The following is a 69,406-nucleotide window of genomic DNA, read 5'->3' as shown; positions in this document are numbered from 1 at the left end:
ACCGGGCATAAGTCACTCGAGGCTTATCCCTTCTCCTTAGACACCCGTTGCTCTCAGCTCTCCTGATGGCTATCACACCAACTAGTGGGATTTATGCTACGCCGTTGCCCATTCAACGGTCGAGTGGTTTGCACGATAGTGGAGTTAGGTGAGATGACACACCAACTCGGTCCTTAGACGCGACAAGATGGATATCTCCCTTCTTTGCCTTGCCACACAGGCATAAGCACACCAATCGGCAAATCGCACAGAAATGCCGTCCATCTCGCCCATACTCATCTTTCGAAAATCCACATTTTTTTTTCCCTTCCCACACGCACACATTTTCTTTATAAATCAAATAGTATTATGAGTAAAGTCCTAAGCATTCTAATATCGATTAACGTCCAAACAAAATCAGACATTAATCTAGGTGGTCAAGGAATGGTCATCACAAATCAAGGGGGTGGCTATCCAACCGTGTTTTCATGCAAGTAAAACATATGCAGTTTATAAAACAGGCCATTGGGTTGTGTTTATAAAAACTAGGACAGAAACATGCATCAAAGGATGGGATTGAACTTGCCGTCTTCGAAGCCTTCGGGGAAGTCCTGTCCTTCGGGCTCGGGGTCGCGGAACTGATCCTCGTTCTCCTGCTCACAGTACTGCTCGTTGACGGGCTCTCCTTCGTTCACTCCGCGGTCTACAGCACACATAACAAGCATCCAATCAAAACAAGATCTAACGTTGAGCTCGAATCGGAATCACATAAAATATGGAGATAGAAGTGGCATTTTTGAGTGTCTCCCTAATGGCATGGCCAAGATTTGGTTATGAGTGGCGTGGTAAAAGTTTCGGGTTAATTAGAGCTCGTTTGGTACATAAAATGATAGGTTTTATAAAGGTTCGTGGGTTGGTTAAGGGGCCAGGGGCCTGGTTGCAAATAATCTTAAGTAGGCAGGGATCTGTTTGTAATTTTTTGAAAGCTTTTGGGTTATTCTGGAGAGGTCAGGGGTATATTTGAGGTTAAGTTATACTGGAAGAGGGTTTATTTGCAAATATACTAAAGGTGGGGGTGTTTCTGCAAAAAGGCAAAAGAGTGGAATGTTTCTTTAAGAAATAAAGGAAAAGGGGAGGGGTTTTTGGCATAATCGCCATCCCCTTCCTCCCTCCCACGCTGGGAAACAGGGGAGGCGCGTCGGCTCGCCGGCGGCGGCCCGATTCGGGCGCGCTGAACTTGGGCGGCGGCCGGGGGTGAGGGGAAAGGGGAGGGGTGACGCCCTGGAGGGGATCCCGGCCTCACCTCGGGCTAGGATGGCGCGCAGAGGCGGGGCGGCGTGGGTCGGCGGCGGCGGGCGGGAATGGCTGCGGCGGCGGCGCTGCAGGTTAGGAGAGGGGGCTAGGGCCGGCGGGTGGGGTTGTGGAGCTGGCCGGGGAGCTCGGGGCCCCTTTTATAGGAGAAAAGAGGCGGTGGGGGTAGGGTGAGCCGGTGGCGGCCGGTAGGTGCGTCCGGCGAGCGGGGCGGGGCGGAGTTATGGCGCTCCGGCCATTCTTGCGCGTCGCGGAGCAGCGGGTGCGTCGAGGGCGGGCCGATGCGACGGCTCGGCAGCGGCACAGGCGAGCACAGGGCGGCGCTGTGCGGGGCAGCGACGGGCGGCGCGCGGCGCGGCCAGGCGTGCACGTGGGCTCGGCAGAGCTCACGTCGCTGCGGCCTGACACGTTCGCCCACAACCCTGTGCTCCGTGCGCGCGTGCGCGCAAGCGGGGCGGGACGCAGCGGGGTGGCGCAGGCGGCGAGGCGGTGGTGCGCGGGAGCGGCAGGCTGGCAGCGGCGGGTGTCACGGCGGCGCTCCGGGCACGCGGTCCGCGTGCGCGGACTGGCTCGGCGGGGCGCGCGGCGTGTCGTGGCGCGGGCGGGTGGCGCGCGAGCGGGCGGCCGCGTCGTGGCGGCGTCGCGGGCCGGGGGTGGTGCGCGGGCTGGGAGCGCGCGCGGGCGAGCGGGCGGTGGCGTGGCGCGGCGCGTGCCACGGCTCGGGGCACTGGGCGCAGAGAGCGCGTACGCGCGCGGTCGGGCCGAGCGCCGTGCGTGCGCGCACGTGGGCAGGCCGAGCGGCGTGGACGCTGGGCAGGTCGGGGGCACGGGCGCACGGACGGCTGCGGGGCGTGGCCGGCGCGTGCGGGAGGGAGGTGAGGCGTGCGCAGGGCAGGCGGGCCGGGCTGGGAGGAAGGGCGTGAGGGGTGGCGCGACGGGGAAGAAAGAGAGGAAGGAGGGAAGGGAGGGAAGAAAAGAAAGAAAAGGAAAAAGGGTGAAGGGAAAAAGGAAAAGAAAATAGAAAAAGGAAAAAAATGGGAAAAAGGGGGAGAGAGAGAAAAAAGGAGGAGGGGGCGGTGCTCGCCAGCGGCGACCGCGGGCGTGGTCGGCCACGCGTGGCGTGCGGCCGCGGGAGGTGGGGCACGCGGTCGGAGGGGAGAGAGGAAAAAGGAGGGGGCGGGATTCGCGGCGTCCGGTCGCGGCGCATCGCGTCGGATAGAAAAAAAATGGATGGGACGCGAAATGAAGTCGGGTGTCGGGTTGTTCGGGGGAGGTTCTGGGGATTAGGGTTCAGGGTTTAAGGGAAGTCGAGCTCAACGAAAAACAACTTAGCGCATGATTTGTTTAGTGAATTTTCAGGATGTCACATCTACGCACCTGAAGCGTCCCCTCATAAGAGAAGACTAAAATGTGATACAAAACATCAGTCCCAGGAGGCTGATGCCACATTTATTACATCAGATGGTTCAAAACCTTACAAACCTTGGCGGACACTCGATACATATGATAATAATAATTAACCAGGCTACGACATAACACCAGACTGCAAACCACATAGGGTCTACTACGGGCTCAGAGTACTGCGACAGCGGAGGCATCTCAACAGGGCCGGTTCCACAGGCAAGGTTGGGTGTAGAACGGTAACCCTACTCGGCGTCGTCTGGCACGAAGTCTGGATCTTCTTCTGTAAAAAGTAAGAGTGGGGTGAGTACAAACGTACTCAGCAAGTCCAAACACACCCATGGAGGGGGGGTTTATATCAGAATAATATGCATTGGTAAAGCAAGGATAAGGTTACGGTTTAATTTGCGGAAAAACGATATTTCATGCAGGGGTTTATTTTAAAGAGAGCCTTTATGAAAATCAATTTCAGAAGTAGCACGGAGTTTCCAAATTTTAAACTGCTACCGGACTCCCCGTCCGCCGTAGCACACGGCACCACTGCCGGAACCAATTCCCAAAACAACTCACACCAGCCCATCCCAAGGAAACACTAGTTATGTGACCACACCATAACTCGCCCAATACCGTGGGCACGGACTATTCGAATAGATTCTTAACTCTGTAGAGGTGTGCAATTTTACCCACAAGTAGGATACCACAACTCGAACACCGTCGTGTCGGTGTAGATCCCAACATAGCCATTACCCACCATAGCTAAGCCTGACTAGCCATCACGGGATGCACCAAGGGGTCATTGACCGTTCACTTAGGTATAACCGGGCATAAGTCACTCGAGGCTTATCCCTTCTCCTTAGACACCCGTTGCTCTCAGCTCTCCTGATGGCTATCACACCAACTAGTGGGATTTATGCTACGCCGTTGCCCATTCAACGGTCGAGTGGTTTGCACGATAGTGGAGTTAGGTGAGATGACACACCAACTCGGTCCTTAGACGCGACAAGATGGATATCTCCCTTCTTTGCCTTGCCACACAGGCATAAGCACACCAATCGGCAAATCGCACAGAAATGCCGTCCATCTCGCCCATACTCATCTTTCGAAAATCCACATTTTTTTTCCCTTCCCACACGCACACATTTTCTTTATAAATCAAATAGTATTATGAGTAAAGTCCTAAGCATTCTAATATCGATTAACGTCCAAACAAAATCAGACATTAATCTAGGTGGTCAAGGAATGGTCATCACAAATCAAGGGGGTGGCTATCCAACCGTGTTTTCATGCAAGTAAAACATATGCAGTTTATAAAACAGGCCATTGGGTTGTGTTTATAAAAACTAGGACAGAAACATGCATCAAAGGATGGGATTGAACTTGCCGTCTTCGAAGCCTTCGGGGAAGTCCTGTCCTTCGGGCTCGGGGTCGCGGAACTGATCCTCGTTCTCCTGCTCACAGTACTGCTCGTTGACGGGCTCTCCTTCGTTCACTCCGCGGTCTACAGCACACATAACAAGCATCCAATCAAAACAAGATCTAACGTTGAGCTCGAATCGGAATCACATAAAATATGGAGATAGAAGTGGCATTTTTGAGTGTCTCCCTAATGGCATGGCCAAGATTTGGTTATGAGGGGCGTGGTAAAAGTTTCGGGTTAATTAGAGCTCGTTTGGTACATAAAATGATAGGTTTTATAAAGGTTCGTGGGTTGGTTAAGGGGCCAGGGGCCTGGTTGCAAATAATCTTAAGTAGGCAGGGATCTGTTTGTAATTTTTTGAAAGCTTTTGGGTTATTCTGGAGAGGTCAGGGGTATATTTGAGGTTAAGTTATACTGGAAGAGGGTTTATTTGCAAATATACTAAAGGTGGGGGTGTTTCTGCAAAAAGGCAAAAGAGTGGAATGTTTCTTTAAGAAATAAAGGAAAAGGGGAGGGGTTTTTGGCATAATCGCCATCCCCTTCCTCCCTCCCACGCTGGGAAACAGGGGAGGCGCGTCGGCTCGCCGGCGGCGGCCCGATTCGGGCGCGCTGAACTTGGGCGGCGGCCGGGGGTGAGGGGAAAGGGGAGGGGTGACGCCCTGGAGGGGATCCCGGCCTCACCTCGGGCTAGGATGGCGCGCAGAGGCGGGGCGGCGTGGGTTGGCGGCGGCGGCGCTGCAGGTTAGGAGAGGGGGCTAGGGCCGGCGGGTGGGGTTGTGGAGCTGGCCGGGGAGCTCGGGGCCCCTTTTATAGGAGAAAAGAGGCGGTGGGGGTAGGGTGAGCCGGTGGCGGCCGGTAGGTGCGTCCGGCGAGCGGGGCGGGGCGGAGTTATGGCGCTCCGGCCATTCTTGCGCGTCGCGGAGCAGCGGGTGCGTCGAGGGCGGGCCGATGCGACGGCTCGGCAGCGGCACAGGCGAGCACAGGGCGGCGCTGTGCGGGGCAGCGGCGGGCGGCGCGCGGCGCGGCCAGGCGTGCACGTGGGCTCGGCGGAGCTCACGTCGCTGCGGCCTGACACGTTCGCCCACAACCCTGTGCTCCGTGCGCGCGTGCGCGCAAGCGGGGCGGGACGCAGCGGGGTGGCGCAGGCGGCGAGGCGGTGGTGCGCGGGAGCGGCAGGCTGGCAGCGGCGGGTGTCACGGCGGCGCTCCGGGCACGCGGTCCGCGTGCGCGGACTGGCTCGGCGGGGCGCGCGGCGTGTCGTGGCGCGGGCGGGTGGCGCGCGAGAGGGCGGCCGCGTCGTGGCGGCGTCGCGGGCCGGGGGTGGTGCGCGGGCTGGGAGCGCGCGCGGGCGAGCGGGCGGTGGCGTGGCGCGGCGCGTGCCACGGCTCGGGGCACTGGGCGCAGAGAGCGCGTACGCGCGCGGTCGGGCCGAGCGCCGTGCGTGCGCGCACGTGGGCAGGCCGAGCGGCGTGGACGCTGGGCAGGTCGGGGGCACGGGCGCACGGGCGGCTGCGGGGCGTGGCCGGCGCGTGCGGGAGGGAGGTGAGGCGTGCGCAGGGCAGGCGGGCCGGGCTGGGAGGAAGGGCGTGAGGGGTGGCGCGACGGGGAAGAAAGAGAGGAAGGAGGGAAGGGAGGGAAGAAAAGAAAGAAAAGGAAAAAGGGTGAAGGGAAAAAGGAAAAGAAAATAGAAAAAGAAAAAAAATGGGAAAAAGGGGGAGAGAGAGAGAAAAAAGGAGGAGGGGGCGGTGCTCGCCAGCGGCGACCGCGGGCGTGGTCGGCCACGCGTGGCGTGCGGCCGCGGGAGGTGGGGCACGCGGTCGGAGGGGAGAGAGGAAAAAGGAGGGGGCGGGATTCGCGGCGTCCGGTCGCGGCGCATCGCGTCGGATAGAAAAAAAATGGATGGGACGCGAAATGAAGTCGGGTGTCGGGTTGTTCGGGGGAGGTTCTGGGGATTAGGGTTCAGGGTTTAAGGGAAGTCGAGCTCAACGAAAAACAACTTAGCGCATGATTTGTTTAGTGAATTTTCAGGATGTCACAATTCACCTGTGATCCTCGTGGATGCCACATTCTTGACGGGTAAATACAAGGGGACACTAATGATGGCAGTTGCCGTGGATCCAGAGAGGCAACTAGTTCCGTTAGCATTTGCTTTGACCGAAGGAGAAAATAACGACAGCTGGTCCTGGTACATGAAGCTGAAAATATTCTTCCCAAGAATCATTTTGGTATTTAGCTTCCGTATCAACAGTGAAACATTTCTTTGCTCTTTCCTTCCTTAACCTCTGCCTCTCCATCTCCTCCTCCTCCTTCTTCTTCTCATAATTTGCCAAAAGCTCCCTATCTGTGAGGGGCCGTGGGTACTTGATTCGGTTCCTCCTCCAATAAACAATGCAATCCTCAAGAGTTGCCTTTTCTGCTGCCTTCTTTCCATACTCACGCCGTAGGTCTTGGAGTACAGTCCCTGACAGAAATGACTCAAGGGGCAAAGTAACTTCGTAATCCTTCCTTATCTTCAGTTTTCTATTTATAGTGTCTCTAGATTTCCAAGGCTCTTTTGTTCTGCCCAATTGCATCGAAGACTAGGAGTAGTTGTACATGGCCATGGCTTCTTCCGACTCTCAAATTCTCGCACTTCCTCTTCTGTCGGCCAATGAGATATAGGACCATAAATATACTCATTGAAGTCACATGTCGGCCATCCGTCCTGCATGACACATAACATTAGCGAGTATCTACTCCTGCAAAATTAAAGAATCAATGCTACGCTACATGACACTTACTCTAGTCTTTAGCGAGCATCTAAAAAAGGGAGTGAACTTTGGAGGGACACCAATATTAGGCCTTTGAAGTTTGGCACGAACACCGCAATGACATTTGGGAGGATTGTTCACATGATATATAGCAGCTTCTTGCTTCTCTTCCTCTGTCATAGGTGGTGGATTTCGTGGGGGAGGGACCCATCGTCTAAACTCATTGTACGCCCACGACTCTGACCGATAATAAGGGAACAGCCGAATTCTAGGATCAAACTTATCCGGACCATCGATCCACTGAAAGAAAAAGCAGTGGCAAGGATTCAATGAATCATTCCACTTGCATATGTAGAATGCTCTACCGGCCGTCTTGGGATGCCTCGATTGCTTCACCTCTGCAGCTGATTGCCCGGTTCACAACGACAGAATGAAACTGGAAGGGCATGAGGGACTGGGGCATCCTCATCACACTCGGATGGGTACTGTCCACCACCAAGCAGCTTGTACCGGGCATCGCTCATTGCCATGTGCACAGCAGATACATAAATTCAATTGCCATGTGAAATAAAAAAACTTATGGAAACAAAATATATACTAATTAAGCACAATATACCAGCGCTCAAAATATAATATGTACATTCCTAAAACTATGGAATAAAATTACATGTAACTCATATTAACATCCCCACTACTCAATCCTAGAAATCATATTAATTGATGCATGCACGTACTACCTCACGTCCAAATCGAGAGCAGAGTACCATCTAAGTATCATCTAAAATCCTAATCATGATAAAACTATCAACAACACCACCATTTCTCATATCAAGAACCTAACCCTAATAAAAACCCCCACAAATAACTACTAATGCACACGGTTAAACGATGAGATATTAGGGGTAATACCTTCGGGGAAGGGTGTGGAACGATTCCCCGTACTTTTTCCCCTAATAATATGCACGAGCCAGTGCATGTGGCGCGACAGGGAGGGCCACGTCATCGACGACGCGGCGCAGCGCTGGCTCGGGCTGCCAGCGTGGCCACACTGTCGTGCCACATGCACTGGCGCGACAGAGGCTATATGTTGCGCCATGCAGCCTGGCGCGACCAAACGGGCTACGCGCTGCAAATAAAAACCAAAACGGGTTAAAATTAAAATATTATTTAAAAAAGGTTAAAAATAAAAAAATTCGCCCAACTGCAGTGTGCGCAGAGTTGAAACCGATACGTGGTGGGCTTTTTTCTCTCTCTCTCAAGAATGGGAGAACTGGAAGCCTGGAGAGATCAGAAGAGCAGTGAACTGTTTTTTTTTTACGTGAGTGCTCTTGGGCTTTCCATAAGTATGCTGGGCCGACAATATGGTGCATTTTTGCAAACCGGCCCACTACACTGACGATGATTGGCCCGACTCATCATGCCGTCCATTTGATCAGCTGAATAAATAATTGGTCAACTCGATCGTTCGGTCCTTCAATTGACGTTCTAATGGCGTTGGCTCGCAGTGACCTGATCATTCTAACACGGCACCATGTGTAGTATTCGGAATAGATGTAGGAATAAACGACGGAACCAAGTCAATCCCTGCTGCTTTGATACTTTCGACTCGGTTTCTTGCTACGAAACGATGGCAATTCACATTTACTTCGATGCCTATCATGGACTTAATCCCTGTGTTATCATTTTTGTTGGCAGGAGCAGAGCAGCATTTATATGCTTCAAATTAAGCTAGATTGTACAACCGCAGATTGTTTTAAAGATGTCTATTCCCCCCCCCCCCCCCCCCCCCCCCCCCCCCCCGAATGTGTGGAAGAGTTGCACATCATTGCATTAAGAAAGAAGAATGAAGATGTGGCTTACAACAAAGTGAGGTGCCTAGGCTTCACGTTAGCTAGATCCAATTTTGTATATTGCACTGCACCATCATCAAAGGAAATTACAATTTGCAGAGGTGGTTGCAGCTGATACGCAAACTAACTGTAACGAAGGTATCAAAAGGATCAGGCGTTTAGATGCTGCAAAAATGCTTGAATTTGGAAAAAGTTATAGAACTTGAGTGTTTTTGGAGACTTGAAGCGCTCGACTGTTGGCGCAAGCGCAATGCACAAAAAATGGAATCCTTTGTCGTCTCTTTGTCAACTCGGGCAACCACCTATCTCCTGTTGGTGTTTTGAGTGGGATTTTTTTACTAAGGAGATGCAACGGGGTTACTCCTATATAATAGAAAGAATGATTCCCCTTGGTAACCCAAGATGGTCTGCTCAAAACCGTTCGTACGTGAACTGGGATTTGAGGCAATAAATAGCCCTACTACGGACGTGAACTGACCCAAGCTGATCCGGTAGACTTGATGAATGATGATGGATCCTGCTGCTGTCCCATGCGTGTGTGGACAAGAAGTTGGGTGGGCAGGGCCGGCCCACTCACACTAGGCCGCTGGCAGCTTGCTTCCCGATCGATGGCACGGGGGCACACACACACAGCTCTGTGCTCTCGTCGCCCATTCATGTGCCTCCCTGCTCCAGTGCTCGTTGCCGCTTGGCGTTTGTACTCGGTAGGGTGGCTTGATTGACTGCTGCCTACTACTAGTAGCACCAGGCTTTTTGTAAGTTTGGACGTATCCTCCTGTGTGGGAATAATCCTGCACAGTACCTGGGCGCTGATAGAAAACCAACAGCACTTTCGTCCAATGTAAGGTGATTGGATCTGCTGGCACCTGCTGGATCCTTTTGCATGACTCACGAGGCAAAAGACAGGTTCAGGGCTGCCCTCCCTGGCGCTGGCAATCCTTACAGTGGAAGGGTTTGTTTCGACCCGGATCCAATCAGGCTGTCATAGATTATTACCTGATCATCAGTAGATTCGGTTGTAGGGATGAGATCCAATCACCCAAAGCTCAGGTTGTTCGATAGCCATGAATGACAAGGAGAGTTGTCCCGGTGCTGCCGAGCAGCAGCAATACTCGATGATTTGTTGCAGGGGAATCATTGATAGGTGATAGGTTTCGTTAGTGGTCATTTTAGATAATTTTTTATTCTTCTTTTGTATGAAATTATTAGGTAGGTTAGGTTCATGTTCAAATAGTGGGGTTTTTTTTTTGTCCCGGTCATGTCCATCGGTGCAGAGAAGAAATGGACTCTGCCCGCGTGCTGCGCGCGTCTGAACCAGCTGCCGTGCGAAGTATCATACGCCAACAGTGTTCTCAGCTCTGTCACGAGTGCTTTTCTGATTGCTCATGTTTCCTGCAAGAACTTTTTTTGAAGAAAGTTCTCCCTCCTCCTCCTCCGGAACAACGGGCCCGGCCGGGCCTGGCCGGCCGGTCGGCCGGGCAGACGGTCGCCGGCGAGACCGATACGTTTAACGATTACGAAGCACGGTCCAGTTCCAGCCGCGCGGGAGCTGGCACGCGGCCGCCGGCGAGCGTTCCGGCCTTGCTTGGCCCACGGTGGCATGCAGCTGGCCGGAGGCCCTGGGAACGTTGCGTCTGGCGGCGCCGGCCGCGCGACGGCCGGCGGCGAGGGACGGGGCCGGGGTTCCTTCTTTCCGCCCGTGTGAAATGAAACCACCAACCAAACCACGCGATGCCGACACGATGGACGTGGTGAGGTAGACGGCGCGCGGTGCCGGCCGCTGTCCGCGCTCCCAGCAGCCTCGCTTTCACCGCGCGCGCCGGCCGGGGAATCGTCACGAGCACTCCTCGGCGAGTAATTAACACTCAAGGCGATCAAAAAGAGCCAACGACGTCGCGGGGAGACCGATCAGCTTTGTGTCTGCACGTACGGCTGCCGGATGAAGCTGACGCGGAACATGTGATGCCACTTGACCCCGACGCGTCACTTTTCGTCCCCATTTGCTTTATTGCTCCCTCCGTTTTATAATTTAAGCCAGTTTCAATAATGCGCAGTTTTATTGTACAGTTATATAGTTTCATCACCATAAAATCTATTTGATACATAGATTGTGCCGGATCAATTTTATGATGACGAAGACCCTTTCACATTCTATGAAACTTCGGCTGTTAATGATAGGGAGATCTCGACCGGACAGAAGATTATAATTGAGCTCTCCTTGTCTATGGGGATTGGGAACACCGGGCCAGGGTCAGTAATTGTTGTGGTCCAAAATCAAAGCACCGTCACAAGATTCCAACGTAGCACTCCTACTAGTTTGATCCACATGCTCCGATCCCAATTATGACACCGTTCACATCAAGTTTGGTACTGCTCGCATATGGAGCCATATCATGGCACTTCTCTTTCACTCGAGAATCTGCATTTCTTTGACACAATTTCTGACGTCCGTGTATATCGTGGCCCTCGTGGTCGTGGGTGTTCAGTAGTTTTTTTGAAAAAAGATTAAGTAATATATTCAAGAAGTATTTGTCAGTATACTATAAAAATCACTTGATTGGTGCTCACTCCAAAGTCAAAGCTCAACCACAGCCTGCAAGAAAATAAAGAAAAGGGAAATCTTGTTCTTGGAGAGAAGAAAAAAAGAACTTGTGGTTGATGGTTTGGGTTTATCTTGCTAGCATGGAGCAGGAGAAGAAAAGCAAATATGCATGGGCAAAGCAGAGGTAGCTGCTCCATTGAATTCGGTTGGTTGAGGCTGACGCTTGCATTTCGATCAGTATAGTAACTTTGATTACAAACAATACACTGACATCTATAACATCATATTAAATACTCGTGAACTAGGAGTATACCTTGATGATATATTTATTTGTTTTTGTATATGGTAATATTTTTTCTGCGAACTTAACCGAAGCTAGAGAAGATAATTTGTTACATGCTTACTTGGATTTCAATTTTTTCCAACCAAAACCACAATTAGTACTTGCCAAAGTTGTAGCAACAAATTTAGATATTAACTTGCTTTGGAACCAAAATATGCCAATTAATATTTTTTTCATCTTTTGGGTTTTAAGAAATTTGTTGTAACTTGTTATGATTTTGACTAAAAATAATGGCATGCTAATTTTTTTTACTAATAAACCAACCGTAGACATACCTCAATTTTGGCTCTGGCAAATACTCACAAAAGCTACGGTGCACTTGTGAGCTTGTCGACAACAGCGTACGTACCCTGACGCTGCGGTGTGTTGGGGGGGGGGGGGGGGACTCGCGCGCGGCGTGGCCGGGGTTCCTTTGTTGAGTAATGGCCTATTCGCGGATCGCCTGATCTGTTTTTCCTATTTCCAATTTCAGAAAGAGGTGTTGAGAGATTGTAGATTGGATCTCGTCTCTCATCCCAAACCACAACAGCAAGCACACGAGAGACAGGTATGTAGATTGAAGATGTTCTCATTAGTCATCAATAGAGTACAATAGGGTTTTATTTATAGACTTGGACTCTTCGGGGGCACCTTCGGTATTAAGCTCATTAACCCTAATCAGAGTCTCTTAACACTCCCCCTTGGGCGTATACCGCGATCAACACATGCCTCATCAAAAACTCCTTCGAAAAACCCAGTGGGAAAAAAGAATGGAGAAAAGAGTACATTGTTGCTGCAAGTTGTATTGCACTTGTTGCCTCGTTAAAAACCTTACGTGAGAAACTTCAGGAAAACTCACCAAGGAAAAAAGAGTACAACACTTTCTTCAAGACATTTGCAATCTTTCGTATTGTCTTATATGTTTCTTCAAGAACCTGAGCAAGAAATCACTATTAAGGACATGCTCCCCCTGAATATTACAAATCTGTCCCATTAATGCAACACTTTCTACTAGAAGTGCATAGAAATGCATAGAGACTTAGTGAATGAACTTCACATTATTACAAAGAGCATATCAAAGTTCTTTACCTCAATATGCTTATGGGATTGGTGATGTAACGATATAAGGGTACCAAAACGAGTAAGTCCAATCTTTTAGTGGTGTCAATCTGCTGGATCTATATGTTTAGTGATAGAACACGTAGTATACACTCCCCCTGATGACAACATCTATAGTTTTGTTTGCAGACAAACATCCTTCGGAGATGCATACAGATAAGGATAGTACAATTGTACCAAATCCTCAACAATCAGTCTTCGAGACATTTATCTCATCCTTCTTCTGGAACAATGAGAATAAATAATATGGGAGCTATATATTTTACCACAATCACACATCACAATATATATAATTATGCAATACAAGCTGTTTATCCTTATAGGATTTTGAGGGGTAATATAGTTGCAATATCATGCATCTTCTGGGTGTGATTCATCAAGCATCAAGCTCTTATATCATTGCAACAGTTTGATGGTTTAACAACAACCAATTATCCATCGAGGACCAACCAAGAATCCTTCAAGGATCTCTAATAATTAGTTGCATACTACATCTTAGCATAATTTAGTCCGACATTCTGACAAGTGGGGATATAACTGCCAGTAACAACGAATATACCTTCAAGGTATTAGAGGATACCGCCATTCCAAATCTTCTGGTGGAAGATGCACTACAGGAATAATACGAGTGTCTATATATACTTCCAGTATAACTCGTGAAATACATAAGTGCTCATATGGCGCACTTCTGGTCTTTAGGTTCCTCATTTCAATCTATCGGGTTCTATATGGGTCATATATCCCTTCATGGGGATTATTTAACTATTGGTACATTCGGACTATAATAAATATTTAGTTTCTTCGAGAAAATTCCTTCTAGGAAATTCTCTCTTCGGGAGAGATAGTCTTTCTTCAAGAAAAACAACTTTCTTCAAGAAAGTGATGTTGGTCTGAGATTTACATGTATTTTTCTTATTTGTAACTTCAGGTCATTCTGGGACCTCTTCACAGATTTTCTGAATTCTACAACTGCATATTTCAATACATGCCATTTACCAGATACAATATACAATGGAACATCATATATTCAACACATACGTGGGATTGGTCTCATTCCAGACCTTTTTTGAACCATAGTATTTCACCACCTTGTTAGTAATGACCCATAAGTATCCGAACTCCAGGTTCGAGACTTTCATTTAGCGATTTTGGTTCAACCTCAATTGCATATTCCAATTTTGACCCGATATGAGAGCTTCAAGCACTCTGCCATGGACTTTGTTCCGGATCCGGGTTCTCTCTTAGAGAATCACTAACAATTATAGAGGCATAGTGTGTCGACATATTTCTTTCCCACTTTAATATTTAGATCTTCATCATTTCCCAAAATGATAGATCCGTTATTGTTCAATAGTCTTGGCACCATAATTTGTGCGCACTTAATGCCAGGACGAACCTCTTCGTGAGGTACCTTCAGGGTGAAGTCTCTTCAGGAGTACAAGAGGAGGATTCTTCATAAATATATGCTTAGATCATGGTTGATGGATCTTTTATTCGCAGGCGTCCCCGCATAATTAGATTAAACCAAGTCATATGTGGATATGATATTAAATCCCGGGTATATCCACATCTACTTCAGGTAGAAACATTTACTAATGCAAACAAACCAATAAATTTCTCCTCAAGAATAACAAATTTCTGGCAAGACTCCACTTATACCAAGTAGGAGTATTAATGAAACTACATGTTTATTTTGGCTTTGTGCATTTTAATACAGATTCATCAAGAAATATCAAGGCATTATACAAAGACACGGGAATTTATCTCCCCTAATGCCGAGATAATTTCTTCATAGCATACTAAAAGTAATTCCCTTATTATGAGCACAAGATTGAATGAACTTCAGATCCATCACATATCCCCAGCTTCGAGTAGTGGTCCATAAATGTATGCTATGGTGGTGATATATTTTTGGGAAATTTATGCACTTTAATACGAGGGAGGTTTCAATTATATGCAGTGAGCTTAGACTTTAACAATGCAGTGGCATGAATACTGCATGTCTTCCTTCTAACAAAGCATATCCTCAACATCTAGTTGGGATCCACAACTGCTGGTGGGTTACTCATTGCAAGTCTGCAATTTAATATGCTACCAAATATGCATATTTCTAGAAAACTACATATATGTATAAATGTAGTACAACACACGCTTTTAGCCAAAATATTCTTCAGGGGCTAATATCACAAATCGCCATTGAAGCCAGTAGCCGATTTCAGATCAACATGCATGTAGGCCTTCGAGTCATATGCTTACGGAGGCAATCAATAGTGACATTACGTATTCTGGCGCATTGAGCAGTGTGTGCACTAGTATGGTAGCATGATACACAGCATCAAGCTATGGCTGCCAAGCAGAAATATTGAATGCAGAGTTAGTTTATAGTCTAGCTCATTTCTATTTTTGCCCAATATGAACCCAATTACTCATACCGTGTTGAAAACTGGGTCATGAATCTTTATGATTATCGCAACATGTTCGTGTATAATCTTTATGACAAGAGAGTATTAAAACCACACTTACTACTAGTGTCTATTAGGCATAGCCAAAGAGAGATACATAGTACCTCAATAGATAATCTTCAGGAGTAAACCGTAATATATGAACATAGGCGGGAGTACATATTTGTGTGGCAATAGTACAGCTAGGCATGAGGCCAACTGTCAACATGGTAATTCCGGGCAAGCATCTCCATGTGCAAGCCTCAATGTATCAGTTGTATGGGGCCAACATATATAAACTCCTTGATAACATTAGTGATGGTACACCTATCAATAGGATAGGGTTCCCCTTAGATCATACACCAATTGTTCTATGCAAAGCACTATGTTAATCAATTCATTGTTCTGCATGAAGAGAAGCTTTGAAATAGAGCAGGAAAGACCAATTTTATTATTATCTGGGAAGTATAGTCTAATGCAAAGTTTCGGACTAAGCAAAAGAAGACAATTGCTTGGCAAAAGCGTAAATAACCAATATCTTTCTGGGATAAACTCTAAAGAGGTAGTACAGCTCTCATATGGTGTTTGCCATCTAAGACTGGTAGTAATCGAGGAGATTTCAACAGTCCTCTAGAGGATCCTCAGGACCCTTTCTTAATTACAAACCCAATCATTAATTGGTTTCATCACTAGTAATATTTTGGTCGAGATCCATAAATGGCCATTCAGAGCCTAGATCAATTACTATGACCAAGAATTGCGTCAACCACTAAAAAAGCTTCTAGCTCTGCTATGATGTGGGATTCATATTCATCTTCCTACTTTCAACTTCTGGTAGTAGGCAGCTAGTTCTCAGTTAGGAGATAAGAGTGTGAAAAATGCAGGTCTACTGGCCAGAATATCCACACCTTAAACCTTACACACGTCCTTCATGGACTTAACCTTTACCACGTGGCTTATTCATATATTCGACAACACATTCAGTAAATTTTCCTCTATTATGCCTTGTCTTTTCAGCGACCACAGGGGCACAATTTGTTCTGAATTGTGATGTGCGCTTCAGGAGCAACAATAGTCAAAAAAGGACAAGCTGTGTGATGCTTCATCGCGAAGGTGCACTGCTCCATGCTTGTTCAGCAGCAAAAGGAGAGAATATGCTGACTTCGGGTCGTGCAAATAAGCCTATAGTTGATTGTTTGGCAGTAATGCTTTGGGCAAGGTGGTATAATATTTGCCATTCAGGGCGGTCACAAAAAAATCCCGATATGTGATGTCTGATGGGCCAAAGAAATTTCATGCATTAGTGTTACTTCTGATTTTTACTTCGAGTAAATAAACCTAAAGCATGAAGGAGAGCGCAACGAGCAAAAAAAGAGATGGTCTTATTTATAACCATAGATATTTATTATTTTTCCAGAGTTTTCCGAGCATCTGTATAATTTTCTAATGTTTCTATGGTCTTTGGGCAATACTTTGGGATTATTAAACCCTTAGAAAATCATACCACACACAAACATGCAAGGAAAATAAATAACCCTATAAAAAGAAGCTTCCACGGGGAACCTAAGACTAGATTATAACATTTTTGGAAGCACACGCATCTAGAAATTCAGTTCCTAGATTATATCGTGAAAGTTGCATTAATTATGCTAAAAGCATAAAAATCATTAAAAAAGGAGGTGTTATGTGGTGCTACAGGAACCATTCACAAAAGAAACCTTCAGGGTAATATGTGAAAGACATAACAGAACAATAAAAAGATGCATAAAACCCTGGTCTTTAATAAGGGGTAGAATGGATAGATAGCTAATGGGCTGCACAATTTAAAGCCTGCCTCGGCGCGAAGACGTCGTGTAGGCCCTAACAACGCATGTAGTTGATGGAGTCAACCTGAAAGGGGATCGGTTCGGCCCTCTCGTGAAGTCGCTCCGACCCGTTCCAGAGCCCATGGGCCGAAGCGGTTCACCCCTAAACAAAAGAGGGGCGTTAGGGTTGTGATGCCAATTGACCAAAATCGACCCTGGGGTCGACCCAGCGCCGCCGCTCCCTCCGTCCTCCCGGCGCGACTCCGACGCGGCCAAGAAGGAGGCTCCCAAGCCAAGTCCGCAGCCGCCAAGACCATCGCGGCCAAGCCGGCCAAGGCCGCCGCGAAGCCGAAGAAGAGCGCGGCCACAGCCAAGCCGAAGAAGACCGCGGCCGCCGCCGCCGGGACCTAGCGCAAGGCGCCGGAGAAGAAGGTCATGGTGAAGCCGAAGAAGCCAACTCCGACTACTGCACCGGCCACGGGATCCGCTTCTTCACGAGCGTCGACGCGCTCTGCGAGGAGCAGCCGGACGTGCTGCTCATCTGCAGCTCCATCCTGTCCACGGAGGCCGTCGTCCGCGCCATCCCCTTCCACAAGCTCCGCCCCGACACCATCGTCGCCGATGTGCTCTCCGTCAAGCAGTTCCCTCGCAACCTCCTCCTCGAGGTATAATAATGATCAACGGTTGCAGAGCTGGATTAAGTAAGCGCTCTAATTTGTAGTAGTACTGCATTATTAGTTACACAAACAAACAATTAGACTTTCCAAATTTCAATACCTGAACAAACAATGAACTAATTACAGCATTATTAGTTACACTTTCCAAATTTCAACACCTACCCAACCAATGCAGAACTCAGATCGAAATCAAACTGTTGTGGACTCAGCTAATCTTCTGAACTAGTACACTCTTCAATTAAAAGATACACGCCTTGAATTGGACCGAATTTAGTTTTCTAGGACGTTGATGACAATATGTTTTACATTGTGACACAGATGATATAAAAGTTATATGCTTAATTCTACTGAAAACTGCTTCAGGAATATTGTTGCAATGAGATCAGTCTCTTATACAAATTGTTTTGCTATGAGCTTGTACCTGATCGATTATCTTCTTGATGCAAAGACAGTACTTTTACAAGAAGAGCCCCTCGCGCCTCTTGTAGCTAGCTGCTTGGTCTCGAATCTCAAGAGCTACCTTCGTCGCCATTGGTATTGCCTTCGGACCAAGTAGCCCCGAGTCCATCACCTCGCCGCCACAAGGAGAATTCCCAAAGCTTGGATCCCACCCCTCTCTCATCGCATGGTGATCCATGGTGAGATATCTGCAGAAACCTTTCCTTCAGATGCTAAATGTCTTTTTCCAATAGCAATTTCTTGATGTTTGGTTGCACAGAAAAATGAACAGAAAATGGCCCAAAGTAGGATATCCAGTGGCAGATAAACGAAAGAAAGTAGTCAAAGCAAATAGCATGTTAAGAGTTCTTGACATTATGAGTCACTCTTAGTTGCTGCATATAAAGTAACATTTCTGTTGGTTGCATTACTGAAGTGCTCAACTTCCTTAGGTTAACATTTTTAGTTCTTTATTGCACTAACAAAAAAAACTTTTTCTACCTCAAGCTTCTCCGGACTACCATTCAATCGTGAGAGTCCTGATCTCGCAACAGCATACCGTGGGGGGTCCCCGGAGCCTGTCACTTCACCTACAACATCTGTTGGTGAGTATGAGCTATTTATTTATATACGAGCTGCTGGCTATAGCATATGAATCCAATTAGTGGATTTAGGACGAGTATTGCACACGCTAAACAAAGATTAACTAGCTGGAGCTGTATTTTATTTTGAACCAATGCTAGAGCTATGTGATAGCATTGCCCATTTTGCAATAGGTTTCAACGAAGATATTGATATGTGTGATATTGAGGTTGACAATAGTCTTCACCAATCTGAGGGCACTGATCCATCTGTTAGAGCAGCAATAGAAAGGGCAACTAAAAAATTCAGATCCCAATGTTGGAAAGAATTTGAACCAGTACTCGAAGATGGGGTAGTTGTGCAAGGAAGGTGCAAACATTGTGATACTCTGATGGCTGCCAAACGAGGTGCAGGGACAAGTTCTCTTCTGACCCATTTGAAAAGATGTAAAAAAACGGACTAGAAATCTTAGGATTGTGCAAGACTTGAGCTCCACATTAAGATCTCCATGTGGTAGTCGTTTGAAGGATTGGAGCTATGACCCAGATGTATCACGAAAAGAGCTTATGCGAATGATATCCTTACATGGGTTTCCATTTCTCGTTACAGAATATGATGGATTTAGAAGCTTTGTGTCAAGTCTAAACCCACTATTCAAGGTCCCATGCAGAACTACAGCCAAAAATGAATGCATGAAAGTCTTTCATGAGAAAAAAGCTGCACTTAAAGAGACATTGCAAAATGAAAACTGTAGGTTCTCTCTCACTACAGATATGTGGACAAGCAATCAGACATTAGGTTACATTGTTGTATGAGAAAAAAGCTGCACTTAAAGAGACATTGCAAAATGAAAACTGTAGGTTCTCTCTCACTACAAATCCATGTATGAAGGTGAAAGCAATGTCTAGAGATTTTTTTTCTATTTTATTGCTTGCTTGTTTAGGCTTTGGACAAATATGATGCAAAGCTCGTTTTATTTGTTGGCTGCTTTGTTGGCACATGAGAGATCAGCACTTAGCAGCAGCTAGTCTGCAATGTGTAGACGATGGGCGATACATGTGGAGATTAGCACTCAGCAGCAGCTAGCCCTGCAACATGTGACGATGGGCGATACGTGCAGCTGAATGTTTAATTATTTGTTGGGCGATACATGTAGCAGTGCGAATGGGGTCGGCCCCTGGCTACCCGTGGGTCTGGCGGGGCAGCCATTTCGAGGGAGCGGTTCGACCCCAGAACCTGCTCTACCACAGGAGGATCGGCGGGTTGCATTTAGGGGCGCTCCGCTCCGGCCCCCTTGCAGATTGATTGACTACTGTCGGATCCAGTGCATGCCGCCGCGCGCTCTCGATCCGATCGCGCAGTTGCTTTGTTTATCCTCCGGCCTGCTAGAGAAATGGCTACTTGATGGTTGGGACGAGGGTTGGTACACCGCTGGGAAGGAGAAGACGACGACGGTGGATGAGTGGATGACGATGGCCGGAGAGAGGAGGGGCGGTGCGTGAGGAAACTTGCCACTCCTACACGGCCGCCTCTGTATTTTGGTCAAATACGTTTCCTCCGTTGGATTATGGATAGTAGCGTCTACGTACGTGTCCTATACTACAGCATGTATTTGCCCAGACAGGCAGGTCGCAGGCAAGGCCAGAATAATCAGCAGCTAGATCGATCAGTCTCGCTCTCACGATCCGTGGATGTTCAGCATAGCCGTAGAACTGCCGCAAGCTTGCATGCCTACATCACGCCCCGGTTCACCGGGGTTGTTCAATGGACAACCTACCTTACACGCATGGGCAAAAAAGTCGTATTTTTAGAAGCCACCGTGTAGCGACTTTATTGACAATCAAAGAGCAGTTACGTCGTCTACGATTGTCAATAATAAAATTGGATAGTAGGTTATTATATAGAAGTGTTCACCATGTTAATAACCTAGATATTTTTTTCTTACAATGAAATATTTTCTTCCTTTTCTTCTCAATCATCAAAACATTTGTTTCCTGACAGAATAATATTTTTTTGTTCCAAAATGAAACGCTTGTTTTTTTCATGATGAAAACGTGATGTTCTACCTCGGGACTCCATAGAACAACTTTTTCCCGAGCCAATCCGGACACCCGTTCACCGAATCTCATCGTGAGCGTGTGACTGCACCGCACCGAGTCTAATCTACAACCACAAGCACGGCTCACGATACCCAGCCACACCCACGCTGAGCTAGGTGCTACTAGAAATAAACCGGTGTGATCTCATCAACCGAATGTCTTCTTTTTGAAATGAACTGGCAGGAGAGCTGCCCACTATATTAAAAAGAAAGGTGCTTGACAGGCAAGTACAAAAGAGAAAGCACAAAACAAAGCTCAAAGCTTATATTGTCACAAAAAGGAGATCGGCCGGCTTCAAAGAAAAGAACAGAAACAAAACCCAGCAAGAAGAAATGAAAAGAACAGAGTTTGGACTAAGCCAAGAGTGCCGTCAAGCGCTTGGCGCCCGCCGCCATCCAGCAGTTCGCTTGGTCTTTAATCTTGGAGATCAGCAATCAACCGAATGTCTTCGTTGATGTCCTTTCGTAACACCCCTTTGTCAAGTCTATGTATGCAGACTCCTCATATCAAGAAAAGATTCATTATATTCCACGCTCTCAATATGCCTCTCGTTTACATTCGATCCCTGCGGGCTACTTTAAACACGTTATCAGCCACGTCCGCTTTATACCAAGTTCGGCCAGTATCAAGAAAAAGGACGGTAAGCAAGAGGAGTTTTTGTTCCTCCACTTACCCATCAGCATTTGTTCTTGCCACTGAGAAGAAGAGAACCAAACATTCTCCACCAACGGGAGTGCTGCATCAACTCCAGTTAAGGTATGTACATGCCGAATCGCTCACCATCTTTCTGATGCGAATTGTTGGCGCCCGTCCTTCATTTTCCCGCCGTTGAACTCGCGGCCAGAGGGCCCGCGCTTCTTGCTGACGGACGCCGGCGCTCGGGACGGTCGTCGAGCAGCGCCACCGACGCCGGCGACCCATCGCCCGCCTGCCGTGGAGTTCCGCCTCTGGTCATCCGCACTGCGGATTCCGCCGGTGTAGCGGCTGGCCTCTGGCCGGCGCGCACCTCGACGCTGCGTACGTGGTGGTGGTGGGGGGTGCTCGGCCTTGTGCGTGGAACTCGCGCGCGGCGTGGCACGGTGGGGTTCCTTTCGCCCCCGCGGCGTGCGCATGGCGAGACGACGACGACGACGCCGCGACGGCGGCGAGTGCTTGTTCACCAACGCCTCGTAGTCGTTGTCGTGTCGTCGCTGCTGTCCTCAGCCCTGACGCGGGGGGAGTTGAGTGTCGGATCGAGCGTTTGTCGCCGCTCTCGATCGCAGCGTTAGTTGTTTTTTGCTTATCCTCCGGCTAGAGAAATGCATGGTTGGTGGTTGGGACGACGAGGGTTGCATTGGTACACTGGCAAGACGACGACGACGACGACGGTGGATGACGATGGCCGGAGAGGGGGAGGAGCGGTGTAGATTAACTCGGCCATCTACAGATTTACCACTCAAATACAAGGCCTTGTTTTCCTCAAAAAATACAAGGCCTTGTATAGTTGTATTTGCCTATTTGGCCAGACAGGCAGGCCGCAGGTCGTGCACGATCCGCGGCGGTTGCGTACTAGTACGTACTGCTAGCTAGTCCTGTTGCATGCAGGTTCACGGGGGAAGTGGGATTATTGGCTACAGCTATCAACCTGGAGTCCTCGAATATGGTCCTGTTTTTGGAAGCTAATAGCTAATGATTATAGCTAGCTAAATCTAGCTGTTGTGAATCCAAATAGGACAGCTAATTGAGCAACTAAAGATCTCCTAGCAGCTAATTGAAACAGTGTTATCTCATTTAGCTGCTTAAACCCAGAGTCAAAAGACTTTACTACCCCCAACAGCGAGCTGAACAAGTCCTAGCTCAAAAACATAAGGGTAGTGTGGTCTATTCACATTAACAATTAACAATTAGTTGATGGATCCACACAGACCTAGCTAACGACAAGTCAGCTAATCTTTAGCTAGCTAAAAGAGACTATTATGGAGGATCCAAACATGGCTATATACTGTATATACGCGGCACGGGCAAAAGTAGTATTATTTTAGAAGCCATCGTGGCGACTTTATTGACTTTATGTCGCCTACGACTCGACTGTCAATAATTTCGGTAGATTATTATAGAAGAAGTGTTTTAGATGCACACACCATGTTATTAATACCAAGATACTTTTTCTTACTACGGAATATTTTCTTCTTTTTCTTCTCACACTCTGTTCGGCTCAGTATTGTTGGCTGGCTGGCTGGTGGTGCTGGTTTGGTGTGAGAAAAAAATAATATTGGCTGGTTGCAGCCCAACAGAGCGTCAATCATCAAAACATTTGGTTCCAAAGAGAGCAATATTCCCCATGATGAAACGATTGTTTCAATCACGATGAGACATGCTTGTTCTACCCCAGTAGTACTCCGTACAACACTTTTTACCCTAGCCAGACCGGACCACCCTCCCACTGAATCTCATCGTGATCAGCGTGCGACCGAACCTACAAACCACAAGCGCATGGCCCGCGCCCCGCGGCACCCAGCCACAGCCACCCCGAGCCAGGCACAGTTGCGCACGCGTCCCACGCCGTCGCCGTCGTCCTCGTCGTGTGCTCCGACCCAAGGGACAAAAGGTTTTTGGCCGTAGCAGCAGTGGTGACTGGCGAGCCATGGCGTACGGAGGTCAAGTCTGCCAGTGCCACGAGCTCACTTTGCCCGTCTGCCTGCAACGACTGCTCGTGACACACTGACACGGCCGGCCGGCCAGCCGGCCAGTCGCACGTAGGCTCCGGCCCGGCCGGCTTGGACTGGACCCGTAGCCAGCCGAACCTAACATTTATGCCGGGGAAGCACGTGCCCGGGCGCTGCCAGCTGCAGAACGCGCGGCGAGGGCATGACTGGGCGGACGGGGAGGGGAAGCGACGCGGGGCACGGCACGTCGGCGTCGCGTCGCATTGGCCGCCGCGCGCGCGAGTGAACAAGCGACGAGGCCTACCGGGCCCCGGCCCTGCCCCTCCACCACCACCAGCCGCGAGCGGCGACGTGAGCAGTGACAGTGCCAGCAGGAGACCACCGTACCCGCGCGCGGCCGGCGTCACGTCGCCTCCGGGAATAGCCAGCCGGGCACAAGCACATGCGCTCCTCCTCCTCCTCTCCCCACTCTGTAATAAAGCAGCGGGCTGGGCGGCCGATCCCCACTCCAGCGAGCCGGGCCGGACCATGCTGCGAGCGAGACGGTGAGGGAGAGGAGTAGAGGCACAAGCTCGAACACCTCGAGGGCGAGCCCGGCGGCGAGGCAGCGTTTGAGAAGATCACGCGGGGGGACGCGTCCCCCGCGAGGACGATACGATCATCGTCGCCGACGTGATCGCGTTCACGGGAGCAGGCAAGTTTAGCTAATACGCCGCGCTCGTTCAGTCTCTCCCCTTCCTTGCGTTCCCAGGGCGAGGGGTGTGCCAGCCGGCGACGCGATCCGCCGCGCGCGCTTCCTCCCTTTCGACTACGTACCGCTTGCAGTTGCGGTGTGCCTTGACGGGATCCCGCCGGCGGCGTACCACCTGCACAGGTCGTACGCTGCTCCGGCCGTCCGGCGGCGCTGGCTGCTGGATGCTTCGTCAGTCCGAGGAAAGAGATTGATCGGCTGATTAGATTGCATGTCGCAAAGGTTATTGGTGCGATGCGATTTCTGTGCATGCCAGCTTGTTCGTACGCGGACCCAAGACATCTATCACTAATGGTTCTGAAGAACGGTTTGGCTTGATTTGGATCGAATTCTACGAGGTTCGTAGGGGGCGAAAAAAGAAGAGCTTTATTGGGGATCGTGCTTGGTTGATAGGGGAGGTAAATGCCCACGGGTTCGGTACTTCGGTTCTTGATTTATCACTTCAAAAAACAAAAAGTTCAGGATTTGAGAAGGTCTTCTTCTTCTTTTTTTTTCCTCCCCCTTTGATCCGATCGTTGATCGGTGGCTGCTTGATATGCATCGTCTACGAGCGGCGGCCCGGGGGGCTCCCGGTGAGGAAGGGGGAGGGATATCGATCGATGCCATAGTCAGTTACCATCGTCGTGCTGCTGCGTCTCGGGGTTTTGGGTTTGGGGTTTTCCTCCGTGTCAGGTGTTCGCTCATTCTTTTTTTTGTCTTCGATTCAGAGTTTCCGGTTGGGATCTGTCAGGGCCGCGGAGGGCGGCGAGGCGGTACCCCGTTTGGTCGTCCTTTTTTCTTTGCTAGGCAGATCGATCATCACTGATGCATGGTGCATGTATTTCTCTTTTTTTCTCTTTCTTTCTTTTTCTTGTTGCTGTGATAATGGCTTGCGAAGAACACTGCGGTCGTGAGTTCAGTACACTGAAATTCATCCCCGTTTACTGCGAATCTCTCGCACGCGTCTCTCATGTCTTGTGTGCCGCAAAGCTAGTTGCCTCACATGAATTTCAGATCTTTTTATCTGTTCTTTCTCCTAACTGCACTCCTGTTCATCGTGATCGCAGCAGGGGCCTGAAGTATTGGGTGCATCGCACATGGGTCCCCGAACGAGTTAGTACTCTTCTCTCCTTTCTCTTCTTCTTGCATAATTATTGCAGTACATGATCATTGTGCTGGTAGCTGTTAAGAAGTTAGAACCTCTGCAAGACAGCGATGTCATACTGATTCTTTAAAATGATTATTCTGAGGGGGTTTCTTTGAAATTGTTTGTCAGGTTCTTGGATGGTGGACTTGTGCGGCAGCCCAATATGCTCCAAGCAGGCTGGAGACTCCTGCGCGTGGAGGGAACTATTCGACGCCTCCACTTGCATGAATCATATTCTGGCCTTTGGCATTGCTGCTCTGGTCGCCATCGTGCTTGGAATCCAGCTACTTGTTAGAATTCCAAAGAGCAGAGCATCTGAGAGGCAGCTTGTTGCCCACGGTCCGCTGCAGTTGGCTGGTGTGGTGTTCAATGGCTGCTTGGGTCTGGTTTATCTTGGCCTTGGATTGTGGATGCTGGGGATGAACTTCAGTCAGGATGCCGCAGTTTACCTGCCACATTGGTGGTTGGTGGCCTTGTCTCAGGGATTCAGTTTGATACTTGTCAGCATCGCTTTCAGCATCAAAAGGCAGTTCCTTGGAGCCACATCTGTTCGGATTTGGTCAGTTCTGCTTACCATATATGCTGCATTTATTTGCTGCTCCTCGGTTGTTAACATGGTTGCAGAAAAGGCTGTCACCATGAAGGGTTGTTTAGACGTTCTATTGCTACCAGGCGCATTGGTACTCCTTGTCTATGGAATTTGGCATATCAGCAGGGAAGATGGTAATGGAAGAATTGGAAGTGCTTTATATAAGCCCCTGAATGCAGAGGCAGTTGATGGTACAGATGATTCTGGGACTCATGTAACACCATTTGCTAAAGCTGGATTTTTTAGTGTTATGACATTTTGGTGGTTAAATCCTTTGATGAAGATGGGTTACGAGAAGCCCCTTGAGGAGGAAGACATGCCACTTTTAGGTGCTTCAGATCGAGCATATAATCAGTATGTAATGTTTCTGGAGAAGCTGAACAAGAAGAAGCAGTTGCAGCCACATGGCACTCTGTCAGTCTTCTGGACAATCATTTCTTGTCACAGAAGTGGGATCATTGTCTCAGGTTTGTTTGCATTGCTTAAGGTGCTCACAATATCTTCAGGCCCATTGCTTCTGAAAGCATTCATCAATGTTTCACTTGGTAAAGGGTCCTTTAAATATGAAGGCTATGTGCTGGCTGCTACATTGTTCGTTTGCAAATGTTGCGAATCTTTGTCACAACGGCAGTGGTATTTCCGTACTCGAAGGTTAGGACTTCAAGTGAGATCATTCCTATCAGCTGCTATCTATAAGAAACAACAGAAGCTATCAAACAAAGCGAAAATGAAGCATTCTTCTGGAGAGATCATGAACTATGTCACCGTCGACGCCTACCGGATTGGGGAATTCCCATACTGGTTCCATCAGACATGGTCAACAAGCGTCCAACTTTGCATTGCTCTAGCAATTCTGTATAATGCAGTTGGTCTTGCTATGATTGCATCACTTGCTGTCATCATCATCACTGTACTTGTCAATGCTCCACTGGCCAAGCTGCAACACAAATTTCAGAGTAGACTTATGGAAGCACAAGACGTGAGACTGAAGGCAATGACAGAGTCCTTAATTCATATGAAGGTATTGAAACTTTATGCATGGGAAGCTCATTTCAAGAAGGTCATTGAAGGATTAAGAGAGGTTGAATACAAGTGGCTGTCAGCATTCCAGCTTAGGAGAGCATACAACAGTTTCCTGTTCTGGTCATCACCAGTCTTGGTTTCGGCTGCAACATTCCTGGCGTGCTATCTGTTGAACATTCCTCTTGATGCTAGCAACGTCTTCACTTTTGTAGCAACTCTCCGCCTTGTTCAAGATCCAATTAGGCAGATACCTGATGTTATTGGGGTTGTGATACAAGCTAAAGTTGCTTTCACCAGGATAATAAAGTTTCTTGATGCACCTGAGCTGAATGGAGAAGTTAGGAAGAAATACTGTGTGGGCACCGAGTTTCCAATAGTGATGAACTCCTGCAGTTTCTCATGGGATGAGAACCCATCAAAACCAATTCTAAAGAATATAAATTTGGTAGTCAAAGCTGGAGAGAAGGTTGCAATCTGTGGCGAGGTAGGATCAGGAAAATCAACACTTTTGGCTGCAGTTCTTGGAGAGGTCCCAAAAACTGAAGGCACGGTATGCTTTTTCTGTTACCTTCATATTTTTATGAAATAGAAAATGCTAGATGTTTTCGAATTTTATGATATAGTCTTCTTCCTTCAAGAAAATGACACTTTCATTGAGTTCCTTTTTATCATAGTGCAATTTATTTATATGCTTTACCACTCAATTGCAAGCACAACATTTCCATATAACTGACAACTGAGCAATAAACATTTTTCTTGATAATAGTGCCAACAAATGTTACCTTATCAGAGTACACTTCAGAACCTCAGTTGCTAATTATTTTGCACAGTAACATCATAAGTTTGGCACAGTTGTTACAATTATTTTTGCTCAACGATAGTGCTAGCATATGTTATTTTTTTCCTTTTCCTAGCAACTTAAACTCAAACTGGTTAATTGTTGCCACATATTTCAGATTCAAGTTTGTGGAAAAATTGCATATGTTTCTCAGAATGCATGGATCCAAACAGGAACTGTGCAAGACAATATTCTCTTTGGGTCTTCAATGAACAAGCAAAGATACCAAGAAACGCTTGAGAGGTGCTCTTTAGTAAAGGACCTTGAAATGTTGCCATATGGAGACCTTACTCAAATTGGGGAGAGAGGGGTAAATCTCAGTGGTGGCCAGAAGCAGCGTGTTCAACTTGCTCGTGCGTTATACCAAAATGCAGACATCTATCTTCTTGATGACCCTTTCAGTGCTGTTGATGCCCATACAGCAACAAGTCTTTTTAATGTAAGGACCACCGAATAATTTTGAATTCAATATACTATTTGACTGTAGACTATTTTAAAGTGCTGGCCCTTTTTATAGGAATATGTCATGGGAGCTCTATCAGACAAGACTGTTCTTCTGGTGACGCATCAAGTCGATTTTCTCCCTGTGTTTGATTCCATTCTGGTATGCTTTCACATAATTACTTTGCGTGTGGATACGGATTTTTGCAGGAAGCAAGTTTTCATAACTAAGATGAATTTATTGGTTCAACTTTCTCGCTAGTAACTAAATGATAATAGAAATATCAGCATTAAGCATGATGTGATGAATTTCAGGACCAATAAACACTTAGAGAATAAAAAGTATGCCAAGATGTTCATCCCTCCACGAGGCCATGATTTATGTTTATTTATCAACTGCTTCTGTTTGTTGATATAACATCTAAAACTAGTGTTCCTTTTTGGCAGTTAATGTCAGATGGTGAAATCATTAGATCTGCACCTTATCAAGATCTATTGGCATACTGTCAAGAATTTCAAAACCTTGTAAATGCCCACAAAGATACTATTGGTGGCTCAGATCTTAACGAAGTACCCACCAACAGAGCAAACGAAATTTCAATCAAGGAGACAAATGATACTCATGGAAGCAGATATAGAGAAATTGTGAAGCCATCACCAGCTGATCAACTGATCAAGACAGAAGAAAGGGAAATCGGTGATACAGGTCTCAAGCCTTATATCCTTTACCTGTGTCAGAGTAAAGGCTACCTATATGCCTCTATTTGTGTTATTTCCCACATGATTTTCATAGCTGGGCAAATATCACAAAACTCGTGGATGGCAGCTAATGTCCAGAGTACTGATGTTAGTACACTGAAGTTGATTTCTGTTTACATCACTATCGGAATTTGTACGATGTTCTTCTTGCTATCTAGATCGATAGCGATGGTTTTTCTTGGGGTTCGGACATCAAGGTCTTTGTTTTCCCAGTTACTCAACTCATTATTTCGCGCACCGATGTCCTTTTTTGATTCCACCCCTTTAGGAAGGGTACTGAGTAGGGTAAGAATCCAGAAATGAATTGGAAAGACAAAAGTTCTATTTACATTTGGGAATTTTCTATTCATTGATTATCAACTTGATATTTTTCCATGCAGGTTACTTCAGATTTGAGTATTGTTGACCTTGATGTTCCATTTGCCTTCATGTTTAGCATTAGTGCCAGCTTAAATGCATATAGCAATCTGGGGGTACTGGCTGTTGTTACCTGGCAAGTTCTGTTCATCGCAGTGCCAATGATAGTTTTGGCAATCAGGCTGCAGGTAAATGTGTGATTTGTTTCATTCATATACCATTTATCAATTAGTGCGATTTGCTGCTATTTTCGTCCAAGGGGTGAACGGTCTACTATTTTTTTGAACAACAAACAGTCTACTATTCACAATTGCAATTGACTGAAATATCTTGGTTTTGATCATGCAGAGCTACTATTTAGCTTCAGCTAAGGAATTGATGAGGATCAATGGTACTACCAAATCTGCTCTGGCTAATCACTTGGGCGAATCGGTTGCAGGGGCTATAACTATAAGGGCCTTTGAGGAAGAGGATCGTTTCTTTGAGAAAAATTTGGAGCTTGTAGACAAGAATGCTGGTCCATACTTCTATAACTTTGCAGCAACTGAATGGCTGATTCAACGTCTGGAGACAATGAGTGCTGCAGTTCTTTCCTTTTCTGCCTTTGTCATGGCTCTTCTTCCTCCCGGAACTTTTAGCCCTGGTGAGCAAACTATAACAGCAAGCCTAACCTTTCTTCTTGCATCTGATCTGCAACAAATTGTTAGATGCGCTGCAATTTTTTTTCTTGTGTGTGAAAAAAAAAACAGCAAGCCAAGCTTTTTCATTCTTAGATTTGATCAGCAACGAACTGTTAGATGCATTTGTTTTCTTTGATAAGTCTCGATAGCTTTCTGGAAGCAAGCCATGAATATCAAGATCTTTCTATCTGTACTTGATAATGATGAATCATGAGTAACATTAAGTTTTTTTGCAAGCCTGTCAGGCAAGACATGTTTAGTGAATAATGTAGAACATTTCTCAACTACCATTTCTGCTTATTGATAAGAAGCATGATGGAGCCTGTCCCCCGCGCAAAAAATAAAAAATGAAATTCTTTTTTTCCCTCTTCCGACTGGATTTGTCTCATTAACATTTGGGCCTAAGTACAAAATTCCAAAGCCGGGATTATGCACAAATTGGCAAATACAAAACTGTAGGCACTTGTATTATCTATGTACCTGTGCAATATTTCCACTAGAAATACTAATTATTCCAATTTGTACCTGTGCAGGCTTTGTAGGAATGGCATTGTCGTATGGCCTGTCCTTAAATATGTCCTTTGTTTTCTCCATCCAAAATCAGTGCCAGCTTGCAAATCAAATCATCTCTGTGGAAAGGGTGAACCAGTACATGGATATACCAAGTGAAGCGGCAGAGACTATCGAAGAAAATCGGCCATCACCAGACTGGCCCCAAGCTGGCAGGGTGGAGCTTAGAGATTTGAAGGTAACAGAAAGATAAATATTTATATGTATGGTTCCAGAAAATTAACATAAATTATTTTCATTCGACAGATTAGGTATAGGCAAGATGCTCCTCTTGTCTTGCATGGAATCACTTGCACATTTGAAGGTGGGGATAAGATTGGCATAGTTGGACGAACAGGAAGTGGCAAGACAACTTTAATTGGCGCATTGTTTCGTCTAGTTGAGCCAGCTGGAGGCAAAATAATAATAGACTCTGTAGATATCACAACAATAGGGTTACATGATCTGCGTTCTCGTTTGGGCATCATTCCACAAGACCCAACACTTTTTCACGGTACCATAAGATATAATCTAGATCCACTTGGGAAGTTCTCGGACCAGCAAATATGGGAGGTAACATGTTATTTTCTTGCCTGTTTGTATTTTTTCCTATCAGCATACTAGCTGTTCAGATAAGTTACCGTGATAAAGAATTACTTTGATGGAACCATATGTAATGTTGAAATTGTGAGGTCACTTCCTCTATTGTTGCCCTAGAAAATTTAGTTCGGTTACTGTGAGATACTAATGGTCAACAATCCCAAAATTTCAAAAAATACTATCGAAATGGGGTGAATAAACTGAATTTGTGGATGGCATCTTCTGATGACATCTGTACATCTTCAAACTTCAAAAGGGATCACTAAAGTGGTTAGTTGCTACTCTGATACAGGTTCTCGACAAATGTCAGCTGCTTGAGGCTGTCCAGGAGAAGGAACATGGATTGGATTCAATTGGTAGGAGACCTTGTTTCCTCTGTAATTCTGTACTTCAGTTTCCTGAGTTCTTAACAAATTGTGCAATGGTGTCTGCTCCATTATCAAACTGAAAATGGGTCTCTTTATTCGATTTATACAAGTATTTAGAACCAGACTAGGGGTGAAATTACATATGCCACAAAAAATGCGAACCTTTTGCTTTATAATCTGCTTTGAACTTCCTTTGTAAGAGCATCTCCAAGAGCCTTTGTAAAATCTACACTCTAAATCATCATTTAGAGAGTCACTTGAGTAAAAATCGTTTTTTATATCCTTATACTTTCCAACAACTTTTCAATATTTCGTAGGTAGTCTAGAGAGCCATTCTCATTCTCCATCTTTGGCTAGAGAGAAATCCGGAATAGAGAATGTTTATATTTAGATATCCAATTGAAGAAGTTGTTGGAGAGCATTTTTCACGAAAATCTCTATTTATGTAAACTATGAAAGATATGAAGAGTCTCTTGGAGATGCTCTAAGGCATGCAGAGAACAGCCGTTTCCTTTTCTGTTTTTTTTTTGTGGGGGTGTGTGGGGGGGGAGTAGAACAGGCAATTGGTTGTATTGATTATTGATGAGTTAGAACTTAGAAGTGGTATAAAGAACTTCTGGTTAAATGACAATATATTTGGCAAAGTTTTTAGGGATGGTGTCTTTTTTTTTTTACCTTGGCCAGCATTATAGTGCAATTATCTTTGATGCTGTACTAACCGACATCTTGCTGTATAGTTGTCGAAGATGGGTCGAACTGGAGCATGGGTCAAAGGCAGCTCTTTTGTTTGGGACGTGCTCTTTTGAGAAGATGCCGCATCTTAGTTCTCGATGAGGCCACAGCTTCTATAGACAATGCAACTGATGCTATACTTCAGAAAACAATCAGGACAGAATTCAAAGATTGCACTGTTATCACGGTCGCACATCGTATACCAACTGTTATGGACTGCTCCATGGTACTTGCAATGAGTGACGGTATGTTTTCTTCTCAACAATTTAGTAGAAATACAATGATCCCATTGTAGTAATTGTGTATCCAACCAGGACAGCTCAAAGTCTAGAGTATGGCTGAAACCAAATAAATTGTTGGTATAAGTAAAAAAAAAAGACTTCCCTCTTCACTAATTTAGCCTTTTCTGCATCAATTCCCTACTAAGTTTGTTGTGATTCATCATTCATCCAACAACAACAACAACATAGCCTTTTTTCCCAAGCAAGTTGGGGTAGGCTAGAGATGAAACCCGAAAGAAATAAGTTCAAGGTTCAGGCACATTGATAGCTAGTCTCCAAGCGCTCCTATCCAAAGCTATCTCTTTAGAGATATTCCAATCCTTAAGGTCTCTCTTAACCAACTCATCCCACGTCAGTTTAGGTCTACCTCTACCCCTCTTTACATTATCGACCCGCTCAAGAACCCCATTACGCACCGGCGCCTCAGGAGGCCTTCGTTGGACATGTCCAAACCATCTCAGCCGATGCTGAGTAAGTTTCTCCTCAATTGGTGCCACCCTGACCCTATCCCGAATAACTTCGTTCCGGACTCTATCCCTCCTTGTGTGCCCGCAAAACCACCGCAACATCCGCATCTCTGCTACACTCAATTGCTGCACATGTCGCCTTTTTGTAGGCCAACATTCAGCACCGTATAACATCGCCGGACAAATTGCTGTCCTATAGAATTTGCCTTTCAGCTTTTGTGGCACCCTCTTGTCACAAAGGATGCCAGAAGCTTGCCGTCATTTCAACCAGCCAGCTGATGATTCATCATTCATCCAACAGCTCAAAACTAAAATATCTTTTTTATTTTTTTTCTAGAAGCAACAGATGGACCTTTTGCTTTCCTTCTCCATGTTTTTGGATTATGAAACAGTCTTTTTCAGGACAGTAATGCAGCATATATATTTACTTAATTGTTCATACTAATGAGTTCAATTTGCTTTCAGGGAAAGTAGTGGAGTATGACAAACCCATGAAGCTCATGGAAACTGAAGGATCTCTCTTCCGTGAGCTTGTCAAAGAATACTGGTCATACACATCAAACGGAAATATTTAAAGTTATGGATTATGCATGTTTACTCCCTGCAGTATCTAGAAAGAGGCACAGGAATTTGTGCCTGAAGTTTTGAGCAGCGTGCGCAGCTTGTGTCAGAGGTCGTCGCTTGGTTCAAAACAAAATGAAACCTGAGCTAATAGTAAGCTTTTAAAGGCTGATGGGGAGGCACTTGTTCAAGTCTGCAGCTATGGCTTTTGATCTTTGCAGGCTGGGATTACTTGAGCTGATGAGAAGGGGGGTGTGGATGCTTCAGCCCTCCTCCGTAGAGAGGGGGGATACTTCTGTATCTTCAATGTCCAATAAATCACTGTGTATATAATTTTTATTGCAACCAAGGCTTCTCAGCTCCGCTGTGTTCAGTTTTTTGCCTTTAGTAACTGGAGCCATATGATGCATGATATTTCTGTTGCGGTAATTATTTTCTTGATTAAGTATGCATCCTTGTTCAGAAGAGCTTTATGCAAGTGAGAACTATCTTTTTTTTTAAAATAACAACCAGTGAGAACTATCTTGGTCTAAAAATAAATAACATGACAGAATGACTGAAGTATTGCGGTGTACCGAAGAATCTCTTACTCCAAAATCCCTATTTCAATCAGAATGGAAGTTGCCAAGTTGGGATGAAGTACATTGTGCTATACAAGTATCTCACGCTGTAGTGCTGCTGAAAAACACACCTAAACACGAAGCAGAACGTTACAAGATCTTGCACGATCACGAGCTCAGGTACGCCTACCGCCACGACGGGCTCTCCACCATCTCCGGCCGCGTCCTCATCACCTTCGCGGACGGCATCGTGCTCCCACGCACCGTCATCCTCCCCAGCTCCTCCCCGGCCATTGCCCGCCGCTCCATCTCCTCCCTCCGGCGCCTCCTGCTCCAGCTCACCGCGCCGGCCACGGCGAGCCCCAAGACGCTGGCTCCCAGCACGCCGCCGGCGCCGACGCCCACCGTCCACGCCCACCACCTCGCCCTCACCATCGAGGCCGAGGCTGCCGGCGGCGGCGTCTCAGGCACCCGCACCGCAATGCCGAAGTGGCCCGTGCCGGTCACCGCGCACGCCGGGCCCGACGCCACGGCGTGCGTGGCGGCGACCTCCCCGCTGGCCGCGAACATCACACACCGCGCGGTGCTGGCGTTGAACTCCTTCGCCGCCGCCGCCGCTGTAGACAGGTTCTTGAACTCGACGCGCACCGGCGCGCCGAGCGCCCGGAGCGAGACCCGGGCGTCGTGGCCCGCCGACGCGTCGTACGCGAGGATGCCGACCACGGGCGCGGCCAGCGCGTACCCGCGCGGCGCGGCGAAGAGCGCCGCTCCGGCCGTGGCGCCACCGTCGCCGGCGAAGCGCTCGAAGACGATGGCGACGCGGCGCGCGAACGGGGCCGGGACGACGCGCGGCGGGATGGCGAACGCGACCCCGGACGAGCCGGCGGCGGCGCTGGCGCCGTCGGCCCAGAGCGCGTTGCTGCGCACGCGCAGCGCCGAGGCCTGGACGCCCGCGCCGGAGAGGTTCGCCGGGAGGGGCACGTCCACGAGCTGTCCCGCGCCGCGGAGCAGCTGGAACGCGCGGTCCCGGACGGCGGCCTCGACGGCCGAGATGTTCGCGGCGCGGCTCTGGGCAGCGCAGGGACGCAAGAAGAACGCAGTGACGACGACGACGTGCACAATCACCGACGGCAACAAGGACGCCCTGGCCATCGACGCCCCCCAGCGCGCCTCGTCTTCCTCGACGGCTAGCTCCGCGGCGGCGTGTGACGACGGCGGCGGCAGGAAGCCGCCATCCCGACGGCGAGGAATCGAGTGGTGGTGGTTGGAGAGGAGAGGAGGTGGCGGCCAAGCCGGGCAGAGGAGGGAATTGAGCTTGCTTTTTTTAGGAGGCCATGGGTGTCAATGGCCCTGGACGATTTGTGTCAGCGCACGCAGCCCGGTTTGGTTTCATCAGAGCTCCCCATGCTCACTGAGGAACAAGGAGCACGAGAGCTGGTGCTTGGCCTCACCAGATACAGAGGCGGACGCGTTGATCAAACTAGCTTCTCCCTCCGGCAACTGACGCGAACAAGTGGCCAAACCGGCCGCCGATTCCGGTAGCAGGCGACACAACCCCGTTGTCTTCAGCTAGTACAGGGAGCCTATTTTTTTTTCTTTCTTCTTTTTCTGTTCCATTGAGGAGTAGCTGATGCTCCTCCAACTTTGCGATCATTTATTTATTTCAAAAATAAAAAATTTGCGATCATTTGCAGCAGCCTAGCAGAGCAGGTGCAGCAGGCAGTAGCATAATGATTGGGAGGCGGCAGCTTTGTTATGTGAGATGACGGACATGGACCATGGTAAAATTGATTGGCATTTGCTGGGCGGCGCTCCGTTGACGATGGGGTGCCAGTGGAAGCAGGTTGGCTGCTCGATGCCAATGCCTTGAGCCTGCGCGTTCCCTGCAAACACTTGTGCCTGTTTGTGTTTGGCCGCAGCCTACACAGTACACAGCACGCACCCTGCAAAGGGTGGCATGCTCATACAGCCATCAAGCTCTCGAGACAAAGAACAGAAGAGCAGAGGGTTTAGGGTAATGCGTTTTATCTGCAGAGCCACACTTTCTGTTCTGGCAACCTCAAGTGAAAAGGCCACCCATTCACCCAAAGATGACTGAAGTGAGAGAAAAAAAAAGACCAGTGCACTAGACTGCATGTTTAATTATATGCGGAAAGGATGACTGAAGTGAAAAAGGAATTATTCAGCGCATAATTGTCAAAGTGCTCATATCAGATTTCCAATTACATGATATCCAAATCCAAAGGTAACACTGCACTAATGAACATGCAGAACACTCCTGCGCTAGATTTAGTGTTGAATTAGATACATTGCCGCATCAACCCAGCCACGCTCATTACCAAGCAGAGCCACTGGATATGCTACTTTGGATGCACTTAGCTTCAACCAACTGCTAGTCCTGAACTCTTAGGTGCATTCAGTTCGAGGAAATGTGCAGCACAACCAGCAATACAAGGCAGAGAATGGTACATTCTCTGCTCCTGTAAATTATCTACAGTGTTTCTCACATGATTTTGCTAATAAAGGAGCCCTGGCACTTCAGACATCAGGTTCTGTCAGTAGACTTATGTCAAAAGATCTTTTGTCAGGAACAAATGCACATTCACATCAGTCATGTGCTAGTGATTGAAGGAGATTTTCGTTACTTTCATTGTTCCATGAGTTCTTCAAGCTGGCTCGTAAAGACCTAGCATGTGCCCATCGATGCATCGTAAGGCTGCAACCTGCGAGGAAACAAATAGGAATTCCAAGGAAATATAATGCCATAAGATGTTTCCAAGGAAATACAAAAAAATATGGGAATTATGGGCATATAGGCATGATACCTTTCCATGGATCTCATATTTGATCGGTCCATCCAACTCAGCTCCCAATGCCATTAGCTTTGTAACTGTACTGTTAATGTCTGGTACAGTGAATGATAGCATTGAAGAATATACTCTCTGTGACGCAATATTACTGCAAATATGTATGACACATTAGACACATTTACAGTTTCATACACTAGTCAATTCTAAAGAACATGGATTTTGCAATTGGAAATTTCTCTTTCTTAACATATAAGTGGCCCATACTCCATATGAACAAGATGTTTGCCTATTTATATCCATATGATGACAAAACTTTAAGTCCCCAAGAAAAACTGGTAAGCTTCAAGTCAAGGAGGAAAAATAATTCAATAATTAATCATTAGTTTTCATACACTACCCGTGTACCATAACTGTTCTTGGTCTAGCAAGACTGCAAGAAGCACTACAAAAATATTTTAAAGTAATTGTTCCCCAAATAATAGATTGAAGTATATTTTGGGATGTTGGGTGATCATCCAGCTTGGTCATTGTTTTCCCCAGAATTGGCAACCTCACAGATCCAACACTCCTTCCATAGAGTTTAGAGCTAGGGTTGCAAAGTATGTGCAACATGTAGTGGACTCAGGCGCACATCCTATGGTCAGCTAAGTGTTTAATCAAGCACATCAGCAGAAAGATCCCTTTAATCCAAAAGGCTCAACCTGTGAAGCCCAATAGTAACCTGTAAAGTGCAAATCATTGCCCAGAGATGAAGGGTCCATTGACATTCCAGCACTCCTGCACACTGAAAGGAGACCAACTTACCACTTTTTCAAAGGGGGGCAAGCGTGCAAGAGAACAATCACTTAGTGCTCACTCCATCTAACCTGCCAAGAGTGCTCACTCCATCAAACCTGCCAAGCTACTCATCTAAGCGGCAAGAGGCCTATGACAGATAAGGTGGAAAAGAAGGAATTTTGAATCTCAGTTCGTATGCACAGGATAAGAAATGAGTCCCAGAACGAAATTTCCACAGCCAGTCCAGAAGAAATTGACAGCATTTCTCCTTACCCACTAGCCCTAGCATCTCGTAGGGTGCATTCTCAGATGCCATCACCAACGTTTACAGCATCCGACCAAAGCCCGGGTGCTCCACATACGCATTTCATCGAACACATGAAACTCAGAGCATGTAGCACCACCGTGGCGGAATGCCTCTCGATCGGGCCCCCTCAGCCGCATTCCGTCAACTAACTCCCAATACCGAACTGTTAAGAACAACAGAACACGACCAGAAGAGCGCGGAGCGGCAATCGAACCTGTCGTTGGTGTGCATGAGCGCGAGCTTGAGCGGCCCCGACTGCAGCTCGGCCCAGCGGAGCGTGCAGACGTTTACGCTGAAGTCGAGCCCCTCCGCGTAGAACCGCGCCGCCCGCGGCACGTCCCTGTGCAGCTGCAGCACCCACCGGAGCGTCGCCGTCGCGGCCCCCGCCGCCATCCGCGGCCGCCTCCCTCTCCGCTTGCCGACGAGACGACGACGCACGCCACCACTCCCAGATCTATTATTTGTGGATCTATTATTCTACTGCTAAATGATGGAAATCTAACAATAATAGATCCACAAATATGCACTTATGCTATGCATCTGAAAATTTTCCAGTGGAATACACATGAAAAGAGTAGGCTATCACAAAATTTTCAGGATTTTTAGACAAACAGAACAACAGATACAAAATAAACTAGATTAAACACAATTTAAAATTTTAGCAGGGGCAAAATTGACATTTCTCATGCATGAGTATTTTTTCTCAGTAGATCTTGATATTTAGTTTGCATTTTTTTGATTTTTCTATAATTTTTAATTGAATTTAGAAGTTCACTGTTCTGAAAACAAAAAAGAAAATAATTTTTTGCCTGGCCTACCGCCCCGCCAGTTGGCGGTAGGTACCCTACCGCCCGGCAGGGAGGCGGCAGGCTCCCCCAGAGGCCAAAATGCGATTAAAAATAAATTTTATTTACATTCAGGTCCCTACTGCCCCGCCAGTTGGCGGCAGATACCCTGCCGCCCCGCAGACAGGCGGTAGGGGTACAAAACTGTAAATTATGAAATCGAAAATATATTTTTGTAAAAAATAATTTTAAAAAATATAAAAATAAAAAAGACGCCCGCTAACACATTTAGTTGGGCCTTGTGCGGGTACCCGCACAGCCCACTAGTCGTCGCCCTCCCAGCTCCCTATCGCCTGCGCTGCACAGCCGCCGCCATGGCGAACCCTAGCGCTGCCTCCTCGGCGTTCCCGTCGCCGTATATTGCGGCGATTACTCCGCTCATGCTGCCTCCATTGCCGCCGTCTCCTACATCCGGAGAGAATGCTTCATCGCCCGCAACGGCACCTGTGCGCTGCCCATGGTGCCCTGCGCTGGTCCTTCTCCACCTTTGAGGCAATGAGTGAAGGGGAGAGAAGGAAGCAATTACAGGTTAGGTTTCTTGCTGGCCGCTGCTGCCCCCGCCCGCAGCCTGCTTTCTCTCGCCGCTCCTCGCAGCCGGCCGCCGGCCGCCGCGGCCTCGGGCTCCCATAGCTGGCCGTCGTGCGCCGCTGCTTGGGCTCTCGTAGGCTCGTAGCAGGCCGCCTGAGCTCCGCAGAGGTTGGCTGAGGAGCTGCGGCGTGGCTTCGGGGCAAGGCCGCAGAGGCCGAGTGCCAGGCATATAATCATCTATGCATCCATGTATGTTTCCAATCTGAGGTATTATTTGAAGGGTCTGTCTTGGCGTCAGTCGATTGAGATTTCGTAATCTGTCAATCACCTATGTGAGTCATTCATCACCCATCCAACAGCTCCACTTGTTGCCTCGATTAATTCTATTAATTGGATGTTATCGATTCTGCAATGATATTTTTACACAACCGTTATGAGGGCTGCAGACCCATTTGTGGTTTGAGATCCGCTAAAATGATTGTTGATGTTCCCAGCCCAGCGCTGGCATTTCAGCCCACTAATAAAATATCATTTTGTTTTTTTCTGTTCCAACTACATTACAAACGAAAATCTCAACTACTGAAAAAAGAGTTACACGTTCTTTAAAAAAAGTTACACGTAATATTTTGGTCCCAAAGTTATATGCAAGATTTTTCGCTGAAACTAAAGTTACAATCCAAAATCAAGGAGTTACATGTAACAATTAAAAAGTTACATGTAATATTTTTCTGACATTTCCAGGAGTGGGCTCACGCCAATTCCAGAAAAACATCAAAATTCTAAATAGGGTCCAAAGCCTCTTCAGCATCACATCCAAGCCACCATTCTTTAGATTTCTAAACCAGCACTTCCCACTACGTGATTAATAAGAAAAAAAAAGATTCAAAAAATAAGCCACAAACCCCTGGCGAGCAGTTGAATTGAAGAAGCTACTGCTACTATCCTGCGCACTGAATAAATGGACAATAAATTTGACAGTCAAACTTACAAAAATACTACACTAACATAATTATTCTACTAAAAGAAAAATAACAAAATAAAAGACACAAAAAATCAACACAAATGCTCAGCAGTTTTAAATAGATTTGTATACAAATATGAGCATTTTCTCCCCCGCAATAAAACAACTAGCACATTTCAGATTATTTTGTAACCATTTTGACACCAAAACCAAAAAAAACACAGAAATCAGAAAATCATTTACAAGCCCCCAACACCCTCCCCCACCCACCGCCATTTCGTATCAAAAATATTTTGTATTTCATACCGTATACCCACAACACCCACCTAAGACAAAAAAATCATACCACTACACCCACGCTCCAGGCGCACAAAACGGATCCCGCACAGCTGTCTAGGAGTAGCAATTAACGTGGTGGTTATCGTCACATGAAACAACAAAAAATGGATCTCGCCTGCAACGAGTTGCTGGCCCGATAACACATAATGGGCGTGATGTAAGATTGCTGCGGAACCCGAAAAGATATTTACATGACTCGGAAATCTTCCGTCCGTGCCGATGGGACGAGCCACGTCGACGATTGATGCCTAACCAAATTTCAATCGACTGATGCCAAGTAAATCTGTTATTTGAATTGAGTAATCTTGAGAGTTAAGAAACTGAATTTGAGTAGAACACTGATGGTTAAGGAACGGTCATCCAATTTTTCTAGGACAGAGATTCATATATGAAAAATGAATATAGAAGCATAAGCAGCATGTATGAGTCACACTGAATGCAATGAAACTCATACACAGTAACAGCTATTGAAGCATAAGCAGCATGGGACAGAGTATCAAAGGGAAATTGTGACAGAACCGCCAAATTAAAACTCAAAATTAAGCTAAATGGCCATCATTTGAACACATCAGGCACATTTGGCTTAACGGTTTAATTTGACAGTCCTTTCGGAACTGACCTTCCGATCGAAACAAACACCAGTAGTCCCACGCGAAGGTAAGCGCAGGCAGTACAAACATGACGAGTACATAAAAATACGATTACAATACCGAGTAGTGTACATTAAGTTCTACAACCTGGTTTAATTACATAATTAATATACAAGAGCAACTTTACTTTAAAACAAAGTCCGATATAGTAAACTTGACGTCTATAATACATGATACGCAGTATCGAATCACACACTCAGCCCACGGGTGTGTGATTTGGTAACTAGCAAGGCTAAACATCTGGTCCGGCCACCTCCCAACCATCCGCTCCAAGCTGGATAAACTTAGCACAACAAGGACAGAAGTTGATCTCATCCGAACCTGGAATAGTTTGAGCCACAACCCTGAGTATACTAATACTCCGCAAGACTTACCCGACTATGGGTATATATAGCCCATTATCTAGACATGCATGGCTTTCTGGCTGTGGGTTGTTTTGCGGAAAAGCAATTAAGAGTGAGTCCTTAGTTTCAATATTTTAGCTCAAGATTAGGAACGATACCTATTTTCTATAGTTTGCATATCTATACCAATCAGTGTGGAAAAACAATTGATTAGGTACAACTATACTAATCATCTCATTCACTGCCATAACCTTACTACGATGTGACTCGGGGATCAAGGTGCTCATGTCCGAAAGCGACTGACGGCGAATCGATCCGATTTAACCTTGCAAGGTGGACCTAACCAACACGGCACGTATTTGCCCCGTCGGACTATACATACCAACCATTCCCCTCCCCGCCTCGAACTACAGGGACCAGCCCAACGACATATGGTCAGCCGAGCTCAACGTGAGACCACCAAAAGTAAACATTTGCATCCCAATTCTCCGCGACTACTCGACTCGCCCCAGGAGTTGGGTGCGGGTTCCTGTACTTTCGAAGCAAGGCAGTACTCGGCTTACCGGTTTCGACTACCTCCTACTCCCGGTATGCGGCTAGTACAAATCAAACTTGATCAGCAGGGCCGACAACGGTACGGTCCTTAACCGACACAGACGGGGCTAGACAGTTCCCGTCCGGTCTCCAATTCTTTTCCTTTCCTCCATAATCCAACATTCCATAATCAAACCATAACGACATCCTATATCTCGCGAGTAACAGGAAATTACTCGACTTCTACCGAATCCTATTTTTAGCATGGCAAGGATAACGACATACACATACTAGTATTCCGACCAAGGGAACCTAGAAATCATGCAACTAGGGTTTCATCCAACGCCTAAAAACTTAATGCATAATCAAGTAAATATCTATAACTTTTCATAAGTTAAAATAGTAGGTTATGCTCCGGGGCTTGCCTGCGGGCTGCTGCTCAGAGCTAGTGTCCACTGGGCCTTGGGCCGGGTCGTCACGAAACTCCTGCGGAACTGGCTCCGTCTGCTCCTGCGGCTCCGCGATCACCTCGTATACGACTTCCTCGGCCGCGGATTCTATATGTATGCATATGAAACGATGAGTAAATGTCATGCATATGGGATAATGAGTAAACGCCAACATGACTTTGCCACTAGAAGATAAATAGTAAATAAATTAACAATTTACATAGAATGACGTAGGTATGGTGTCAATTAACTTTAACCCTAAGTTTTAGTAACAATTAGAAGCCAAATTATCAATTAGAGCATGATTTATTATAAAATAAAATATGACTAGCAAGGACATCATTATTTGCCTCTTATAATTTGTATATAAAAAAATCTACATGTAAAATAATATTATTATACTTATACACATAATTAAGTTTGGTTACATATTATATTCATATACTAAACTAGGTCCTATGAGTATGAAAATTTTATGGTGGATCACTCATGTTTAAAGTAAGCTACTGCAAAAATTTCATAATTTTTAGATTAACAGATCTATAGAAATTAATTAAGCAAGACTAAACACAATCTAAATTATTGCAGGGGTAAAAAGGTCATTTTACCACTGTGGATATTTTTCCTCTATAGATCTTATTCTAACAAATCCAACAAAATTTATTTCATATTTTTTGCATTTTTCTTTGATTTTATATGGAATTTACAAATCACAGCCGAAATAAACACAAAATAAATAAAACAAAAATCCCCCTTAACCCCTGACCCGTGGGCCCCTTTGGTCAGTGACCCAAAACAGAGAGGGGGGGGCAATGCGACCAGGCGCGCGGCTAGCGGCGGCGCTGGGGCGAGGCCGCGGCGGCGGCGGCGGGGGCCTTGGCTCGCGCGCCCAGTCCCGCGGTGGCGGTGCGGCGGTAGGGGCGGCGCAGAGGCGGTGGCGGCGGCACGCAGTCGCGCCAGCGGCGGCGCTAGGGCAGGGGAGGCGGCAGCGCGCTTGCGCCGGCGGCGGCTGGTCCAGGCGGCGGCGGAGTGAGGCGGCTCGAGCACAAGTGGTGTAGGGCGGCCCTGGTGCTCGCGCCAACGTGGAGGGGGGGCGGCTCGAGCGTGGTGCTCAGCGTGCGGCGGCGGCGAGCATGGTGGCCGGCGGCGGCATGGCGCGGAACGAGCGCGGAAACTTGGTGAACGTGGAAAAGTAAGGGGAGCATGAGCTTCAGTGCATCACCTAGGATCGATTTGAGCTGCTGGGCGAAGAGAACGGTGGTCGGAGGTGGGTCGTCGGCATTGAGGCGGAGCTCGAGCTCACTGGTGACCGGCGGCCGCGGAATCAAGGATTCCCGGTGCTCTGGTCGAGGGGGCTCGTGAAGGAGAGGTCGAGGAGGATGCTAGCGAGGTGGAGGAACTTCGGTTGCGAGGGATTTGAATTCCGTGGAGCGGAGCTCGCGAATTCGATCGATGAACGCGAGTTGCTCAGACGCGGTCTATGGCGAGCAGAGGAACGAGAAGGCGAGGAATGGAAGTGTGAACGAGAGTGAAGGCAGGTGGCGAGCTCGGGAGACGTCGTGGGCGACTTGGCGGCGTCACCGACGGCCGGGAAACCGGGATCGGCCTCCACGACGGCAACGACACCGCGGGGAGGCTTCGGGAGCGTCGGTGCCATTACTGCGAGGAAGAAACAGGGAGAAGAGAGGGATAGAGACTGACACGTGGGGTCCACGTGTAAGGTTCCAATTTTTATTTGATCTCTAATTTTGGATTGTTACAGAAATTTACCAGTTTCTCCTTAATAGGTTGCAAGTAACATGACTTTTTTTCATATCAAGACACATATAGAAACATGGTGCATGAGCAGTGGGAACCATAGCTTAGACTAAATCTTCTGACATTAGAACAATAGCTTAGAACCATAGCAGTAGGAAGCATGGCTTTTGGTTCTAACATGGTTTTGTTTTTGTTAGAAAAACTGTGTAATCTGTAAAGCTTAAATAGTGATTCATTAAATGATCTACAGTAAACGATAAGATAAATTAATGGAAGAAAACTAAAGAACGGGAATGAACGATGGATTTAATCCAACGGCTCGCGCGCGCTAGGCGCCGATCGGGCCGGCGGAGGCCGGCTAGGCGCGGCGCTTTCCCGGCCCAGGCCCAGGTTTTTGGGCCTAGAGCCCGGGAAGGGGAAGGCGGTGGTTAAACGGGCCGGGCCGAAATCGGCCTGGGCCGGAAAATTGAGTTTGGGCCAAATTTAATTGATATTTTTTCTAGAAAAATAAAAATTGGGTATTGGACTGCATAGTGTTGGGCTGCATAATGATGGGCCAAATGATGGACTGAATTCAATAAAAGACTGAAAATAATATCAAAATTTTAGAATGTTTTTCTCCTCTAATTTTGACATTTAAACATTGTGATTATGAACATTAGTTTATGATTAAATTTTAAAGACCTTTTATTCTACTTTAGTAAATAATAATAAGGATTATGATTAGACTTGTTAAGTGATGAAATTTTCTTATGTTTACTTAAATTTAGTGATGATTACTTTATGGCCAAAATTAAGTAAAATTATGGTAAATTTATGCAATTATGAATGATTGAGTTTTTGCCTAAATAATATTGTTTTGGGCCAAACTTTATGAAAACTTTCTCCATTAATGATTAAGTATTTTTCCTTATGTTTATGATTAAGTATTCTCGTTATGTTTTAATGCTTCACTTTATTTTTAAGACATTTTATGTTTATGTTTTGCCTTAGTACAATTTATGCTACCACTGAAAATCATGAAATATTCTCCATTTGAATTGGAATTATTTTTTCAGTGAAGCTTTAAATTCAGTTTAAGTCTATTTGAGATATTTATTTATAATGCTTATAGCTCAATAATGATAAATTACTTTCATTATGAAATTAAGTTATCTGCCATATACTTATGTGCCACTTGAATTGAGGCTTAATTATGAAGCATCTTATGACCCATAAGTATTATCAATTATGTGAGCATGTTATACTCGCAAAATTGATATGCCCATAAGTGAATCATAAAGTTGACCCATTTTGGGAAAACTCAGATAATGACATCTTTTAATGGCCAATTTTCTAAGAAATTAAATAATGGGCCATATTTGTTTGATGTCATTAACACTTTTGTTTACATTTGGAAAATATGCATTCCATTAATAACACCACTAAGGAATTATCTATTATAATGATTGGAATGCACAAATTCCAATAATTAAGTGGCTTTAATGTAACACCCCAGGTGTTAATCACCTGTAGTTATGGTTAATCGTGTATTTGATATCGTTGTTAGCACTAACCTTGCATGCATAAAATCTTTTAATTACATTTTTTTGCTAGCTTGTTAACACATGAAATGATGACTAATTTTCAAATCCAATGAAACATGCTTTAAAAATAATTTTTAAATTCTTGCTCAAATAAACTTTTGCCTAAAAACAAAGTTGTAGAGTTTGGAATGGCGAAAAACTTTCGTGTTTATGTTTTTTCAAGTTTTAGTACAAAAATTTGAAGAAAACTTTTAATTTTGCTTTGAATAGGACATTAATGCTTTGGTTTTAACATTTCAATGTTTGAACCATGATTTGATCTTCAAATAAAGTTTTGCCTAAAACAAAAGTTGGAGGAAATCAAATTTTGAACAACTTTCATTCTTGGAATTTTTCGAGTTTCTATATGAAGTTTTGAGTTTTGGACGGTCAAAATCAAGCTAAGTTTCATTGAACCATTTTCTCCCGGTGTTTATCTGCTCCCTTCCGCCACCCATGGCCACGTGACGCGCGGCGAGCACCTGCTCGCCGACGTGCTGTGCGCGCCATGCGCCGGCTCCCGTGGCAGATTGGGCACAAGCCTTCGCGACCTCCCCGGCCTTATCCTCCCTCGGCATCTCTATCCACTTCTTCCCTCTTCCAGTTCCTCCCTCCTCTAGCTTGGTCTAGCCGAGCAGAGCCGCTATCGCCGCCGCTCCGGTCATCCTGGGCCACCGCGCCTCGATTCACTCCGCGAGGAGCTGCACCACATCCACCCGCACCTCCTCAGCTCCCGGCCAAGCTCTCCCCAGTTGGAATCGACACCCCCGCCCACCGGTCTCCATTAAAGTTTCGTCGAAACTCAGGCCGTCACCGAACTCCATCTCTCGGCCACAGTTTCCACCAACCAACGGCTAGAATCGACTCCTCTCGACTCGCTGAAGCTCGTGCTCTCCACGTTCCATCGCATTCCACAAGTTTCCATGCTCGTTCATGGCGCCGCCACCGCCGCCGCTCACTGCTCCCTGCCGCCGGCGCCTCTCCGGTCGCCCCCAACCCTCAACGAGACCACCCAGAGGTAGCTCTCGTGTCCCTCATGCTCCCCACCCCTCCCCGGCCACGGGATGGCCTCCTCTTGCTGGTACAAAGCTCCCCGAGCCTCTCTGTTCCAAAAATCGCGACCAGGGGCTCCACACAAGAATTGGAACAAGTCCAGGGGTTTTCTGCGAAGTCTATGACTTATATGAATAGTGCTGCGAAGGGTTCCTTTGTAATACATTGGCTGAAACTTTGAAAAATCGTAGTAAATCATAGAAAAATCAAAAAAATGCAAACTAAAATTTGTTGGATTCCTTGTTCTAAGATCTACAACTTTACTTACAGGTTGATCTTAAGTTTCTAAATAATTTTTGCTCTAGTTTAAATGTTAGTTTAAGTGGTTGCAAGCTTTGAAAATGCATAGTAAATAGTAGAAAAATGGTAAAAAGGTAAAACCAGTTGGGATAGCTTTTTTTTGACATGTATAACTTAAGAAAAATATTTAAGCTGCTGGTTGTTTAATGTTTATGTGATATTTTGATTTAATCATGAATAATGCTTGTTTTATCTTGTTTATTTAATATCTGCAGTTTTGGAAGTCAAAAAATTATGAAATTTATGTAATGGCTTACTCTTTGCATGTTTAGTTCACTGTAAAAATTTTATGTCCAAAACCTATGCACATGTGTGTAAATCTATTTTTGTTCAGCTTGTCTTGTTTAGGCTAAAATAAATGCTTTATGTTAGCAATAAATGTTGGTAATTTGTTTTTACACTCTTTATCAGTATCTTGTCATGCTAATTAAGTTGTGCTATCAGGTTCTTGCTGCATGACTAGTTTTTACATTTATATGGTTCCTAGATATAGTTTTTTCTTTTGTTATTGCTAAGAAATGTCTTCCTGCATAGATAATTGCGGCAACTTGTTTTGTTCATGTGCTAACCTTGTGAAATCATTTAGAACTAGTATGTTGGTGGTTTTTATAAAACTTGCTTATGTTGGCTTGTTAGCTAAATAAAGTCTTTAGTTGCTCTCTCGTGCTTTGCCTACCATACTTAATGTTCCTTGCTATCTTTCTATGGAAGATTTGAGTAGTATCTAATTAAACACCTTTTGGTGCTTAAATCGGTGTGGTGTGACTCGGTTTATCTTGTATGCCTTTTATATGCCTCGTGTGTTGTTTTCTTTACGTTCATGCATTTGCATCGTTGCATATCATATAGGTACGCTAGATGCACTACGCGTGGAACTAAAGGATAAAGTCGGAGCCGAACCCGAAGATGATGTTTGGTTGACATATCCAGAAGATGGATGGATGGATCCCGATGTGCATGACCAAAGGAAGCTGCTCGCCAAGCGAGTATCATCTAACCAACACTGACTTTGTGTCAAACCCAGGCAAACCCCGGAGCATAACCCCTAATTTAAGTATTCAATGTTTATTTAATTATTTGTGCATTTACATTTTTAGGAGTTGTATGGAACCCTAGTATGCATGTTTCTCCCTATGTACCTATGAGTCTATACTAGTATACATGTGTCGTTAGTATTGCCATGCTTAATTAGGATCCGGTAGAAGTCGAGTGATTGCTGTCACTCGCGAGCTATAGATTTTTGTTACTTATGTAAAAGTGGCTTGAGAATGAATCTGTGAGGAAAGAAAAATAGAGATCGGGCGGAGAGGAATTGGATTATTGGTATGGAATGGATGAAAAGAAATCTCTGCCTGTGTCGATTGAGGACCGTACCGTTGTTGGCAGTGCTGACCGAGTTTGAACAGTACTAACCACATGCCGGAAGTAGGAGGTAGTCGAAACCGGTAAGCTAATTACCTAATTTGCAACGATACTCTGAATCGTGACCTGCTACTCTGGGAGTGGGATGATGGCGGGTGTTGGAGTGTATGTCGCCTCCTAGTTCTCTGGGAGTTCGCTGTGAGGGACCCTTCACTCGGGTTTTGGCAGGCGTGATTCAGACGTCGGGGTAATGATGGGAACGGTTGACATATGTGGTCCGACGTGGCTGCACGTGTCGTGTGAGTTAGGTCCACCTTGCAAGGTTAAATCGGATCGATTCGCCGTCTCTCTCGGTTAAGAGAACCTTGGTCACTTTGTCACATCGTAGTAAAGGATGAAATGAGAATGAGTTGAAGACGTTTGAAGGGTTTAAATAGAGGTTTAATGTGATCAACCATGCATGCTCTAGATGTTTAGGCAAATCTAGTTGGTACCTGATAAAGTTAAATTGAGCTAAAATATTGCAAGTAAGGATCCAGTATTAGTAACTTTTCAGCAAAACAAACTCCAGAGCCAAAAAGCTTTGCATGTCTAGATAGTGGGCTAAGTATACCCGTGTCGGGTAAGTCTTGCTGAGTATTAGTATACTCAGGGTTTGTTGTCACCCTGTTTTCAGGTAGCTACTGCTGGTTGGAGCTAACCAGGATGCACATTGGTGGGCTCGATGTGACGTCCTCACGTCATCGTAGTAATCGTTGTTTTCTAAACTAAACTTCTATTTAATTTCCGCTGCAATTTGAACTCTGATATTTTTGCGTAATCTTGTTTGTAAAACTCCGCGGTGTAAATTAAATTTGAGAACTTTTATCTGCTTGTAATTATCTGTGCTCGTCTTCATGCGAGACTTCCGGTGTTTTCGATCCTTAACCCAGCAGGCTGCCGGATTACACCGTTTTAAGTGTGCGGTGGCTTGATTAATACTTAAAATGATAGTTAGCGCACTTAAGCCGGTTTAATTTGGGCGGTTCTGTTACATTTAACTTATAATTGTCTCAGATTGGAATCAATCCAACGGGATATTTTGATTCAAGATCAGAATTTTAATGGTGATTCGTGGTTGTATTCTAACCAAAGTTGTTTACAATCATGGATTATCATGATTTAATCTATTAATAAAGTATATTATTCTTAAGCCATGCATTGAGTCCAATTTTGGACATAAATTTTAATAGCTGGCTTTTGAATATTTTCTTAGTTGAGCCACAAATAATGTTGATAAGAATGTCAGGGAAATACTAAATTTTCTCTGATAAGTGAGAATTTGCTCAAAAGAGTATTGGCATAACGTAACCGATTATATGACTTATGACTACACATGTAATTCGTATCCTGAAGATTATGATTAATTTTGTGACTCATGACTATATTCTGACCAAAGTTGTTATGGTCATGTGTCACTAAGATTGATTGAGTTACTAAGTTGCCAGCTCTAGAGCGATTATGGGTATAATCATAAATTAAGATAGACTAAACTATTGATGACTAATGTCAATAATGATTATGTTTATACAAAAATTAAGAAATCTCTTATTAAGAAAAATCAAAGAAGTGCCTTAGTTAATGATTCAGTTATGAGAAATTATGTTGAAAGGCACATGGGTCATTTTTCAATAAAATTTCCGCTGCAAAAGGAATAACACTCTGATTAAGTGTAGCATACATTCATCATTCTGGCCAAAGCTAATTGATGAGTGTGTGACTACAAAATTTTGTTATTCCGGTTCATCTTCTGGCCAAAGCTGATTTTGAATCGGAGTAATGAAAAGAGTTCATATCTAAAACTAAGTGTGGCTTGTATTTATCATTCTGGCCAAAGCTGATTGATAAATACCTATCCACAATACTTTTGTTGGTCTTAATCCACTTCTGGCCAAAGCTGATTTGGGTTATGATTCAACAAAAGAAGTTTTATGTACATGATATTAAGTGTGGCTTGTACCTATTCTTCTGGCCAAAGCTGATGAATAAGTACTAGCTCACAAAATTCTGTTGTTCTTTTCCATTTCTGGCCAAAGCTGATTTGGACTGGTTCAATAGAAGAAGTTTGTGCTGATGCTTGCTAAAATATTCTATAAAGCATCACATGCCTCTAAAGATCAAAACTAATGAGTGGCACTAAGCAATTAGATGAAAGTATCTATGCCTCATGAAAAGAACATCCGTTTATGGATGCAAAATCAAACTTATTAATTATCCCTATTGATGATAAGTATTAATTAAGTCATAAGTTCCTAAGATTATTTGAGATACCACTATCAAATGTGAAGTGGTTTTATCTGCACATCATTAGTTTTTAAGATCATAACTAAGACGGCACATACAAGTGTAATAAGAGGTGCAGTTCCCATTAGAAAAGTTCAATACTAAGGATATTGATGATAAATTAATAATTTTATTGATCATCAATATCTAATGGGAAAATATTAAGATAAGTCACTTATGGACAAATATCAGAATAATGGGAAGCAATCCCTCAATTCTAGATAAATGTAAGAATCAGGGGGAGTAATCCCCAAGATAAGTATTTATTAAAGCACATTTGATATTAGTGGTGAGTTGTTTTCTTCATATCAATGAAGGTAAGAGAATATGATGTGCATCAAGTCATGATTAAGCTCAAAGAAAATGAGACTAGAATAAGGTAATAAGATGAGTCTCTAAGTAATAAAATTTTAAAGAATTGTATTTCTGAAAAGGAGGATAACGTCATTAGATTCTATTAGTATAAAATTATGTTTATTTCCAATGTATACATTCATGTTACTTTTATATGTTGTAACAAGGATAAACAAACAAATAAATAAAGGTTCTTCAAAATATGGTACTATTGTATAGACCACATTTCGAGGGGGAGAGTGGAACCTTCATTAAGAAAAAAATTTCCACCTCTTTATGTCAGGTAAAGAATTAAATATTGAGAAAAATATAAAGATAAGGTTATCATGTGTTATTTTCTTATGTGTCATTTAATTGACGTTATTCTTATTATGAGCTATATGCTAGCCTTAGAACTGAATATTTTTTTCAGTATCATATCTCACCATTAATGTCGCTAAGTTGAGAATTAGATTGGAGCTCTAAAGCAAGGAAAAATAATATTAAAGAAAATAAGCTAAGCTCATTTATGAATACTTGCTTTAGCTCCTTGTGGTGCTTTTGTGCCCACATGAAAATCTTTGATCAATCCCACTTAAAGTGAAAAGGAATATATATAAGGAAAAGGGATTGATTATGTTATATAAGATATAAAGAATTGATGATATTTGTTGCTCATCATTTGAAAAACTATTGAAGTCCATAAGTGATACATAAGTACAATGAGAAATAAGTTATTTAATTAAGTTTTAAACAATAGGGATATTGTGTACATAAAATCCAGATTTTCTTTTATCTGGATACTAAGATTGTCTTGGTGATATTTCTTAAGTTTTGAACAATAATGTTCACCAAGATAAAGGTCCAGGAAATGGGTTGATTCCCATTAAGGGCAATAAATTTGCTTATGTTATGGCAGCCGTAAGCATTATATGTTTAATTAAGTTATAAGATTGCCCTAAATATCCTTAAAAGAACCGGGATATCTGGGAAATAAGTCCAGGTCTGGACCCCTGGAACAATCAATTAAGAACACTTTGCCTTATTGGCATAAATATAAAGGTGTTATGTTACATGCCCACAAGTAAAGAGTCCAATATTTTGGACAATCATGCTACAAGAAGTGTTGATACTAAGAAAAATTCCACATAAAGTATTATCAACACTCTTGTGGGAGAAGTCATATGTGGAAGGCTTCAACCAATACTTTTTATAAAGGCATCATTAAAGATGTAAGTTAAATTGTGGCATGTTTTGAATTAAAAACCGTCAAATATGGATTTGTGTCCCTGATCCATATCATTTTAAAAGATAAGAAATTGCTTTAAGCAATTTATCCCGGAAATTATTAAATGAAAGAGTGCAATTTTGGATCGAGTAACATGTCGAGAGGTATTCCCAGACCTAAGACATTGTGAAAAATTGAATCCAGAATCAAATATGAATATTCAAGGCCTACATAAACTCTGTTTAAGACTAAGTGGTGCTTGACAAATTAAGTATGTCATAAGTGTTGAGCATCAAATAATTTATAAGATTTTGGTGCTCAATATGTAAGCATTAAGTGATGTGACATAAGTCCTGAAGATTGAGCATCATGTTTAGAGGCTTGCCTAATAAATTGCCGGCATAAGAAATAAAAGGCAGCCTATTAACTAAGGGACAAGATATGATTCTGGAAATACGTTGGTTTTCTTCCTCCTTTTAAAATGCATGCACATAAGAATAAATATGAGGATAAATAAATATATATATATATATATATATATATATATATATATATATATATATATATATATATATATATGTTTAATGCATATAAGAGAAAACCAACTGCACTCAGGGACTATAATAACCCCATCTCCCCATAATCCTAAGTGGAATCACTTTGATTTTGAATGGGAACCATGATCACTTAGTCCTGTGGTACTTAATTGACTGCAGTGATTGATTGATCTGGTGTACCATCTTTTGAGAAGTGAGTCCGTAAGTTTTACATAAACATAAGGAATAAGTTTTGGAGCTCCTAAGTTAAAGAAGTTCATTTGATATGAGGTGGCATACTATAGCAACTGGGTTCAATGGTATTTATGATTCACCATTGTAATCTTTTTGTCTTGGTGTGTCATTTCGTTGAAAAGTGGACTTATAAGTTTAAGCCTTACGATCAAGGGGGAGAATGTTAGAAAAACTGTGTGATCTGTAAAGCTTAAACAGTGATTCATTAAATGATCTACAGTAAACGATAAGATAAATTAATGGAAGAAAACTAAAGAACGGGAACGAACGTTCCCGTCCCGTTCTGATCGGGAACGGGAACGGACCTAGAGATGTCGGTCTCCCCAGTGAGCCTCGGCTATAAAAGGAAAAGGGGTGAAACCCCGTTGAGGTACCCGATCAACCATCCATCGAGGCCATCACCGGGGTTTCGTGACCGGCTCAAACACACACACATACACAGAGGCAAGAGAACAAGAATGTAAAGAAAAGAGATCCTAGCGACCAAGGTACGCATCTCATGTTATTTTGTGGTTCCAGTTTGAGCTAATGATCCTAGAACATCTAACAGTTTTTTCTTCAGCCACCGCCGTGGTCGTTTGCTGATCCTCGTCCACCGTTGTCTTCAGAAAATTGGGAGGCAATCAGGGAAGGAAAGAGCACAGGTTATATTTCTTGCCAAATGCAATTTGTGAACTACTGTTCCAATATGAAAGGGTGCCTCAGCTGACACATTGACATTATTTGAGGATACTTTGTAGAGTAGATCTCCTTCACTTGTGCTGCCCTTTCCTTTTGCTCTGCTTTTATCATCTACTAGCTCTTTTCTTTTGTAAATTGTGGTATATGGCAACTAAATCCTCTGTCTGCTGTAATATACTCTTAGGCTATGTCCAACGGTGCCCTGTAAAGGGCCCTCCCCCGCACGTACGGGGAGCTTTGGGGGGAGGAAGCCCTCCAACGGCTCCCCCCATGGCCCCCCTGTATATTGGGGGGAGTTGAAACTCCCCCCACGTATGGGGGGAGTTGAAACTCCCCCTATATCTCTAATCACACCGTTTCTTTGCGATATTAATCCCGTTTGAGCCCCGTAACACGATAATAATATGTATTATGACAGTATAAATACTGTATGTTTTTTTTAAATTCAAAAACGTTAAATAAATAGTTAGTTATTGAGTGATAGTATATAGAGGGAATAGATATGGTGGGAATGGTTGGAGAGAAGGAGTTATAGGGGGAGGAATCTTTTGGAGGGAGGTAGTAAAATATAGTAAATAGTACGTTTGGGGGGAGTTGGATGGGGGGAATAGTTGGAGAAAGCCTTAGCCAGGCCCCTGAATCTGCTGTTATCATGTAATAGCTATTTTTTTTGTTAGTTACAGTTTTCTAAACAGATCTTGACAATAGTTTGCCATAACATAGAAATCTCTATCCTGAACTATTGGTATTAATATGACAATGCAGTAGTTATTATCAGTAGCAAAGCGTAAGGTCTCTCGTTCCTAATGTGTTCCTACTTGCATTCAATTTTGGCAATCTTGTCAATGGTTCACACTCAAATATCTTTTACAGGGACCAAAGGTCTACAGAAATCTTTTGGACCCGAGAGCTAGGAAGGAAGGATCAATGGCACAAGATTGTCTAGCTATGAAATCTTTTGCTTTGTTCAAACCCAGTGATGCTCTACTAGTGCATGGTGTTCCAAGCAAATAGTGTAGTAATTGGTGGATCACATACAGCAGGACTGCATGACAGATGATGTTGCCTCATAATTACTGCAATATATTATCGTGTTCTTTGTATTTTTCCAGCTTTTATTTGATTTTTGGAGATATTTTAAAGCCTGTGAACTGGTCCAGTATGTACTATGAGTCATTAGCTGTTCGTTCTTACTTTGAAATTCGTACCACGACGCCAACACGCCTAGCTGCGCCGTTAAGGGGCACTTATATTTTAAGCCTGCGTCACATACAGCATGCAGCTGCTGCATGCAACATGCGGCCTGCCGCATGAGCCCGCAACAGCATGCGGTGTCCTGCGGGCAGCCGCATAGAGCCCGATTGCTGGCGGACGGGTAGTGGGTGGGGTACCCGTTCGCCGCCCCACTTGCAACTTGACTCAGATCCAAGACCACATCTCCTTGGGCCGGGCTGAGCAGAAAAAAGCCCAATAGAAGCCCAACAAGAGCTGTAGCTGCTGGCTGCACGTGCCCGCAAACAGTTCCTACCGGCCACCACTGTAGCTGCTGGCTCTGGCTGCACGTGCACGCAAACCATAAAACGCAACAGCCACTGGCTACTGGCCCCCACCGAGGCAGAAATATCCAAGGTGCCTACTCCAAGCAATACTCTTGCTAGTGATAGTAGTATAAAAATAAACACAGGCTGAGACGCCGGGGATGAGCAGGATTCGCGGGGGGGAAGGAAGGAGCAGCAAGCAAGCAGCAAGGTACCCATCCAAGATCCGAGCTCCTCTTCCCCTTTCAATTCGATCCAATTCCTTCCTACAATCCTACCTCATCTCTCGTTTATGCAAGCTGCAGGGGAGAGCCGTCAACTCAAGAGGATCGTCAAGAACAAGAAGATGGGCACCACGCAGCGGCAGCTGCTCCTGCTCTTCTTCCTATCTGCGGTCGCCCCGCAGGTCCGAGCCTCTTCCTTTTTCCCTTCCTCGGCTCTCTCCGAGTCTAATCCATCTCCATCTGCCGTATACTACCGCACAACACCAGCAAGGCAATACCAAACGCAAAAAAGCACCCAGTCAGACTTTGTCTCTGGCACAGATATGCTTCACATATTGAACAATTGATCGTGCACTGAAATACCAAACCGTACTTGTAAGATGACCTGTACTCGCTGCAACCAGCAAGACAGAAAGCTTTATTTACTTCTGCGATTTCATGAACTTATGGGCGTGCAGGTAGTTAGAGCACTGAAACCAATCCCAAATTCCAATCTTGGGGTCGAGGAGGGAGACAATTCCATAGGAATCATACAGGTCTTTCTTTCCCTTGAACCCACCTCATCTTCTCTTGTAGTTGCTCATGGTGTTGCATGTCGCAGAAGGACATCATAGAGACGGTCAACAAGCATCCCGATGCTGGGTGGACGGCTGCACACAATCCTTACTTTGCCAACTATACTGTAAGTGAAATAGCATTCATAATTTTATCTTTCCCCCACCTGTTAACCTTGAAACCATCCCTGTTTCTGCAGATTGCACAATTTAAACGTATCCTTGGAGTGAAGCCCACACCACAGGGTGTGCTGACCGATGTTCCTGCCAAAACTTATTCAAGATCACTGAAACTTCCAAAGGAGTTCGACGCCAGATCTAAGTGGTCTCATTGCAGCACAATTGGGAACATACTTGGTAAGTTTACTTGATTAACTCACTGCTAATGCCCTTTCAGCCTGAAATTGATTTTTGCTCCCTTGTGAATGTACTGACACACTTCATTTCATCTTTATTAATTTACAAATCATGTATGATACCGTCTTCATGATAGATCAAGTAAGTTTATCACAATAACTTAAATTGTTAGATACCGTACAGAACAGTGCAAAGTGCTAAAGTTTTTTTTTTGGGGAACGATGATAGGGTCATTGTGGCTCCTGTTGGGCATTTGGTGCCGTGGAGTGCCTCCAGGATCGTTTTTGCATTCATATGAACATGGTGACTGAATATAACCACCATGGATATACTGTTTTTAAACTGGCATTGTTGGTCCTTTTCTTGCATGAATAAACTATTGTTTCTTTTCCTTGCAGAACATTTCACTATCAGTCAATGACCTAGTGGCATGCTGCGGTTTTATGTGCGGTGATGGTTGTGATGGAGGCTATCCTATCATGGCATGGCGCTACTTTGTTCAAAATGGTGTTGTCACAGAGGAGGTATTGGCCTACTTTGTACCACTTGACTGCCTCTGTATGCTCCATCAGTAATCCTAGTGCTTTCAAGAAATTTTCTTTTTGATGGTACATCAATTGCCACTGCAAGTTTTGACTAAACATTATAGGGTAATTTGAATTGTGATAGCCCTTTTCCTCCAAGATAGCAAGGCAGTAGTATAAGCAGATCGTCATCCTCCATTGTCCATGTTTAATTTAAAATTTTCCCGACATGGTAGAGGCACAATATATTTGTTTGTTGAGTACAGAATAGTTCAAAAGCATAATTTCATTTTGAATTCATAGCATCACATATTTGAATATACATAGAGAATACCAACAGTTACACACTTTTGCAGTGCGATCCATATTTCGATCAGGTTGGTTGCAAGCATCCTGGATGCGAACCTGCTTATCCTACACCAATGTGTGAAAAGAAATGCAAGGTGCAGAACCAAGTTTGGGAGGAAAAAAAGCATTTCAGTGTCAATGCGTACAGAATAAATTCTGATCCAGATGACATAATGTCAGAGATCTATGAAAATGGCCCTGTAGAAGTTGCTTTCACAGTTTATGAGGTAATGTCTAGTCGCTTTGTCTCAAGTTTTCCATGCATTATACCAAGATTGTCAACAAAATTTGTCCAGCAGTAGTTATCAAAGGACTATGCGGTGTGTTACTTCAAAAGGACAAATACAAAATACAAAATCTTAGAAAGGCTGTCTAAATAAAAGCTCAGGAAAGACAGGACACAAGCAGAACATGGCAAAGAGTACAGACCAAATAAATGAATCGAGTATAGACAGTACTGTGCTTTGAGATCATTTTTTTTAAAAAAAATATATCATCTGAGCGAAAAGTGGTTCAGAGTTCACTTTTATTTTTCATTGACAATGCAAAAATATCTCAAGGATTTTGCCCACTACAAATCTGGAGTATACAAACACATTACCGGTGGCATGATGGGTGGCCATGCTGTTAAGTTGATTGGATGGGGAACCAGTGATGCTGGAGAGGATTACTGGGTATGTTGTTTAATCTCCATATTATTCTGTGCATTGTTAAACGATGAATCCAGTCCCTAAATTGTTTCGCTTCATCCTCTCTGCTTTTCAGCTTCTTGCAAATCAGTGGAACAGAGGCTGGGGTGATGTAAGTTTGTGGCAAATACTTAACTTACCAACTAATTCTTTGAAATTCAGTATCATGTGTTGAACAATCGGTAATGCTCCGCAGGACGGGTACTTCAAAATCATACGAGGCAGAAACGAATGTGGCATCGAAGAGGACGTTGTTGCTGGAATGCCATCCACAAAGAATATGGTCAGAAACTACGGTGGTTCCTTTGGAACAGCTGTAGTTTGATCGCTGCCAGTATCGGATAGGATAGCCATGTATTTATACTGCTGATGAACTTTGTAAAGTGGCCTTGATGGTGTACGTATTTTGTACACCAGCACGTTGGCAAGGCTGGCACTGGCAGGTTGCTGAGATGGCAACTTCTGTTCTGAAACATTTACGACAGTTGTGGCTGTTCCATTCTTAGATTCAGCTGTGTAACAGAAAGACAGACAGACATAATAAGAAGTCTGCTGCATAAGTGAGTGCAAATCGATACAACAGATGTCGTCAGCTTGGAACTCCCAATACATGTGGTATGGTCTCTCAGCAAGCAGGCGAGGAAGCTCCAACACCGACTGCTCCTGCTGCTGCTGCGACCTCTGCCTCCATAGCAGTAGGAGTAGCCTGCACAACAAGGGTCTGGACAGGGACCTTGATCACATCCCGGCGAACGCCGATATCCGAGACGTATCGGCCGACGCAGTACATGCCGGTGGTGACAAGGGCGAGGCCGCCGGCGCTGGTGGTGAGGAAACGCAGCGGCGACGAGGCCACCGCGCTGAAGGCGGCCGTGAGGGATGCGAGCTGGCCGCTGCGGCCAACGCTGAACGCGGTCTGGACGAGCAGCCCCGTCTTGCAGTAGATGGCGAAGTCCTCGCAGTTGTTCTTGAAGAGGGAGTAGGCGCCGAATCCCCCCTTGTCCAGGAGGTAGCGGGCGCGGTGGACGACGACATGGCCGGGGTCGGAGGCGGCCAGAGTGCAGGTCCCTCCGCGCGCCTTAGCGAGGAAGAAGGCCGGCGAGACGGCGTAGTGGAAGAGGTAGAGGCCGCCGCTGCCGCCGCCGCCGTGCAAGAAGCAGTCGAGGCAGGACATGACGACTCCCTCACGTCCTTGTGGCAGGTGGCCACATCGCTGGCAGGTGGTTGCCGCCGCCGGCGAGGAGGAGCTGAACAGGAAGGAATCCAGGAAGGTCCCCGTGCCAATCTCGTAGCCGGCTGCTCTGGTGAAATGGATGACCATCCCGTCCCCAACATAGATCCCTGGTGGTGGAGAATCGGATGGGATGGAATACCATCAGAATCGCTTCGACGGCAGCGGCAGGAAAAATCAATCCGATCCATGGATTGGGAGGAAGGCGTACCGTGGTGGGCGTAGAGGTAGGCGGCCCGCCATGAGTAGATGTGATCCCCGGCGGCGAGGTCCTCCCGATCGACGCGGTTGGAGAGCACCCCCGCCGCCATCAAAATCCTGATTTGGATAAGCAATCTGATTGTGATTAGCCGTGGGGCACCCAACCTAAGCAATGCGTGCTTTTGCTTAGCGGCGAAGGTGGAATCAATCACTGATGGTGATGGGTGCCAAGCAACGGCAAGGGAAGGGAAAGGGGACCATTCAAGCCAGGCTCAAGTTTGGTCTGGTTTTCCCTCTTAACTCCAACAAAACAGAACATTACCTGGCGCTAATTTGCATTCGTATTTGAATTCGTGTAAATAACGAAGCAACCCAGGAGGGCCTCTGCTTGATTTGCTGTGGTGCTCTGTGCTCGCATTCTTCTTTTTCTTTTTTCACAAGGGTCAACGAGAATTTGGGTTCATACCTGAAAGGTCAACTATAGAAGCGATTTTCTTAATACGACAATTGATAGAGAGATATAGGGAGCAGAAAAAGAACTTGCACATGGTCTTCATTGACCTTGAGAAGGCATATGACAAAGTACCGAGAAATGTCATGTGGTGGGCTTTGGAGAAACACAAAGTCCCAACTAAATACATTACCCTCATTAAGGATATGTACAAGGATGCGACGACGTTTGTCCGGACATGTGATGGCAACACCACTGACTTTCCTATTAACATAGGCCTACACCAGGGGTCAGCATTGATCCCTTATTTATTTGCTTTAGTGATGGATGAGATCACAAAGGATATACAAGGTGAGATCCCTCGGTGTATGCTCTTTGCTGATGATGTGGTGCTAGCTGACGAGAGTAGGGTAGGGGTTAATAGGAAGTTAGAGCTGTGGAGACACACGTTAGAGTCGAAAGGGTTCAGACTTAGTAGGACCAAGACCGAGTACATGTTGTGCGATTTCAGCGCGACTAGGCATGAGGGGGGAGACGTTAGTCTAGATGGGCAAGTGGTGGTCCAGAAGGATACTTTTCGGTATTTAGGATCGGTGCTACAAAAGGATGGCGACATTGATGAAGATGTTAGGCATAGAATTTCAGCTGGCTGGTTGAAATGGCGGCAAGCTTCTGGCATCCTTTGTGACGATAGGGTGCCACAAAAGCTAAAAGGCAAATTCTATAGGACAATAATTCGTCCGGCGATGTTATACGGTGCTGAATGTTGGCCTAAAAAAAGCGACATGTGCAGCAACTGAGTGTAGCAGAGATGCGGATGTTGCGGTGGTTTTGCGGGCACACAAGGAGGGATAGAATCCGGAACGAAGTTATTCGGGATAGGGTCGGGGTGGCACCAATTAAGGAGAAACTTACTCAGCATCGGCTGAGATGGTTTGGACATGTCCAACGAAGGCCTCCTGAGGCGCCGGTGCGTAATGGGGTTCTTGAGCGGGTCGATAATGTGAAGAGGGGTAGAGGTAGACCTAAACTGACGTGGGATGAGTTGGTTAAGAGAGACCTTAAGGATTGGAATATCTCTAAAGAGATAGTTTTGGATATGAGCGCTTGGAGACTAGCTATCAATGTGCCTGAACCTTGAACTTATTTTTTCCGGGTTTCATCTCTAACCTACCCCAACTTGTTTGGGAAAAAAAACTATGTTGTTGTCAAGGGGAATTGGCAAGCATTGTTTTTTTTATTAGGGCAATTGACAAGCATTCTCTTTGTTGACAAGCATTCTACAGCAACGACAACGATAATAACAAAACCCTAATGCAGGACACTAACATAAACACAGCGTGCAAGTTTGTTCCTACACCAACAAACTAGTAACCAGAAAGGAAAAAGTTCTATTTTACTTCCGTGAACTATAGGCCGGCTTTACATTTCCACCTTGAACTCGAAAAAGCGGTATTTTGGCTCTGAACTAACGATGCTGGACATATCACCTTCATGGATGGTTGTTCTTAGTTGTTTCCCTCTTTTTTATGTTTATTTTGGATGATTTTTTTGAAAAATCATAGTAAATCATAAACAAATTATAAAATAAAAAATTAAATTTTGTTGGACTCCACATGAGTAGATCTATATAGTGAACATATGACATGAAATAATTTTATAAATTTGATATTTTAATTTTAGATATATATTTTTTATATTTAATTTATATCTATATTTTCCGTATTCTAATTATGGTGAAATTTTTATAGTGATCTAAAGCCAATCTTAGTGGAAGTGTCATAAGAATGACATGCACATTAAATTTGTTAACATGTATTAATAGTATGAGGAGAGAAAAAAGAGATTCTAGTCTAGGTAACTGTGTCGATGAAACTCCCACTGAGACTAGCCTAATAATTATATTCTTGATTGATGATTGATGATACGCTGTAAAAATGGGGGCTCCTATCTATCTTGTGGAAGATGGATAAACTATGTATCTTTAAAGGCCACTTTGATCAAATTAGTTGAAAATAGAGATAAATTTGACGGTCAATACTTTTTTAAATATGTTCAACATTTGATATTAAAATGTTGAAATTGCAAAGATGAAATGTTGAATCTATAAACACCAAATGTTGAAAAGCTATATTCAAAATGTTGAATTAATCCGCACGATCAGGGCCCTCTTCTCCGGTGGCTTCGACGGCGAAGCGGGTGGCACGAGGCAGGGGGCGGTGCGCACGCAAGTGTGAAAAAGATAGTGGCAGCACGCGGCTGTGCACAGGGCCAGAGGCCGGCCCCACGGCTGGCTGCAGCCTGCAGGGCGCAGGGGCCAAAGGCCAGCAACACGGCCAGGGGCGGCGATGCGTGGATAGGAGCGGCGGCACATAGGGCCGGAGGCCGGTGGCGCGGCCAGGAGCAACGGTGCGACTTGCGAGGACCCGCGGCGCAGCCAATGGCGGCAGCGGCGCATGTGCAGGTAGGAGGAGGAGGCATCGGCTGCTAGGGTTGAGAAGACGATCTAATGGCTGTTCATGCATGCACGAATCTAAAATACTGCAAGATAAGCTGTAAAAATTCTTGCAGAAGATAGATATGTTTCATGTGTAAAAATTTCATGGGCACCAATGACCCAAAAGAACATTTAATTGGGCTGGGCTGTGTAGAAAAAGCCCAATAGAAGCCCAACAAGAGTGTCTATGACCATAAGGCCCACCATAAGCCGCCTTTCTTCCTCGTAGAGGTGCAGATATAGGTGGGCATATTACCCGAAATCTGAACTCCGAATCCGAACCCGAAAAATCCGAGCCCGAAAAATCCGAACATAACTTCGGGTTGCAAGTCAGAGTACCCGAAATCATCACGGATAATTCGGGTATCATTTTTTTTGAGAAACCGGGATTATATTTCACACATAATTCTGATGGTTTACATTCCAACGCTTACAAAGGCACCCTTGACAAATACAAAAAATACAACCACGTCCCTGCAAGCTTCTCCCGGATGTCCTCGTCGCCGACGGCCGGAACAGTCTCGTTGAAGCCGACCATCCTCCCGACGAGAAAACACAGATTTTAAGCGGCACCCAGAGCGGTACACCGGCAATACTGATGCACACTTTACTTGCTGAACGAGCAGGCCTAACAAGATGGCCAAAGGCCATCACATCGCCGGAGAACCGGATATCTGACGCCTCAGCAGTCGACAACTCCAATTCACCAGACAACGATACACTCCGAAGGGGAAGTAAACCACCAGAAGAGGCGGGAAGAGGAAACCAACCCAATCACCGCAGACAAGGACAGGGAAACCACCGGAGATGTCGCAGAAGGCCACGCCGAAACTGAAGCCCTCCTCAACACCCTCACGTCGTCGTCCTCTAAAAACAGCTCGACGTAGGTAGAGGAACTCACACGACCGCAGCCGTCTGGGTAGACCTAACCCTAACCTACTCAAACCAAGCCTAATAGTATAGAGTATATATACCGGACGGCCAAGTCGAAGGCTTCCCCGTCCTCCAGCGCCGGTGAAGCCGCCGGAGACGAGAAGAGCCCGCCGATTTGGCAGCCGGAGACGATAAGGTGAGTATTTTTTTTTTTGAAAGAAGGAGCTCAGTCCAAGTATCTCCCGTCAGCCCAGCCCACCATCCACCTTGCCTCTTTACATTCCCTGCCAGTAACAACACACGGACGCAGCCCAGCCCACGGCCCCCCACTCTCCCGTGAGTCCTGCACCCCTGCCCGTGACGGCGGCGCATCTCGTCCTCGCGAGTCGCGACGGCCACCGCGCAGAGCCGCAAACCCTTTCTTTCTTGCTCGCCGTCCTCGAGAGGTTTCAGAAGGAGGCGCCGCCGCTGACCGTGACGAGAGCGAGGTATCCGCGGTTGTTAGGGTTTGGCTCGAGATGGGGAAGGCGAAGAACAAGGGCCCCAAGTTCGCGGTGATGAAAAAGATGATCACCAAGAAGAGTGTCAACAAGTAAATCAGCCATCCCCCCTCCCCCCCCTCTCCTCTGCAGCCGCTTCTCTGAAATTCGGTTTTTGCCACTCCCAAACCCTAATTTCTGTGTGTGTCAGGTACAAGAAGGATGTGCTGAACCCCAACAAGAAGGACGCCGAGAAGGAGAAGCTCGGCCGCAATGTGTGAGTGCCTGTCTGCGTTCTGATTTTTGGTCTCAGTTTGGTATGCTTGTTTGGGATGGTTATGCCGTTTTGGTTTGTGTTGCGCAGACCGCAGGTCTCGTCGGCTCTGTTCTTCAGCTACAACACCGCACTCGGGCCGCCTTATCGGGTGATTGTGGACACCAACTTCATCAACTTCTCCATCCAGAACAAGGTTTGCTGTTGAATTAGCAGGTGTTACTGTTTTTTGTTAATTGGTTCCATGAGACCAATATAATTTCTACCACGCCAAACAATCAATATCTGTCAGAGGTTTTTTATTTGCCAACTGCTTCATTTGGTCGTTAAGTTTTGCCACAAGAATAGCAGTTGGTACTTGGTAATTTCACTTGGTTATAGCCAAAGTTCAGCTAGGCGCTAGGCGGAATCTAGGCGCTGACCCATTGCCTAGCGCCTAGTCGGGAGTACTCGTTCCTAGGCGCTCCTAGGCGTTTTCCTAGGCGTTTCACAAATACACGTATATACACGTATTACCTCACAAAAAAAGAAAACAAATAGAAGACTACAGCTATACAGATGCATAGAAAGGCCCATAAAAACGGCCCAGCCCACCTTATCCACCTTAAAGTGGGGCTATCCACCTTATCCCTCGTCTCCTCCCACCCCGACGCCGCCGTTCGCCCGCGCCTGCGCCTGCTGCCGCCCGCGCACCCGACGGCCGCCGCCTGCGCACGCGCTCGCGCGCCCTCCGCCGCCCGCGCCCGCACACGCCCGCGCGAGCGCCCGCCGCCGCCCGCAACTCCTCCTCCCCCACCAGCAACCTCCGCCAGGCGCTCCTCCACCTCCACCGGCGCCACCTAGCGCCCAGAGCGCCGACTACCCCCATAGTCGAGGCGACGGGCTTCGCCTAGCGACTAATCGCGCCTAGTCGCCGCCTAGCCGAACTATGGTTATAGCATTTAGAACTCTATAAATCCATACAACCATCTCCAAACAGAAGTTGAGTTTTAGTAGTTGCTTGTTAAAAAAATAGCAAATCTCTATGCTAGGTTGTCACAAGTAACAAGGTTGGCAATTTCACTTGGTTATAGCATTTAAAACTCTATTATCCATATGTCTCTGAATGAAGGAGGTACAGTAACATGGATACTTGTTCATACAATATACTGGAAAAAATTTATTGATCGTGAAAGCAAATCCATGGATACTTGGTGGAGCTTCATGGAGGCCAGGTTTTTTCCTGGCCCACCTACTCCATGGACAACTCCACTATGATGTATATATTTTTAGTATGCATGAATGTTTATCTGCCTCCTCCAGCAAAGGATTTTTCCATTACCCCCTCCCCCCAAAAAACTGGTGAACTGTGACAGAGCAGCTACAAAGCAAATAGTTAGGGTGTCTGTTACTTTAAGGTTTAAAGGGGTGTCCTGTTTTAGCAAAGCAAACCATGACTTTGCATCCCTGAGTCTGGGTCAGTTGGAAACATGTTGCAACTTTACTTGTGGCAATCACCACATGTGTTCCAATATTATATGTATGTGCTACAGAAGACGGATATTCCTTATGAGTCTGGGTGGATTTCATTAGTTTTGGGTCATATTTAGCACACATGATAAAGAAGCTAACTGGCAGAGCACAGACACTGATCTGTTTGACTAAATCCCTCATTTCCCTGTGCAGCTGGATTTGGAGAAAGGAATGATGGACTGCCTTTATGCAAAATGTAAGCATGTAACTCTGTTATCTTGCATTCGCATCATCTTTCTAGTGACTTGAGCTATCCTTGTATCCCTTTGACATCTTATTGACCGATATGCCTTTGGTAACAAATTCTGATGTCTTGTTATGAAGGCACCCCATGTATCACGGACTGTGTTATGGCTGAGCTTGAAAAACTGGGACAGAAGTATCGTGTGGCCTTGAGGTGTGCTCAGTTCTGTTGCCATACTGTGTTGTTTAATGCATTTTTTGGCCTTATCTGCTTCATTACCAAAAAAAGGGTTTAATCTGGTTTTTGCATTGTATCCGTACTCTTCAACTTCCACTCATGCAAAAAGTGGGTTTTATTTGGTACTCCAAGTTGTATTTTCATTTGTTTGTATAACCTGATTTACCTTCGTACAGAATTGCCAAGGACCCTAGGTTCCAAAGATTAGCCTGCACACACAAGGGAACTTATGCAGATGACTGCATCGTGGACAGGGTTACTCAGGTAAAACTTAACCTTCTTGAATCATTTTTTTTTGTGGAGTTTGAAGAGTTCTCTGTTAAGGGCTAACTTTTATGGGAGATTAGGAGGATACCTCCTGTTAAGGGACTTGCGGCTTTTTCTACTTTCTTGTATAATCTCCATATAATGTACTCACTGAGATATTGTGTACGCTTAATATGGACATTGGGTAGAGAAGTGAAGCAATGTTGTCTATGATATACTTTACTAGTTCCTTCTTGAACATTTTTAGAGGTATGTATGAGTTATTATTATGAAGGCTGTTCCAAAATTGAACAAAAAGGGTACTTGTCTCTTTATATCCCCTCGGAACCTCGTTTTATTTTATTCTCAAAATGACATATTTGTAGCATACAGATTACCAAGTACTGATTATTATTTAGCTTTGGTTGATGATGTCAATTAACATGTTGGAATCTGGTGGTCTCGTGGTTAATCCTCACAACAGCTCCCATAATAGTTTTTTTTAATGTTGCATCTTAAGCATTTGATCCATTTGTTCTAAACAATATATTTTATATGACAGCACAAATGCTACATTGTTGCCACATGTGATAGAGATTTGAAAAGGAGGATAAGGAAGGTACGTGTGAAGTGTTTACTGCTTGGAACTCAGGACTTACCATGATTTAGCAGAAGCTTTGCATCTTCATGTGCATTTTATCAATCTTGCAGGTTCCTGGTGTTCCAATCATGTATATTACTCGACACCAGTACTCGATAGAACGACTCCCCGAAGCCACAGTTGGTGGAGGTATGCAATATTTTAGAGTAAATTTCACCGGCGGTCCTTAAATTTATATCATTTGCTAGATAATTTGTGCTCTCCTTTGTTTTTTTCTTGGTTTGTACCATAATTACTCAAGCTAGCAATATTCTGATCCATGTGTCGGTATGTGTTGCAGCACCAAGAATCTAATGAGCACATACATGAGAAGATTGTGAATTTCACTGATGAACTAGTGCTTGTTTATGTTGTCATAGTTTTTGCCTGAAGCTGCTGCTTGGACCAATGACAGAATCATGGACAAGAATGCCGCTGTGCTTGTTGAGCTAGCTGTAGCAACTTATAAATTTTGTCCCAGTACATGACGTTACTCTTATTATCGAAATGTAATAGTTTCTGTTTATGGTCTTGCCTGAACTTTAGAGTAATGTACTACTGGTTCAGTTTCCGCTGTTGGCTTGGCTGCCCAGTTATATCTGTTGGTGCTGTAGCATTCTTCTGACATGTTCTGAGGCTCTGAGCTCCAAATATGATCTGATTCTCGAGGTCTAACCTGTTTGAAAAAAGAAGGAAAATTTAGCATACAGAGATTGGGTGAGGTCAGGTTGACAGAAGTGGTGCTCAACATGCTCGTCGGTATTCAGTTCGCTAGCACGGTTAGCAGTAGCAGGGATTCGTTAATGCTAAACGGAGTACTTCCTAACCGTCAATGCAAAACGCAACCGTGTCCGTCACTGGCTCGACGCCTAATCTCGTTTGCAATTGCATATGTAAGACTTAATCTGCAGCTGTCCCTTATCTGATTAAGTCAAGGCAAGTCTGCAGTTTGCTAGCAAGGCAAGTCTGCAGTTTGCTAGCAGCCTTTGTTGACTTGCAGCTTTTGTTGACTTATGGCTCTAGACCACTAATGATAGAAGTTATTAGTCATAACTAATAGCACCTTAGAGTAGGTAGCAATGGTGTATAAATATGAGTGCAATGCAATGAGAAAAGGCAGTTCAGTTTGCCACATTCCAGTCTCTAGCTCTCAGCCAACACAGGGAACTGTGAGTGTATGTGTGTGTAGAGGAGCTCAGCTCTTCTTCTACCTTGGAGCAAAGGAGAGGAAGAGGAAGGTGAGCAGGTTGCTTACCTGGCCCTTGATTGCAGGGACCAACAAGTGGCATCAGAGCCGTACGGTGTCGTTCTAGCCCAGCGGCTGAACGATGGCTGGCGATGACTCCTCGGCGTCCAGTGCAGGCGTCAAGGGGAAGGATGTCTCGGAGGTTGTGATCAGGACGGTGCGGGAGACGAGCTCGCGGGACTGGCCGCAGCTCACTCGCACCAACTATGGCGAGTGGGTGGTGCTGATGAAGTGGCGGCTCAAGGCGCGCAAGCTCTGGACGGCCGTGGAAGTCGGCACCAAAGAAGAGGATGAAGACGTCCAGGCCATGGACGCACTGATGTCATCCATGCCACCAGAGTTCCACGAGGCCATCGGCAACAAGAAGACGGCGAAGGAGGCGTGGGACATGCTGGCTTCATTCCGAGTTGGCTCGGATCGAGCCAAGAGGGCCAAGGCGCAGCAGCTGCGCAGGGACTTCGACGACCTGAAGTTCCGCCACGGCGAGGCTGTGGAGGACTTTGCGCTCCGACTCCAGTCGTTGGCAAGCCAGTTGGCAACGCTGGGGAAGAAGTTGGAGGAGAGCGGCAAGTTGCTGCTCACCGAGGAGGAGTGGAACGCGCGCATGAAGCGGCGGACCGGGGAGAACTCCTCAAGCCGCGGCGGGTATGCCGGCGGCAACAAAGCGCGTGGGAATCCGCGTGGGAAGGGGAAAAAGAAGAAGAACTTCGACCCCGATGCCTGCCGCAAGTGCGGCAAGATCGGGCACTGGGCTAAGGAGTGCCCGGAGCGGAAAGAGAAGAAGGAGGAGGCCCACCTAGCTCAAGAAGAGAGCGACGACGACCACGCGCTGTTGATGGCGCAATACTGCGCGCTGAAGGATGGCGAAGCAGAGGAGGCAGACACGGAGCAGAGGACTGCGCCGCAGCCCGTCAACCTTGACGAGCCAGAGGTGCGGGTGTTGCTGGGCGCGATCGGTGACGAGCTGGAGCAGAGGTGGTACCTGGACTCTGGGGCCAGCAACCACATGACGGGGAGCAGGGCCGCCTTCTCTGACCTCGATGAAAGCAAGACCGGGACGGTCAAGTTCGGCGATGGCTCGCGGGTCATCATCCGCGGGCAGGG

General features: G+C 45.7%; 6 protein-coding genes and 2 long non-coding RNA genes across 15 annotated transcripts; 5 read left to right on the top strand and 3 right to left on the bottom strand.

Annotated features, from left to right (window-relative positions):
• The first annotated feature begins 18,139 nt into the window (after positions 1-18,139).
• LOC120705007 lies at positions 18,140-18,980 on the top strand. The gene is made up of 3 exons (XR_005687748.1): positions 18,140-18,252; positions 18,560-18,657; positions 18,829-18,980. It is a non-coding gene; the product is annotated as an uncharacterized LOC120705007 (long non-coding RNA).
• A 4,820-nt stretch (positions 18,981-23,800) lies between these two features.
• LOC120702683 (ABC transporter C family member 10-like) lies at positions 23,801-33,965 on the top strand. 2 transcript variants are annotated; one of them, XM_039986575.1, is made up of 13 exons: positions 23,801-24,072; positions 25,179-25,221; positions 25,385-27,417; positions 27,824-28,144; positions 28,223-28,309; positions 28,594-29,190; positions 29,286-29,450; positions 29,611-29,905; positions 30,476-30,690; positions 30,759-31,064; positions 31,384-31,447; positions 32,197-32,436; positions 33,405-33,965. In XM_039986575.1, exons 2-13 carry the CDS (start codon positions 25,206-25,208, stop codon positions 33,512-33,514), a joined length of 4,449 nt encoding a protein of 1,482 aa, XP_039842509.1. In that variant the 5' UTR covers positions 23,801-24,072; positions 25,179-25,205; the 3' UTR covers positions 33,515-33,965. The 2 variants fall into 2 exon arrangements, with proteins under 2 accessions (XP_039842509.1, XP_039842510.1); XM_039986576.1 differs by having other exon boundaries at positions 23,864-24,072; positions 25,176-25,221.
• Positions 33,966-34,057: 92 nt separating this feature from the next.
• Positions 34,058-35,694, bottom strand: LOC120702685. The gene has a single exon (XM_039986585.1). The coding sequence runs from the start codon at positions 35,210-35,212 to the stop codon at positions 34,247-34,249; it is 966 nt and encodes a 321-aa protein (XP_039842519.1). The 5' UTR covers positions 35,213-35,694; the 3' UTR covers positions 34,058-34,246.
• A 528-nt stretch (positions 35,695-36,222) lies between these two features.
• LOC120704969 lies at positions 36,223-38,641 on the bottom strand. Its single transcript, XM_039989519.1, has 4 exons — positions 38,633-38,641; positions 38,169-38,431; positions 36,886-37,018; positions 36,223-36,783 (listed from the first exon to the last, which is right to left on the bottom strand). Exons 1-4 carry the CDS (start codon positions 38,639-38,641, stop codon positions 36,727-36,729), a joined length of 462 nt encoding a protein of 153 aa, XP_039845453.1. The 3' UTR covers positions 36,223-36,726.
• A 404-nt stretch (positions 38,642-39,045) lies between these two features.
• On the top strand, positions 39,046-55,190 carry LOC120702688. The gene is made up of 3 exons (XR_005686496.1): positions 39,046-39,576; positions 53,879-53,960; positions 54,871-55,190. It is a non-coding gene; the product is annotated as an uncharacterized LOC120702688 (long non-coding RNA).
• Positions 55,191-55,603: 413 nt separating this feature from the next.
• LOC120702684 (cathepsin B-like protease 2) lies at positions 55,604-58,811 on the top strand. Of its 7 annotated transcripts, XM_039986579.1 has the most exons (12): positions 55,605-55,746; positions 55,841-55,941; positions 56,218-56,295; positions 56,361-56,441; positions 56,514-56,670; positions 56,807-56,811; positions 56,899-56,973; positions 57,069-57,194; positions 57,551-57,769; positions 58,103-58,216; positions 58,308-58,343; positions 58,428-58,811. In XM_039986579.1, the coding sequence occupies exons 2-12, from the start codon at positions 55,882-55,884 to the stop codon at positions 58,554-58,556; spliced, it is 1,080 nt and encodes a 359-aa protein (XP_039842513.1). In that variant the 5' UTR covers positions 55,605-55,746; positions 55,841-55,881; the 3' UTR covers positions 58,557-58,811. The 7 variants fall into 7 exon arrangements, with proteins under 7 accessions (XP_039842511.1, XP_039842513.1, XP_039842516.1 ...); XM_039986577.1 differs by having other exon boundaries at positions 55,604-55,746; positions 56,361-56,670; XM_039986582.1 differs by lacking the exon at positions 56,218-56,295.
• Positions 58,602-60,064, bottom strand: LOC120702686 (protein LEAD-SENSITIVE 1-like). The gene is made up of 2 exons (XM_039986586.1): positions 59,674-60,064; positions 58,602-59,572 (listed from the first exon to the last, which is right to left on the bottom strand). Exons 1-2 carry the CDS (start codon positions 59,771-59,773, stop codon positions 58,857-58,859), a joined length of 816 nt encoding a protein of 271 aa, XP_039842520.1. The 5' UTR covers positions 59,774-60,064; the 3' UTR covers positions 58,602-58,856.
• Positions 60,065-63,786: 3,722 nt separating this feature from the next.
• On the top strand, positions 63,787-67,683 carry LOC120702687 (rRNA-processing protein FCF1 homolog). Its single transcript, XM_039986587.1, has 9 exons — positions 63,787-64,076; positions 64,175-64,240; positions 64,328-64,433; positions 65,903-65,945; positions 66,074-66,146; positions 66,347-66,434; positions 66,979-67,035; positions 67,128-67,206; positions 67,358-67,683. The coding sequence occupies exons 1-9, from the start codon at positions 64,003-64,005 to the stop codon at positions 67,369-67,371; spliced, it is 600 nt and encodes a 199-aa protein (XP_039842521.1). The 5' UTR covers positions 63,787-64,002; the 3' UTR covers positions 67,372-67,683.
• Positions 67,684-69,406: the final 1,723 nt, after the last annotated feature.

Source organism: Panicum virgatum, chromosome 4K (genome assembly GCF_016808335.1).
Source record: "Panicum virgatum strain AP13 chromosome 4K, P.virgatum_v5, whole genome shotgun sequence".
NCBI lineage: Eukaryota > Viridiplantae > Streptophyta > Magnoliopsida > Poales > Poaceae > Panicum > Panicum virgatum.
The sequence above is the reverse complement of the archived record's forward strand: the minus strand, read 5'-3'. Positions and strand labels throughout refer to the sequence as shown.

Bases quoted from the DNA above. Each gene is read 5' to 3' on its own strand.
- LOC120702685 (XM_039986585.1), bottom strand. From the start codon at position 35,212: ATGGCCAGGGCGTCCTTGTTGCCGTCGGTGATTGTGCACGTCGTCGTC.
- LOC120704969 (XM_039989519.1), bottom strand. The intron at 37,019-38,168 runs GTTCGATTGCCG...ACATATTTGCAG, and splicing joins CTCATGCACACCAACGACAG to TAATATTGCGTCACAGAGAG. The intron at 36,784-36,885 runs GTATCATGCCTA...GTTTCCTCGCAG, and splicing joins AATATGAGATCCATGGAAAG to GTTGCAGCCTTACGATGCAT.
- LOC120702684 (XM_039986577.1), top strand. From the start codon at position 55,882: ATGGGCACCACGCAGCGGCAGCTGCTCCTGCTCTTCTTCCTATCTGCG. The intron at 56,296-56,360 runs GTCTTTCTTTCC...TGCATGTCGCAG, and splicing joins ATTCCATAGGAATCATACAG to AAGGACATCATAGAGACGGT. The intron at 58,217-58,307 runs GTATGTTGTTTA...TCTGCTTTTCAG, and splicing joins ATGCTGGAGAGGATTACTGG to CTTCTTGCAAATCAGTGGAA.
- LOC120702683 (XM_039986575.1), top strand. The intron at 29,906-30,475 runs GTGAGCAAACTA...GTACCTGTGCAG, and splicing joins TCCCGGAACTTTTAGCCCTG to GCTTTGTAGGAATGGCATTG. The intron at 32,437-33,404 runs GTATGTTTTCTT...ATTTGCTTTCAG, and splicing joins GGTACTTGCAATGAGTGACG to GGAAAGTAGTGGAGTATGAC.
- LOC120702687 (XM_039986587.1), top strand. From the start codon at position 64,003: ATGGGGAAGGCGAAGAACAAGGGCCCCAAGTTCGCGGTGATGAAAAAG. The intron at 64,241-64,327 runs GTGAGTGCCTGT...TGTGTTGCGCAG, and splicing joins GAGAAGCTCGGCCGCAATGT to ACCGCAGGTCTCGTCGGCTC. The intron at 65,946-66,073 runs GTAAGCATGTAA...CTTGTTATGAAG, and splicing joins GGACTGCCTTTATGCAAAAT to GCACCCCATGTATCACGGAC.
- LOC120702686 (XM_039986586.1), bottom strand. From the start codon at position 59,773: ATGGCGGCGGGGGTGCTCTCCAACCGCGTCGATCGGGAGGACCTCGCC. The intron at 59,573-59,673 runs GTACGCCTTCCT...CTCCACCACCAG, and splicing joins CTACCTCTACGCCCACCACG to GGATCTATGTTGGGGACGGG.